Source organism: Manacus candei, unplaced genomic scaffold (genome assembly GCF_025592945.1).
Source record: "Manacus candei isolate 608988 ecotype Guabito, Panama unplaced genomic scaffold, ASM2559294v1 h1tg000021l, whole genome shotgun sequence".
In the NCBI taxonomy this organism is placed as follows: Eukaryota; Metazoa; Chordata; class Aves; order Passeriformes; family Pipridae; genus Manacus; species Manacus candei.
The window spans coordinates 93,814-154,899 of record NW_026138069.1 but is presented as its reverse complement, the minus strand read 5'-3'; the positions used below and the strand labels follow the sequence as shown (position 1 = coordinate 154,899).

The following is a 61,086-nucleotide window of genomic DNA, read 5'->3' as shown; positions in this document are numbered from 1 at the left end:
CATCATGAACTGGTTTTGTTAAGGTAATTTTAAAAATTTTTTATTCTGTGCTTAAATTTATTTAATGTTTCCACTTAAATGATACGAAATCATTATTACATTTATTTTATGGTATTACTTTTTAGTTGGAAAACAGGTTGGATCATAAAAATATCAACTGCATTTAAATATTACTTAGGAGTTCTGACCACTTTTCACTCATGTTGAGGATGTCCAAGGAAAAGAAACTCAGTTTCCTTACTAGAAGGCATACTTTTGCTTCTTGTATTCACATAATACTTTTTTCCTGAAATTTTATTTATATCTATACATGAAAAACCTGGTACAATGCATCTCAATATTGCTGGCTGTCAAAAAAAGGAACTCGGATGTCATGTCTTAAGTGAAATTTGAATTTATCCTAAAAAAAATAAATTTGTAGCATAAAATTGCAACCTCCAATTCTATTGAAAAATCTCTTTATACATCTATTACAAAAGAATTTTTTTTAAAATAATATAAAAGCAGAGACCAAATGCTAGTGTGTTTGCCATTAACAGTTCTCATTAAATAAAGAGCTCATTTTAACTGGTATTTGTTGATGGTTTGTTTTCCTGAGAGCAGCCATGAACTTTGAACAAAATATCATAGAACAGATAAGAACCATTCATGTGTATGATTTATTGGTGGGCGTATATCAGTCGTTCAGCTAGACACATTAACTCTTTCTGACCCTGATCCAAGGAATCAGGCATGAGGGAAAGGCTTTGTTGTCATACACAAGAGTGCTCTAAACTGTTAAAGCCTAATCCTATAGGTCTTGGGCAAAGATTAAGTGATCCTAAGTGGAGGGCAAGGGTCTCCTTCCCATCCTGGGTGTTTCTGATGCTAAATATAAACCATGTCTGTCTGTCTCAGGTTCGGGACGAAGGGGAATGTGATGTGTGAATTCACGACCAGTAATGGCACCCGTGCAGATTTACTTTGTCAAGCTGTCAGTGTCTTTACAGCATGCTGTGCATATTAAACAGTTGGTGGTCTTGTGGCTGTATGTCCCTGGAGTCTCTCTAGAAGTGGTTTGTAGCCATGTGGCCTAAGAAAAAAGAGACAGCTGTGCAGGTAGTGATAGTATTTTTTCTTAGCACAAAAATAATTGAAAACAACAACAAAGGTTTTCCAGTCTAAAAGACCTTGCACAGGTGTACCTGTTGTTGGGTGTTTTTTGGGTAACTAAATATAATACTTTTGCCTAGAAGCCTAATCTCGCTTTGGAGTCTTTAGCATTTATCTTTTGGTGGAGTGAATCATTCCTTGCTTCACACTGGTTTTGCATTCACTGTACCCATGCTGTCTGGCACAGCTAATCTCACAGGTTCCTTCATTTAGCTCCCTAGGGAAGGTCCGAGGCTCAGCCATAACATGTTGCCTACATAGTGCTGTGTTATGGGCAGAATGGGAGCTTCAAACAAAGTTTATTAGAGAAGCCTTCCCGCTGGGTCAGGAGGTGCAGCAAGGACCCCTTGCTTTCTGAACTCCTGTTCAGAGAGGAGTCTAGTTGGGGCTGGATCCAATCTTAGCCCCAGACTTGGTCAACATTTAATGTCTAAACAATCATACAGATGTAACTGAACTTTTGCACAACTTTATCCCGCAGAATTAAGGATGGCAAACCAGATATATTTATATAAAAAAAATATTTATTACGATAAGGATTAGACTAAAATATCATAATCAGAATTATTTGCTACATAGTATAGAAGCTATAACTACTACTATAGTACAGTGCACTATTTTGAAGCAATACTGAAGCAATTATATTAAAACTAGCAAAGAGAATTAATAAGTAGAGATTGGTGTTATTCACCCATACCAACAACTGTGGGCAAATATTTGCTCAGCCTCAAGTGAGGAATCTTTACGCGCGCTCCAAAAACGGACATGGTAGAAGATCCAGCTATTAGAAAGTGGGACTGGGCTTGACTGTCAGTCAGTGATTGATTGACTGTCAGTCAGATGTCTCCAGGCCAGATGCGTCAGCTCAGCAGCTTTAGGTAAGTTCTCAGTAGTATCACTTGTTTGTTCCTTTATCAGGCACTTTATCAGCTCTGCCACATCTTCACCTCACCATCAGAATGTTTAATTTTGCAGTTGATGAATCAGACTCATCAACAGATTTCAGAATCCTTTGTCACAGATAGAGACAGAGTATGACAAAGGTAAAGTGGGGTGTTTTTTGAAACAAACAAGTACATAATCCTATGCTTGAGGAAAATTTATTTTTTTTCTTTTCCTCAATATCACAGAATTACTGAATAGTTTGTGTTGGAAGGGCTCTTAAAGATTATCTAGTTCCAAACCGCTGTCATGGGCAAGGACACTTTCCACTAGACCATGTTGTTCAAAGCCCCATCCAACCTGGCCTTGAACGCTTCCATGTTGTGGGCTGCCATGTTGAAGAAGCTGTAACATTTTGGGCACAGGTTAATTCAGAAAAACTATTTGATTTTAACTGAAATGTTTAATCTTATCTCCTCCCCCTCATCAAGTTTCTGTATAAGTGAGCAATTTGTGTATGTGTGTGTGTGTGTGTATTCTTTTCTGAAATGTCAAAAAGAATTTTCATCCAGTGAACGCATGATGAATGAGAATATGTTGGACAAATAAGTTTGTAGCTACGCTTTCTTGAATACGTGGTAGGTCAAAAAAAAATCAATAGCTAAAATATTTGCTATTGACTTAGGAATACTGTATGAGGCAGTTGGAGTCCTGCTGGGGGTGGATCTCCTACCCTAAAAGTGTCAATTTTTGTATAGATGGGCAGGAGGATGTTGGATGGGGAAAGTGAGAAAAAGTAAAAAACCCCAAACAATTAATGGTTTTCTTTGATGTGGGGCATGTAGCAGGGAGAGGGGAAAATCCAGAAGGAGTACCACATCTTGCCTTTCCTGTTTGGTCTGCAGGCTAATCAGTGTGTGGTCAACATCACTGTAGCTTTCAGCCAGTTGGTGGAGGTAATGCTCCTTGTCATGTTCCCAATAGGAATTTGGGAAGGGGGACCAGATTTTACTCATTCTGTTTATGGAATAGCTTTTTTTAATAAAGGGATTTTTATATGTAATAGTCATACTTAATTCTCCCCTTGGCATTCTGCAACTCAGTTGCAGTGTTTTATTTAATATTGTAAGGCACAGAAGTTAGGAGTGTGCTTCTAAGGTTAACTAAGTGTTTGGTTGCACAAGTGTTTTCTTTCCAGCTCTGAGCTCTGGATCCTTTCCTTGGAGTTATGAGTAGAATGGTCTCTACTGAAAGCTATGTTACTGGAATTGACCTAGTTTTACAGTGGTTCAGATACTAAGTTGTAAATGGAAAAACTCTTCTTCTCTCAGCCAAACCAAAACACAAGTCTTGCATGTAAAGAAAATGAAGGGTATGGCAGAGCTGTTGTCTCCTTTTATTAAATAGTGAAAGAAAACAGATACCACATCCATACTAACATTTGTGAGGATTGATAAGTAAGATCTGCAGACAGCTAGCTGGTAATTAAACTGTTAAAATTGTTCATTGCAAACTATTTCTCTGAGGTACACCACCTGCCCAGATCTGTTTCATTAATTCTTGGAAGAAATTGAGAGCAAGCTTGCAAGTGCACCTAAAATCGTGAAGACTGAAAGATTAGGGTGGGGCATTACTTGTCTCAACAACTGTGCAACTATTTTGATTTAATTTTTGGCTGTTATAAGCCATCAAGTATCTATTAAAAATGACAGTTAATAACTTTTATGCTCTCTCCACACTTTGAATGTCAGTAGATGTAATGACCTCTTGAAAATATGTTGTGCGCTGACTGAAGCTTGTCCTTGTACTAATGCAGTTTTTGGCAAACCTGATTTTAGTAAGGTAAGTATATTTTGTATGTGGCGTTTTTTTTCACCTGCATATAAAAGCTTTAATTCTATGCAACCACTGCTTAAGTTATTTTCTTTATCTTTGATTATACTGTGGACTCTATTCTCTAAGTTCTCTTTAAGAACTGTTGGCTCTCCTAAAGAAAACACTTATTTTCTGTGAGCAAGTCTGGCTGGACTTCACACTTCAGTAAAATTATGGAAACACTGTTCTTTTTTTTAACACTCATGAAATACTACAATAAGGTAATATACAGAATGCTGCATTGTGTTTCTTTGTCCAGTATACTTCATGGGTTTTTCTTTCACAAGAGAGCAATGCTTTTTTCAGAGAAGTGGTTCTTTGCTCCATCTCAAGAAGCATGAAAGATCTTTTAAAAATCTGTAATGTTGAATGTACTGGATAAAGTACTCTTGAGAAGACAACCAGGACATATTTAGTAGCAGTTCTATGACAAACATCCAAAGGGAGCTTTTGGCTCTGATGGAAATGACCTGAAAGAGTTGCTAATCAGCATTAGGAGACTGATACAGAGGGCTAATAGTTCCTATTTAAAATTATCATTTCTAGACAGGCTGTTTGGCATGGAAACATTAGATTACATATCTGGCCATAAAAAGTCTTCTATATTGCTTCTTAATTGTAGCCTTTAGAGAAAATAATTGCCAGCAGAGATCTGTTTTGTTACTTAAAGTTTTGTCACTAAGCTTTTAGTTTGAATAAAGTAAATTTCAAAAGGAATTGGATAACCCACTTGCCAACTTCTATTGAGAGTCGATGGGACTTAGGACTTCTGTCAGTTATGATACTGAATTCTTCAAGGCTGAACATTGAGGGAGAGCTATTGGTGTTGAAGTCCAGTCTGATGTTGACAGTGATTAGGTCAGGCACAGTTGTAGTTATACAGGTAGTAGCATTGTTTCAGAACAAATATGTTGAACATAAGATTTACCTGTGCAGCTATTTGGGTTTTGGTTTTAAAGATGCCATCTTTTTCTCAGAAGAGAGATGGTGGATTTCAGCTTAAAGTTTTCTGAGTGTCCAGTACGCAACTTCATCATATCTTTATTTTAGAGGGGAAGAAGTTTTTGAGTAACCTAGCTTTTGAAAAAGAAATAAAAATACATCACAAAGCCAAGCATAAAGATGGTACCATTGTTGCCCAGGCAAAATACAAAAAAAACAGATATTGGAGAAGAGGTGGTCAAGACAGGGATTACTAAAAATACACATCTCCAGGAAACACTAAGGATGAGGAAAAGAAAAGTAGCTGTCACACAAAACTAACATTGGAAGGTAAAAGTTTCAGTTCTACGGTGGGTAAACAGGTCTGAGCAAGCACTGTACAGCACCCCAAGAGGATGCTCTGACCAAGTAGCTGCCAGCTCAGGGAATCAGAATTTTACTGGAAACCATACATTTGGCCCAAAGCAAGCCAGTGGAATGTCACAGGGCAACTGGTGTGAGTGATCTTATTAGCCCAGTTGCCGGGATGGTGGTATATAAGAAGATGGAAGTGGGTGCCTAAAATACAAATTTAAATACTTCTCTTTCCAGCATCAGGTAGTACTGGTACTCCATGGAAAGGAAATACATGTGAGTATGTGTGCATGCTGTCGTGGTTGGAATTAGGACATTAATCCATAGAAAACTATGCATTAGTAGTCTTGCTGCTTGGAGAGCTTGCTCTTCCTTGTTTGATTTTGAGAGACAGTTCCTATGTATCTTAATGCAAGATTTTGAAAAGAAGGAAGGGGTAGCAGCCTGTAAGCAGAGGAGAAGATACTAGAAAGCTTAGCTGAAAGTAGAGGTTGCAGGATATTGGGCCTCCAAGCAGATTTTGCAGTGATAGCCAATGCAGTGCTGCTTGTTTTAGCATCTGTGTAATTTCCATAGGCTTGTCCTTGAGCTTTTTTGTAGCTATCCCCTCCTATTTATCTCTATTTAGAACTCACTGGACAAAAATATGGATTGTAAAAGTACACTTACCTAGCAGGACAGACATATTATGGTGATTAATTTGTGTGGGAATGTAAGAGTGTCTGTTCATAAGAAATAAAGCCAGTAATCACAGTTCGAAGTAAGCTTTAGGGGATAACGGTTTGTCTGCAACTTGTAATTACATTGACAAGAGGTGGTGGTAAGTTGGCAGATACAGTTGTTGTCAGAAATCTTTTTAAAGAGACTTGTCCTGCAGTTGCTAGGATTGCCATGGCAACGGGCTGCTGAGGAAAATGTTTGTGGGTGGGAAAAATGTTACTTGGCATTCAGAAAGTTGAGATGGTGTAAGAAATATAAGGTTCTATCAAAAAACTTATTTAGAATTTGCCAGTGTTCCATAATTTGAGCTTCTTGAACATTTTAAAGAATCATCTGAGGGCATGCCCTCCCACATACCAGCACAGTATCAAAGTCTGTTTTACAGTTAGATCATTTAGGCAGGTCTATGCTGTTAACATATATAGTAATATGAAATTAGGTGTTCTTCAAAATATTCCAACTTTATAGTAAAGTGCCTCATCCTGAATTATATTGATACCCTGATCTGCCCTGTTTTTTGAGCTACAGATATGCTGTGAATCTGATTCTAAATAAGGAAGAGGGCTTTTTTCTTTTTGGCACACGGTGTTGAGGCGCTTTTTTGAATAAAGTTGTCCTGACTGGCCTGAGTAGGAGGCAACCAGGAGATTCTCTATTCCCTTTCTGTATATTTTGCACATCACAGGCATTTTTGGGGTGGTATGCCTGAGAAGAAAACAAGCTGGGATGTAATCAAAGCCGTGCAGGTGAGGATGGAGTTGATGTGGGATCTAGTGGAGCTCTGTTAGTGTACAGTATTGTCACAGTACTTGGAGGCAGATGGCTTTACATCACTCCTCTTTGTTACAAAAACAACTTTTAGGGTATAGATCCCAACATTTACTCTAAAGTGCTTTGGCTTATTTATTAGCTAGGAGATTTGAGTTACAATGGACTTTGACTTTTGTGGGTTTGTAGTGTAAGTGCGCGTTGTAAGATGTAAGTGTATTATAATATGGTTTTTGGATGGAAAAGACTTTTCAGTTAGTGATGGGGAAAACATACAAAGGGTTGTCTGCAAATTATGTGATTTTTTAAAAATTAATTCCTCTTAATTTTTAAAAGGAAAATATTCTAGCTTCTACCTGACTACCAGACACCAGCTTGGGACAAATAAGATCAGATCAGAGGCTGTCTGAAGAGAAACAAGTTCTCAGAAGGAAGAATATAAATCTCTTGCAGAAGCAGAAGAAATTAGAACTGAAGGTTCAAGAGCTGAAATGTGAACTTCAGGTATACGGCAATGCAAAGTGGATACTTCTCACTGAGAGTGTTTCTGGCAATAATTCTGTCTTATGGTTTCATCATTCTGCAGTTCAGCTCTGAACTGTTCTTTGGAATAGAGAAGGATTAAACTGTTTGAGTGAAGACTTGTCTTGCCCTGGTGCAGGGAGATGCTGTCAATATGTGTTAGCACAGGTTTTTCAGTCCAGGTTGGACCTGAGCTCCCCTTGGTGTATGTGCTGGCTTGCCACCATACTCACGCAACTTCTGGTTTGTATGAAGGTGTTCAGGTTAACCACTTGGTGATTAAAAACGTGCTTTGTGAGTAAGGGTGTGATCTTTGCCTTTCTTTTTTTTTGGTTTTTTTTCCTCACTTAGAGGGAAAACCAGTTTTCTGTGTGTGGGGCTGAAAATCTGTAAGCATCACAGAATCATAGCAGCTGTGGAATTTTAGAACTGCATAAAAATGAGTCTTTCCTTAACTGCTGCTTAATAGAAAGGACGCTTATGTTTCTTTCCAGGGGAGATTCCTGGCATTATAAGGGAAGCACAGTACTTAGTAATAGTTACTGGTAGGCTTAAAAAGGCTGTGAATGGTTTTAAGTGTGATAAACAGCAGAAGTATAAAGAGATTGTGTGAAAAGATGTTACGTATTCATGAATTTGAAAAATGTTGTGCAAACTCTTATCCCTACAGATATAAATGGAAAATCTGCCATTTTGTAAATCCTTTTGACATCCCCAAACCCCAAATTTGCACACAACTGTTTCTTTTCCTTGCAGACTAAAACTAATCATGACTAGCTTTGCTACTTGGTTAACTTTTCCTAGAACATCTATTTTCTACATAAACTAACTTGTCATTGCACAGATTCTGCATCCACTGAAGAGATGATATTTGTTCTATGCAAACTAAATTAATAAGCAACAGAATACATGATTGCAGCTAAAAAAAACCCATTTAAATGCAAGAAAATCTTAGAAGCATTTCTTACATATAGTGTGATGATTTTTAAAAAACACCCTGTTTTCTACAAATTTTAATTTCTGTTTTGTGTTGATTGCAAGTAAACTATTTTAAAAGAAAAGGTTATGGATATTCTTTTAAGTAAGAAAATATTTCCTTCCTGCCAAAAACGCTGTGGTAGGCAACGATTTATTTCAGAAGGGTGTTGTGTTGTGGTGGCTTTGAGGGGTACTTCAAAAAACACCCTGCCATCATAAGACTTTGGATGTATATCTGCCAATACAAACCTATTTATATCTCTATATGTTTTTTTTGTTCATTTGTTGGCATTTCTGGTTGTGTTTTTAATATCATGTGAGTCCAAAAGGCTAAAAACATTTACAGTCTGTGTTTCGTTATCTGAAGTGGAGTTTATAAAAACATCTCTGTGGAATCAGAGCAGGAGTTTTCATATTTAGGTTGCCCCTGGAGGAATATAGCCTGATGTGGTGCTTGGGCTTTTTTTGGGGTCAAGAGTATTCCTTATTTTTTCTTAAGGATACTCCTTGTAGGAAGGTCAGGCTGGTTGTAGGTAAAATGAGAGGTTTGCTGCACTATTTAGAGGTGTGGCTGTGATGGGAGTGAGGAGTTTAATGGGACCCTGGACTTGATTTCCCTGAATTAACAGGTAGGAATTTTTCAACAGGGAAAGAAAATAATTCCATGTTCTCTGAAGATTTGCTAGTAAATGTGGAGTAATTGAAGAAATCCACTACTGAAATGAGAGGAATAAAATTAACTATTAAGCCCTACAATGCTAATAATAAAATTATTCTCGTTGGTTTGTATGTCTTTCTAGGCATTTTGTTAGTGTTTTGAGGAGGGCCAGCTCTGTGTGTGTTTATCTCTAGTTTTCAAAAGCCTAAATTGTGGTCTGTGTGTTAGTCAGCCTTGACTGACTGTTGTGACTTTTGATCTATCTTTCCCTGACATTGTTGAAACACTGCTCCAAAAATAATAAATAATTCATAGAGAAGGAATCATCTAAGAAAACTGAAAGCTTTGAACAATGCACTACATTGGAATGAAAAATCAAGAAGTTTGACTGTTGGGGTGAAGGCACTGAAAAAAGTTAGTTTTTTTTTTTCTAAAATAATATTATTAATCATTGCCTTGCTTATCCCTTGAAGCCATGCATGCTTTTTTGTTTCCCAAAAGTTTTGTTTTCTTAATTTTCTAAGAAAAATGCGGTGTTCTATGAAGAGGGGAGTATTTCCCAAAGGCATGACTGAAACCTCCGTGTTTTAGGAGCTAACACTGCAATTTGCATGATCTTTTTCTCAGTGTTTATCAGATAACTTTGGTTCACTTCTGTCCTTTTACCATCACTGTAGCAAGAAGAGTTTTCGATTCCATCTTCAAGGAAGACGCTAATTATAAATTGTTAGAAGTAACTGGGTAGTCAGAGTTCCTTGGGTATCTCTATTGCTGGGAGAGGTGTATGTCTTTGGGTAGCCCAAATTACCCTTCTACTTTTAAAGAAGAGACAAAAGTGCAGTGGGAAGAAGACTTGAAATAGACTTGAAATAGAAGTGACCATCATCTCCCTAAGAAGGAATGTGTAAATTGGTACATGTGTTTGTGGAAGACAAGTTAAAAAAAAAAATACCAAGGGAGGGAATAGAACAAAAGGAAAATTTGGAGCAGGAGGGAATTTCCATGTATGGTCTTGTCAATACTGAGGTATCATGAATGTATTCTTGATCCTTCCTCACTTAAAAAAAAAAAAAATTAACAGCTGAATGAGACAAATTGCTGCTGTTACTTTTTGAAAGAAACTAAGTTATTAACATGACAGGTGCTATCTCAAAATCAAGAGGTCTGAATAGTGTTAATTTTTAAACTGCCTGAGTTGTGAAAAAAAACTTCTCGTAAAATGTTGTTTCTTCCTTATAACTTAGGCACATAAAAAAGAATAGTCATTTTGGGAAGCAGCTCTCACAAGCCATAAAAGTGGTTCCAGATGTTTCTCTCACTGTTCTGTGTTCCTTGGAAAAGTTGCAGAGGATTTGGACAGAATATGACTTGGCTTAAAAGAGGATTCAATTATGCAGAAATTTGGTAGGTTGAAATTATTTTTTTTCTCAGAAGCTATAATTTGACAGGTATTGACAGAGTATTTTAGTTTTGTAAGTGTAGCTGGACAGCATGAGCACAGCACGGAAACATTTCTCCTTTGCTAGACAACATTGAAGGCTTTGCTACCTTTGCCACAACTGATGTATTTGTGGCAGGCTTTTTTTTTTTTTTTTGTATGTGTGTGTTAAACCTACACTTTTTGACACCCTTGATTTTACAAAGAAATATAAGAAAATCAGAACATGGTAGCTTAAAGGGTTCTGTGCTGTAATAGAAAGTACTTCGGCTCTGCAACTGCGTTGCCTGGATGCAGTGTGTGCTTCCCTCCTATGGAGAGCACAGGGGGAGCGGTGTGGAAATGCGGTGCTATAGGAAGATGGACTTGTACAGGGGAAAGCTGCCATCTAGTGCAACTTCTCTGGAGCCGCAGATCTGAAGGAGCCTGCGTGGGTGTGCAGGCTTGGCTGTGTTGCCAAGGATGGGTATGTGCTGCTTTTGGGAACGGGAAGTGTCCTCGGTCTGTGGCAGGATTTGTGGTAAGGCAGGGAAGGGATGGTAGTTGTGCATCTAGGAAAATGTGTTGTGGCTATTTTCAGGTACAACTTAAACCATTTTAAACGTGTTTGCTTAAGAAGCTTTGTTGTGTTATACTGAATTTAACAACTTGTGAAGTGGAATAGAAAACACTGAGCCATGAGGAGAACCCAAGTAAGTTCTGTTTTTGTTGCTTGTGTATGGAAAACATCTAGAGCATGGCATACATTTGATTCCTGTTGGAGAAAAGAAATTCCTTTGTTTATTAAAACCCAGGTCAAATGTTTAAACTTGACCACACTGAGATAAGCGTTAATAAGCAGATGAAATGTTAATGTTGCATCCTGTATAGCGGAGTAGTGTGCAGAAGAATAGCTAGATTGTGAGTTACCCAGGAGGCAGGGCTGCTTAGGGATTCACTTGCGCAAGCTTTCCTTGTACAAATTCCTCATGTAATGATTCCACGTGAGATAGTAGCACTTGTAGTTTTCTAGAGATTACATGGGACTGTAGGAATAGATACATTTCCGGAAGAATTTGTAATGGGAAGTTAGAACTCGTTTCACTAGGACGGCTTTCTGCCTAAGGTGGTGCCTCTTTCTCAAATGCAGTTTCAATGCTCCCCCTCCTCCCCTCGCATAACAAGAGAAGTTCTCAGCCTTGCTCTTTGGTATGCAGAGATAACATGTTTGTAGACACGTATAAGGCCTCCTTGGGCCAGAGAGAGAGTGGGGGAAAAGAGAGAGAAGATAGAAAAAGCCTTGGAGGAGGAGAGGCTTTGCCTTTTGCCCCTGGGGCCTGATGCACGCAGGATCTTAAAAAAGCGATCCTTGCATCTGAAATAAACCTTTTTTTTTTTAATCCTTTCACTGTCTTGGCATTCTTGGGAAGAATACCTACATATGTTTACCTTACAGGATGATTGAGCTCAGTGGGGTCCATAAGTCCGATTGAACAACATCCCATAAGTAAAGCAAAGCCATCTTAGAAATTGTTTTCACCCCACTGGACAGTTTTGCTTTGACTCAGTTGAGCTGGAGATTGAGGAAAAGAAAACTGTTAATGTGGACCAAAGTTAGGATGGATGCAGATTCTGTGGTGTGACTAATTAGTCTCAAAGGTATTTATTTAATAGAGGAGATGGTTTCTTTGGTGCCATTCTGGTGACACTGTGTGTGTGAGGTATTTGGGCTTGTGGTTTTGTTTTGGTTTTGCGTTGCCAACCCCAGCAAGCAGCATTCTTCCATGACAAACATAATGAAAAAGTGTTTCATTCTTGAAGACTATTTGAGTGATGGACTAATTTCTTGGAATATGTTAGATGATCTGGACATTGTCACCCATTTCAATTGTGAAATGACTAACAATGAAGTCATGTCTGCATGATGAGTTGTAGTGTGTTACACTGCCAAAATACTGCTGAAAGGAGCTTACAGCACTTTGCTGCTTCTGGTAGCTCCACAAGTATTTGTGTAGCCCTCTTGTGTGATCAATGTGGCCTCATGTGTGGCTTAAAAACTGTTTTTGTTCAGAAACCAATCCCCTCCACACCCCTCCAGGCTGCCCCACCCATTCTGACATTATTCCTGGTTGGTAAGATAAGGTGCAAAGGAATGGTGGATAAGGTGCAAAGGAATGGTGGCATGAAATCATAACTTTCCAAGAACATGCTGTTGTAAAAAAAAATCCTGCTATCTGAAGTGGGGAAGTTGTCGTAGCAGTGTCACAAATATTTTAAATCGGGAAAATTAAAAGAAGACAGAAGTTCTACAGGATGTCAGGTATCCCCCAGAGTGCCCAAGTGCTGCAAGGGGTATGCAAGTGGGAATGTGTTTGGAAGTGTAGAGCTCCCTGAAGAATTAATGTAGTTTTCAAGATAATTAGGTAGCAGCTGGAAGCAGGACATCTTAAGGGTCTTGTGGAGTTTGTTTTAAGTATTTTGAAGTCTTTGGCAAGCAAAGGATACAGAACAAGAGTTTTATTGGCATCATGCTAGTCTTGCAGTACCACACAAATTACAGAATTACAGAATCACAGAATCACAAAATACGCTGAGTTGGAAGGGACTCACAAGGATCATTGAGTCCAACCCTCAGCCCTACACAGGACCATCCCCAAGAGTCACACCATGTGCCCGACAGTATCGTCCAGATGCTTCTTGAACTCCGTCACGCTTGGTGCTGTGACCACTTCCCTGGGGAGCCTGTTCCAGTGCCCAACCACCCTCTGGATGAAGAACCTTTTTCTAATATCCAACCTAAACCTCCCCTGACACAACATCAGGCCATTCCCTCAGATCCTGTCACTGCTCACCACAGAAAAGAGATCAGTGCCTGCCTCTCCTCTTCCCCTCACAAAGAAGTTGTAGACTGCAATGGGGTCTCCCCTGGGTGTCGTCTTTGCCAGGCTGAACAGACCAAGTGTCCTCAGCTGCTCTTCATATGGCTCCCCCTCAAGGCCCTTCACCATCTTCATTGCCCTCCTTTGGACGCTCTTTAAGAGCTGAATATCTTTCTTATATTACTGTGAAAAAACCTGCCACAATATTCAAGGTGAGGCCACACCAGTGCAGAGCAGAGTGGGAAAATCCCTTTCCTCAACCGGCTGGCAATGCTGTGCCTGATGCCCCCCAGGACACAGTTGGCCCTTCTGGTTGCCAGGGCACTGCTGACTCATAGTCAACTTGCTGTTCACCAGGACTCTCAGGTCCCTTTCCATAGCACTGCTTTCCAGCATCTAATTTCCCAGTCTGTCTGTACATCTGGGGTTGACCCATCCCACATGCAGAATCCGGCACTTTCCCTTGCTGAACTTCACCTGATTGGAGATTGCCCAGTCCTGTAATTTGTTGAGGTCTCTCTGCAGGGCCTCCCTGCATTTGAGGAAGTCAACAGCTCCCCCCAGTTTTGTGCCATCTGCAAACTTGCTCAGTATTCCTTCCAGTCCTACTTCCAAGTAATTTATGAAAATGTTAAAGAGCACAGGGCCCAAGATGGAGCCCTGTGGAACCCCACTAGTGACAGGGTGCTGGTCCTGTTGCCAGACCCCATTCACTATTACCCTCTATGCTTGACCCATGAGCCAGTTGTTCACCCAGCCCATGATGTGTTTATCCAGCTGTGTGCTGGACATTTTGTCCAGAAGGATCCTGTGAGAAGCTGTATCAAAAGCTTTACCAAAATCCAAAAAGATGACAGCAACTGGCTTCCCTTGATCAACTAAGTGGGTTACCTTGTCATAAAAGGAAATCAGATTTGATAAGCAGGACTTTTCTCTCATGAAGCTGTGCTGGCTGTGACCGATGACTCTGTTGTCTTTCAGGTGTTTTTCAATAGCTCCCAAAATAATCTTCTCCATAGCTTGAATTGAGACTGACAGGCCTGTAGTTTCTGACATCCTCCTTCTTGTCCTTCTTGAAAATTGGGACGTTTGCCAACTTCTTGTCATCTGGGACCTCTCCAGATTCCCAAGACCACTCAAAAATCATCAAGAGAGGTTTTGCAATGACATCAGCCAGCTCTTTGAGGATTCTTGGATGAATCCCATCAGGCTTCATAGACTTGTAGGGATCCAGCTGGAGCAGCAGATCCCACAAAATTTCACGTTCGACTGGGAGTTGATAATTCTCACAGTCATGGTCCTCTCAGTTTCTCCACTGAGATGCCCTTGGTCCATCATCTGTGTTGAAGACAGGCAAAGAATGTGTTAAACACCTCTGCCTTTGTCTGTCCTTGTTTGTGAGGTGACCATCCTCATCCTGTAATGGGCTGATGATATTTCTATACTGCCTATTGCCATTCATGACTAGGCTTCGCGAACAAAGATTTGGGAAGGGCTCTACCCACATTTGCTACAAGTGCACTGGTGGCTAAAGAGGCCAATGCCAGATAGACAAGTCTGGTTGCAAAAGGCACAGTGGAAAGACCCCTTGGATGGTATCGGCAAGACACGATTCTTTCTGCGTTGTCTTTTCTCATTAGAGGAAAGACAAAAGACAACTATTGCCATTAATGTATTTGAAAAAACTCTTTTTATTGTCCCCCACATTTCTGGCAGCTTCAACTCCAGCTGAGCTTTGGCCACACAAATTTTCTCCCTACAGTGGCAAGCAGCATCTCTGAACTCCTCCCATGTCACTTGACCTTGCTTCCACTGGGCATACACCTTCCTTTTTGCCTTATTTCCAAGAGAAGACCCCTGTTCAGCCAAACAGGCCTTCTGTCTTGCCTGCTTGATTTCTGACATTTGGGAATTGCCTGCCCTTAGGAGTTTGTGTTTGAAAAGTGACCAGCACTGATGGACACCGGCACCTGCAAAAACATTTTCCCAGGGGACCTTACTTAGTAATTCCCTGAGCAGCCTGAGGTCTGCTCTCTTCATGTCCAGTGTTGAGGTTTTGCTGGCACTTTTCCTCCTGTCAACAGAGATTTTAAAGTTGATGGCTTTGTGGTTGCTGTGGCCAAGATGGGCACCAATCTCCACTTCTCTCATGAGATCCACTCTGTTGACAAGCAGCAGATCAAGGAAAGCATCTTTCTAAGCTGGCTGCCTTATAACCTGTTCCATAAAGTTGTCATCCAGGTTTTTAGGAATCTTCTGGCCTTGGTTGTATCAGCTGTGTGATGCTCTCAGTTAATTTCTGGCATATTGAAGTCCCCCATAAGGACAAGGGCACTTGACCTGGAAGTTTCCCTTAGTTCCTCAAAGAATAATTCATCAGCGCCACCATCCTGGCTGGGAGATCTATAGCAGACTTCCACGATGACATCCATGTTATTTCTTTGCCCCTTGATTCTTACCCAGAGGCTCTCAACTGTGCCAGTGCCAACTGTGAGCTCCATACATTCTAAGCCTTCTATTACATACAGTGCCACCCCTCTGCCTCTCCTGCCCTGCCTGTCCCTACAATGCGCAGTGTAGTGATGTAACTTTTTATTTTGCTGAGAGTAATTTTGATTTTTAAGAATCTCTTTTCTGTGCTGTACCATGCCGCAGAGTCTTGGCTACTGTATTTTCAAATACAAGAAATGTCCAAGATGCACACAGTAAATGGTGTGCTTGTTAGTCTGCCTGTCATACCCGCTTAAATTATACTGACTACAGGTTGGCTAGCAGACATTTTTGATAGTGCAACCAAGTGTGATGATGTCACTGACTTCATTTTCTGCTCAGTTAAAATGAAGTTCATGTAAATCCGGTGTTCAGGAAGTCCACTGAATCCAGACAGGAAGTCCAGTGAACCCGAACAGATGGATGAGATAGTTGGCTATTAAACTAAAGCAGAGTGTTTAATTCTGCTCAATCTGTCAACCTAGCTGCCAAAATTGGCTTTACTAAGTTATATCTTGCTGTTCAGTTGTCTAAGCAATGTGCTCTTCTTTTAACCTCCCTGAAGCGCTGGTGCCCTCTCTCACTGTCACGAGGCTCATTATTTTTAAGCTCTTGGAAGTGAACATCTTATCTTGGCTTGAGGAAATGTAATGCATCTCAAACAACTATCCCAGGTGTGAGTACACCCACTAAAAGTTTGAGTGCAGAGTAAGTGGCATTATTTCAGTTTTAATTGTCTGTGTTTTCTTAGTTGGTTTATTGTGGTTTAACTGGGTCTCTCCTAGATATTGTCCCAAAAATGAAGATGGGAGACTGGAACATTTTTTTTTATAAGGTATTTATGGAAATGCTTAAAATACATTCAAAACTAATAATAGAATTTTATGTAAATTCTGTGTCCAAAGAGGAATGTAGTGGTGATGATGACTTTACCAGCTCTCCTATAGAAGTATTACTTAAAGGATGGCAGCTTTACAGATGAAAAAACAGGGGTAATTAGAAGTTCCCTTGACTGCAGTGTAAGTAGGTACTCATAGTGATAGGGTGTAATATACATGCTGACTTCTCAGACACTGTAGTTAGTGTTGTATGGATTTGTTGCTTATTTGTGATTTCAGTTTTGGAACTTATTGGAGACTGTAGTGTACATATTCAGCTTTTTTTTTTCTTGGTGGGAAAGAAGAAAAAATAATCATGCTAATGTTTAAAAAAGGGGAACTATTCAGTTGCTCATTAAAAAAAAAAAATGGGGGTTGCTGGGATAATTTGAACAATTTAAGGATGGATGTTGATGCCAGACCTATCTTAGATATTCCATATACTGCAAAGTAGTAACTTGCACTAAAGGGAGACAAAAACTGCTGTTGTGGACTTTCATTAGCATCGCTATAGTTATCAGAAACAAGATGGTGAGCCAGATTGGAAGTGATATTACCAAGTCTGGTGGTTGGTTGTGTGGTGCTGTTTGTGCAGTTCTTTGTGTTGTGGGTTTTGTTGTTGTGGGTTTCTTTTAATGAACTAAATTTTGTAATTTGAGAAGCATTTAGTCTGTTTTAAAGGAATTTAATTGTAATGTTTACTACTGTGAAGAGCTCGCATCTTTGTAAAGCAGACTATTAAAATACTGCTTATGTACTTAATGTTCTGTGAAGTTATCTAATGGGCATTAGCTGAGCCATGAAGTGTCCCATGTACACAGGTTGGAAGGAGATTTGTCCTGTGACTCCTGAGCCATCTGTTGAGCTCCTTGATAGTCATTTAATCATGTGTAGACTGTTAAATTTTCTCTAGTGCTTTAACTGGTATTAGCTGGAGTTTGGTTGCCTGGTTGAATCTTCTGCTACATTAAGTGTCTATTGCTCTAGTTTTTGAAGTAACATTCTGTAGAAGTATTGGAAAGTGTTCTTTATGATGAGGGGTCCTTATTATTTTTTATGCAGCATGTTACAGAATTGGTTTACAAACTAGCTCTTGCCTTATGCAGGAAAAACAGCAGGAAGTCTCCAGTGATGGCCAAAAGTGCAGGAGGACCTATTAAAATCTTTTCTGTTGTTGTTGTTTCATGGTTTTAAGTGCTAAAGCAATACATTCTGTTCACCTTCTGTAGTACAACTTAATCTAGTGATTTTTATTATCCAGGCTATTAATGTGTGGCTGAATTACAGCAACTGTTCAATTGCTAATCTGTTTATAAAGCAGTGTGTGCTACAACTTGGGGTTTTATTTTGGAGCTTGTCCATCTTTCAATTTCCAACCACTGGATCTCATTCTGTCCTTGTCTGTTACTGGTAAAAGATTTCTAGTCTATGGTGGATACTTAAAAATTGCTGATTACGTCCATTTCTAAGATTTCATTAAACTAAATTGAAGACCACATTTGAACCTATGTTTGCGTTTACATATTGATATTACAGATACATTTATATTATTTATTTCTTGTTAGCAGGAGGTGTTCATTTGAGTGTTCTTTGGCTCCATGGTATTAGTGCTATGATTAACTCTTCTGTTGTTTTCTGTTTCCTCACTAATAATTGCCTTCCGCGCCAGACTTTCCAAGGTTTTGAAGCAGCATGTGTGTGTGTGATAGGGAAGGGAACACATATCAGGACACCATGTTATAGCTACTTCAATCATTTTACTTTTTTTTTTATTTTTGGAGATGGATGTAGAAGGAAGTAGCAAATCTTTACAGCAGGTCCATAAAGCTGCAGCTTGATCTTCCATGTTCATATGAGTTTTTATATACCTATGAGCACGTTGAGTTAAATCACTCTGAAAAGAACATTGCAAGCAATCCAAGTATGGATTTTTAACTTCTTTCATCCACTTCAAAAGGTTTGGTTTTGGTAAGTCTGATAGGTACCTTGTCTGTTATGAATATGGGGTTCCTCTCCTATTGGCAGAACCAATCCTGCCAGTCATTCAAGGGAAGCTTTGTTTTGTTTTGTTTCTAGAAAATTATGTTTAGTTTAATAATTTTTCTGCAGATAATCAGTAGGAAGTTCACAGTTCATCTGCTTTTCCTACTAGAAGACAAGGATTTTTTTATTCCAGAGCATTCTTTTCCAGTAAGAAAACTTTTGCAGTCTGATTTTGTGGATGTAATTTTGGATGTATGAAAGTGTGGATAATCCAAATTCTAATTTCTGTAATACAATGAAAAACTACAGGACAACCAGGGCATTTTAAATTTTCAGTGGCAGTTAAGATTCCCACTGTTATCAACAGTCATGCAGAAACTGTTTCTTTAGTTTTCTGATCATGTAGTCATATCTTTACACTGTGAAGGGTGCTGTATTTGTGCAAGGTAGTCATGCCATAGGAGTGGAGGTTAAAAAAATTAGCTTTTTCACTCATTCCTAGTCAGGCATGTATTGTGTTACTCATGCTTCGCAAGGATTAATGCTTTTTTTGTATCACTTTCTACATTCTTTGGGTGAGAGTTGCTGACTTGCTTTTCTTTCTGCATAGGATGAAAGAGATGAATTGTTTATCAAGCAAGATGAGGTGCAGCAGAACTTGTATTCAGCAGTGAAAGAATTAATTTTGGAAGTGGATCAAGTGCCCTCTCTGGGCCCTCAAGAGTGTTACAGGTAAGGAGATTGCTTCGATCAGTATAGATTCTGAAACTCTGAGAATCTGTGGAGGGTGTTTCTTCAATGTTAAACATTTTATAGTTGGAGACTGACAGCAGCAGATGAAGTTTTAGGTAACACTTCCAAGGTAAGCTGTACATCTGACTCTTGTAATACTTAATTTACTTGTGATCTTGGTCTCCTAGATGTTTTGTTTCTAGAGGGAAATTATTATCTAGATCCTGGATTTAGGGAACAGTTTTTCCTTTATGGTACTGTGTTGGGTGATTAACAAGACTTCACTAAGCACAGAATATTTAGTAGAAGATGGCTGTTAATGAGAGAACCTACAATTAAAAAGTCAATGCAGTTATCCTGTAAATCGTGGTCGTGTGTTGTGTGATTTGATGATATGCTTTCCTACCAAGAGTCTCTTTCCCTCTCAGACAACCCAAAACCAGAAAGTAAGGATGTAGGTAGGGAAATAGGCTCTGTAGAAGCAGTAAGGACTTTTGAAGAGGACTTTGCCAATAGAAGTGTTACTGGACTTTGCTATTAGAAATAATTTATTTTCTTCTTTTTAACATCAGAAATATTACTTGCCTTAATTTTGACTGTGCAAATGTGTGTGGAGGGGTGAAAAAGGTTGTTGGTATTTGGGCAGCTTGTCTGTACAAATTCCAGAGATTTATTCATCCACACATATATGAGATTGAATTCTTATGAATAATCACCAAGATTGCAGTCTGCACATAAGTTTGTATAAGACTGGAGCAGCATTAATAAATTGAAGCATTCAAATTTTCATGGAATTACTCAATTTCCAATGGAATTATTTTTCAATGCTATTAATAAAATGTTTCATACTCTTTTTTTTTTATAGTCTGATATACAGATTGGTATCTAATTGTAAAAAGATACTGCATAGGTAGCATTTCATGTTTTTTTATCACTAGAGGCATTGTGAGAGTCCTGCTCCTTCAGATAGAGGAAAGTTGTAGTGTGTTGTTTGTATGGTTTTTTCTATTTTGTGTTGGTTTTGGGATATTTGTGTGAGTGTTTAAAGGCTATACTGTGTGAATCCACTAGGTGGTAGGCATCAAGCATCTTCTACATAATTGTACAGAAGTGAAATTTTAAGAGTGTTTTGAAAATATTTGAAGGGGTACTGAAATGCTGCTGTGTTAATTAAATGTTGAGCTTTAGCTTAACTCTGTCGATGGTCCTCTCTTGTGTTTGGAGCTGGAAGACCAAAATAGCTTTCCCATATAGGGAAAGTGAAATAAGTGTTTACCAAATATTAATGAGAACCTTGTTTGCAATTTTATAGAGCTGAAGTGGTCATGCTGTGCTGTCCTAGAGAAACAAATATTTTTCCATATCTCTCAGAGGAGAATTTTGGGAGCTAATGCGCCTTTCACTGAGCCTGTGTATTGCAAACTCTCTTCATCAGACATCTCTTCTGACTTGTGTTTTATACCTTCTGGTGAGAGTTGTTGTTGACCAGTTCAAACAGCTTCAGCCACAGTTGGGTTCACCTGGCTAGGACTGAAATAACCAGTTGATAAGCTCCATGCTTTCCAAGTGACAATACTGCATTGCTTGAGAGGAAAGCCGAGAGTGGGGGTATACACATAAATTGCCCTAAAGCAAACTAGGGTGTGAGCTGAACGGTTGTTATCTACCTGTAAGCAAGTTTCCTTTATTTCATGGATAGTGTGTAGTAGCTTGTTCTGCTCCCTTTGAATTACCATGCTTAGAGATAGTGGCTGGGACAAGTGCACATAGGCCACTGAGCCATCTTCATATGGTAGTTTGTTGTCCTTCTGGAAACTGCTTCTGTATCCCTATGCTGATGAAGTTGCTAGTGTTTTAGAGAAATGTCTTTAAAGTATGAAAAATAAATGGGATGAAATAGGACCTAACTTATAGGATTCTTTCTTTGAAGACAGCCTGATGGAATATGTGCAGATACTGTCCTGGTGTGATTACTGCTATTATTTTTGTAAACAGAGTGTGATACTGGATATGAAACTGTTACTGAGCAGTTTTCTCTGCTCTATTACCTACTTTTTTTTGCTGTTAAATTGGTTGATTTTTTTCCTCCCTCCTTCAGACTGTTCCATTTGAACCTGGCTTTTACCTTGCTGTGCCATTTTTCTGTCTATGTGTATCCTGGTGTACTGAATCCCATCTACTCAGAAAAATGTGAGAGAATTCTGTTGTGCACTTGAATGATTTCAATAGCCTCCATAAATTTAGCACAAACCTTTTCCTGGTATTTGCTTGTAGACAAGCAGATTTGTATAAAGCTCGTGTCACTTGGCTCAGTAGGAAATTGCTGTTGAAACAGTCTATTATACTGAATGAATGTTGTTCATTGTAGTAGCTATTGTTATGAAAGTGGTTTTGTAATTTTTATAAAATACTGTTCAGTGGAGGATTGGGATTTTTTTGTTTTGTTTTCGTTCCTTTTTCGGTCACTGTATTTAGTTAATTATAATGTGAGGAAATTCTTATTCTTTTGGCCCCAATCTGAACTTTTGCTGTGGTGTGTCTGTAGTGCTAGGTCTGGTTGCCGGATCATCATGTGTAGTCCTACAAAATTGGTTAAAAGTCAATTCCTGACCTTCACAGTACCTGCAGCCCTCAGCAAGGGGAGGCCATTGCTGCCCCTTTCCAGCTTCTGGTGGTAGTGTCAGTCATTTTACCTGGTGTTCTGTTTGGTTGCTCAAGGGTCTAAAAGGCTCCTGACAAGTGACTTTGCATTTAGAAGAATTCCTCGTCTGCTCACCTTATTTCTTAGTACAAATTCACTTTGTTTTCTGAAGTTGAGCAGCTCTATAAGGAGCATTATAAATTGAACCCCATTTTGTTCTTTATCCTGATGAGCATGACTTTAAAGTCCTCAGGGAACAAATAACTAGAATACAAACGACTTCTTATGAGCTGTTAAGCTTTTTGTGGTGTCTTTTTCTTCCATGTTTTCAAGGAACAAAAATCAAACTTGATGATCTCTGAGATCCTTTTCTGCGTTGCATTTTCTGGTAGACATACTGGCACTTGATCTCAAAGGAAAGTGGAATGTAAAATATACTTCACTGGACATAGAAAGAGACCTTCGTAGTAAAAATAATTTTATACCATCAGATAGTGCTAACTTTTTCTATGTTAAATATCTTGATTTTTGTAGGTAACACATGGTCACAGAATTCGCCTTGTTTGCAAAACTGTTTTTTCTGGATTTACTTGAAACACAGGAGCTGACAACTTCTCTGGAGATGATTTATGGTCAAGAATCTGAAGCATATGACCCAGGAGGTATTTCAACAGTTCTTTGAGTGCAAGTGTGTTAAAACAAAGAAACTAAATTGTGTCAGAAATAATATGGACACAACTATGCAAATTCTTGCTGACCGGTTCAGTTATATCTTTAAGGTAACACAAACAGTCAATCTTTCTTGTTGGTGAACATGATGAAGTATGACACTGTCTAACCAAGGTAGTGAGCAGTAGGCATTAGTAGGGCCAACTACTTATGGCAGGGAGATTGTGCATATGAACAGTGGCTCTAAATGACAGTGCTTCAATACAGAGGGAAAGGTAATGCATTGAGGAATAGAGTGTTACTTTACCTTCACTCTTGGTACAGTGAGCTGGAATTTATACAAAAGATGTCCTTTTAGAAGAAAGCATAGATGTCAGTACTTTTATGGAAGGATAACTTTGGGTGTGCTTTTCTATCTGTTCACTGTGTGACTGAAATGCTTTAATTAGTCCTTTCAAGAGACCTTTGGATAGAAATACTTTGGATTTTAAAAGGTTCTAGTTCATAAATGCCGCTGAAGGTGGTGATGAGAGATTGGCTGCAAAGAAACAGCCAATCTGACTGGATGTGATGTAGGTACAGGCTGCAGAGAAATATACAATAGATTTTTCTTCCTCATTGAAATGTTGAGTGTGGAGAATTTGTGCAAATAAATTGTCTACTGTTATGCAATACCATTCTGATGCTCTGTGTCTCCCACTCTGAGTTGTAAGAGATTTGGAGCATTGAAGTTGGGTGTGGGTTATTTCTCATAAAAGGAGATGGGTGGTGCAAGTGGATCACCATCCATTGAGTTCTGCTTATGAAGAAAATGCGAAGTAGGAAGGTAACTGTGACTTTCCTGTCTCTGTGCTTTTGCTCAGTTTAGGACTCCTAGTCTTCCTGGAAAGACTGTCAGCTCCTCTCTCCCCATTCCTGCAGGCCCAGCTTCCCTATCTCCCTGTCACACTTGCATGTAAATGTTCTCAGTTTGTGTCAACATAGCCTTCCTGCCCATGTATATTGTACGTAATGCACAAGGGTTGTGCCCTTTCCTAGTGTATAAGTTTTCTACTCTTGCATTTCATTGTACCCAGAGCATTTACTGTGGCCAGATGCTGTTATGAGTATCAGTGTTCCTTGACCAGATGATAAATGCTGTTCAGCAGCAGTGTAGACTTGGTGCATGTCATGTGGAGTACAATGTTAATGAATATAATTACTTACAGATGTTTATAATCATGTCAGTTATTAGAGGGGGCAAACAAACTGGCGGGTGGGTTTCTGTGATTGCAATTCAGAGTGCTATTCTGCATGCATGAAAGTGGCTCGAGTTTGTCAGTATAGTGATGAACTTTGGTTTACCTATTTCAAATCTGAACTTTTCTGCAAATGCTTCAGAGGTAGAGGAAATGTACAGACTTTTGGCATGGGTTGGTAAAGCACTGGTAGATAGACTGAGAAAGGAATTTTCGTTTATCCTTCTTAATCGCTTTGACTTTTGATATGCAATTTTTCTGTTGCAATTTAAGTTCTACTTCCTTTAAAAAAGAAATACTGAACAATCATGTAAAGGAAATGTTTCTTTGAAGTGTTTGCCTTCTCTTTATTTTAAATAGATACTCCTTTTCCTCTCTTTCTGAATCCAAATTAATCTACTGTAGCATCTGTATATATATACCGTGAGAGTATATATAATAGGAAATGGGTCAATGGCAGACAAGGAAATTTTCAGAGCCTGTATGACTTCTTTCCAGTATACAACTCCAGGCTTTTGGAAGAAACATTGTTTGAACTTGCATTGTTAAAGTTTTTTTTAGCTCCATTAAGGTTAAGACAATAAAATATTTTCAAGTATTTAGTGGAATACACAAGCTTGATAGGTAAATTACCAAGGTGGGGTTTGCAGGTTTCTGTTATGACTGGTATCTTGCATGTTAAATACAGGACCATATTTCTTTTTAAATTCTGCTTGCCAGTGTAATATTTCTTCTTCTCTAGATATCAGCAACAAAACTTTGCTAAAAACAACATTCAGTGTGATTGTAAGTTGATTTTACTGATTTTTCTCTGGCACCTTCTGCACCTTGTATCTTAAAGCAAAGTTATTTCTGACTTTTATGAAAGCACTTATGGTTTCCTGGTGAAATCTTTAACCTTATTTCACACTCGATAAACTGTGAAATAGATCCCAGGATGTGTCTTTATGTCAGGTTGTACCATATAGGAATGGAAATCTCATGTACCACTGTGTGGGCAGCACATGTTGATTTTTGACATGAAACTCAGGAGGATTTGGATTCTTCTTCTTTGGTTTCATTTTTGATAAAAAACAAAATGAGATTAGAAAAATAAAACCCAGTCAAGGCAAGAACCAACTTTATTTTTGCTTAGTGAATCTTAACTCTGTTAGTTCTAGAAATTGGTATATTACTCAAGTGTGAGGTGAGATCTGACTCAAATCCTGATTAGATTTCTAGTAGTGCTAACTCTTTGCATTTCTTACTTGGTTTTGCTCTCTGCTTGCTAATTTCTTATTTTCAATTGCAAGGCTGATTGTTTCTTTCTGCTCCTTGAAGTGTTGTAACCTGATGTTAGAAGCATTTTCTGACTTAGATGAAGTGGTTGGCAGTGCAGATTAAATTCTCAAAAAGGTTGAGTTGACTGTTTCTGAAGAACTGGATATAGAATTAAATGTAACTTCTAATCATGCCAGCTCTGTCACGACTTTTGTATATTTTACACATATTTGATTTCAGTTTAAAACTTTTCTTAATGTATCAGACAAGATATTTGCTACAAGGCAGCATTTTTCTTTGATTTTGTGGAAATGTGGTAGAAAGCCGCTTGGGTTGCTCCCCAGAGACAAAAGAATGTATTTTCCAGGCAACAGGCAGAAAGGACAGCTTCACATTACAAGAACTTAGCTGTATGTACAACTGGCTTAAACAAGAAATATTGGGAAAACTGGTTCTTCCCTCTCTATATGCAGAGAAGCTTTCTTTGAGCCTTACCAAGTTTTGGTGCTTGTGTTGAAAATACAGGTGAAAATTCTGATTAAAATAATGGGATTTCCTCTCTGGGGGAATGTGTATGGATTAACTTACTTTTTCCAGTGTTAAGAGATGAACAGTTTTTCATCACTTTCATTTTACATGGGGCAAGTGTTCTTGCCTTACTGATAATAATTGTCTATGATAGTGTTAGCCTTTTTCTCAGTTATTTATATTTTCTGATAAGCATTTCCTCCATTCTCTTTTGCTGATGCTGAGATATTTTCATTGTCTCTGCAATGAGAGTCCCTGTTGCGCCCGAGAATGGTCATGTCAGCAAAAGTTGCATCTGTCCTTTGATGTAGCATCATACTAACAATAAACCAGTAGTTTAGTCTGATTGTGACTGCTCTTGGTGATAGAACCAGTGACTCTCATTGGTTGCATGTTCTAATGTTCCATATCTATTTAACTGTGGTATATTTAAAAAGAATTCTTTTGTAGCATGTGGAATGTGAAATTGGACTTCTGCATAGAAGTGCCAATCAGTTTTATTCTACTGAAACTCTTGGATGACTTGCTAACTGCCCTTTTAGAACCTCCATAAGAAAAGAGCGAAAAATCTGATAAATTACTTTTTCATTAACAATGGAACTTCTCAGTAAAGGTTTTACATCTTAAATATTGTTGTGTATAAATGAAGAATGACTCTTAATATTTAATCTCCCTCTATGTAATTCAGTCTAGGAGCATGATGAAGCAGAGAAGGGAATAATTATAAGTACTTACAATAAAGTTATGTGTGAAGTTCATCATGAGCAAAGTATGATCACTGTCATACAAAACAGATATTTGGCCAGTGCTGAGGTGTGTTTATGCCTTATCTATTTCTATGACACTGATCTATACAGGTAACCTTTTCTCACATAATTTCTTTTTGATAAATGTCTCTATCTTTTTATGAGAAAATTCTAGGGGTATATTGGTGATGAGAGGTAGGTTGGGTTAAAGCTTCAGATTTCCAGTGGTACATTTTAGCCAACGCTTCATTTCAGTTAAATACAAAGATACTTTCTTAAAAAATAAAGCAGTGGAAGCTGGAATCTCTGGATTCATGACAAATCAGTAGTATGTAATTTAAGGGGATTCAGAATGTTGGTTTTTCAGAAGATTATTAGTGTAATGAAAATGAAACACAGTAAACCCCCTATTCTGTGGGGAAAGACCCTGAAAGGCTGAATTCGAATAGGCTTCAGGCAGTTTGTCTAATGCATTGGACTAAAGCATATCAAAATAGAAAGCTTTAGTACTTCCTGATTTTTTTCTTCTCTTCCTAGTTCAAAAAAGCAGGCAGAGGAATGACTGAATAGAAGACCCAATATTAACAACTTATTATCAGTTAAGAAAATTGTGAAAAGCTTAAAGGCCCAAACACAATGGAAGCTGATTGAAAAGAACAACTTTGAGGAAGTATGAAAATGTTACAGTGTTGGTATTTTTGTCTGTTGTTTTTCAGATTGGTTTAGAAACATTAATTTAGTCTATTCCAAGTAAGTGGTAACTATGTCAAACAGTTTTCTGAATTCAGTTTTGCCTTTAAATGTGGAAGTTTTACAGCCCTGAGGCCAAGCTTGAATGGCATAAATCCAAAAAACCCCAACCAACCGAGCAACCAAAAAAGAAAAAAAAAAGTCAGTATGTAGTAATTTTTCTGTTTCAGTCCCCAGCCATGGCACTATGCTTTTAACTTATTCCCTCAGATGGCGTGTGTTGTTCACAGCATGGTAAGTTTTGTCCATCTCTTTCTACTATGCTGCTTGTGTATAACTTTAACATCCAGCTTTGTTGATAATGTGTGTGCCTCCTCTTTGGTGACAGAAGTCAATGTCTGAGTTTTCAGGGTTCCCCACTAACCCTCAGAGAAGTTTAAAGAATGTAAATATTACTTCAGCTTCACTGGTAATATTCACTTCAGCTTCACTGCTGTTTGTTTGATCATGCAATAATTATTCTGATGATGCTTAAGGGAAAAAAGAACTTGCACATGTGCCTCAAACACTGTAAAGGGGGCAGTAAGCTCCCAAGAGGGATTTAAAATAAGATACAGTGATGATGAAACCTATTGGGAAAAAGATTCTTGAATAATGAGGTGACATAAAAAATGTGCCTGTGTATGAGAGAAAAAAGTGAATGAATTATAGAACTTGGTGTTGCTCATAGATGAATGATGTTGCTATTATGTTTATTGGTGATTAGCTAATCAAAAGGAAAAAACCAGCCTTTTGATTTAAGAAACAAGTAGGCAAAGGGCTAGAACATTCGGTGTGTCACATAAATGAAGGGAACACCTTTCTCAGTGATTAGGTTTTAGGGGATTCACTTGGGTTTCCAGGAAGGAGACTGAGTAAAATATGTGTTTGAGAATATGTTCGATTTCTGAATTGTGATACAGAAGCAGGTTTTAAATCCTGTTATAGTAGATTACTGTTGCTTGGTATGATAGTCAGAATTATACACAAATTTTGCTATTCCTAATCCTGATGATTACAATGAATTTGAAATTACATCAAAAAACTTCCCCTTCCACTTAACATAAAATTAAATTCCAACTGTAATAGACAGGGAACCTTACAAATTTTTGACAGCTGAATTTTCTGAAAGGTCATACTCAGTACAGATGGTGTAATTGTGAAAATTACAAGAGCTGAGGAAGACTGTCCTCTTTAGTCGTTCCTGCAGGTACGGGCTGTGCTGAAATAAGCAGCTTGCATGATAGAACAGGAAAGTTTCACCATGGTTCACAGCCTGGGTCCAGTGTGTGCCTTCTCTGCAAAGGTGTCAGTACTGCTCAGGGCTTGTACTTTCTGCATGATCACAAATGGAGCTGGTAACTGGTAACTGATGTGTTACCAAGGACTCTTGGCAATCTGCAAACTAGTCTTCTCCAGTCTGTCTATAGCTGTTGCTGGCTGCTGTCATGGAAGAGGATAGAAACTTGGGGTATAGCTCTTATTTTGACAGTAGACAATTCTAAAATATGCTGGAAAGCAGGAATGGGGAAGCAATTAGTTCCAGGTAAAGAGCAGAAAGTCAGAGAAGAAAAAATAGGAAAGCTGGCAGAAATAAAGTTCTTGAAAATAGTGCTGAATGTCTTTGTATATTTGTAAAGTTTTTTTCTTACCTGAGAGGTTTTGCAATTTGTATTCTCTGCCACCTTATGAGCTTTAATAGTTTCTCAGTGTGTGGTATGCCAGGGAGGAGAAAGCAGCCTACTTTCCTTCATTAGGTGGTATGTTGGACAGCATCTCCTCCATGTCTTTTTCTGGCACTGTACTGCTGCCTCCCCAGCTCAGGCTGGCAGTACCATGTGTTCTAAATGGGAAAAGTTCAAAGCTCCCAAACTTGAAAAGCCACAAGCTACCCAGCAAGTGCTTATGTTCCCATGCAGCGATTTTGCATGAGCAGTTAATGTATTGGAACTGGTTCACTGAGTATCAGCTGGAGCTCCAGGTATATGGGGGTCTTCCTGGGAAATACTGGCAGTTCTTTCATCTGCACAGGGATGGCTTCAGTAATGCTTTCTGTGCTGCAGCATTTTAAAAACACTTCCTAACAGTGCAAGTTGATAGGTAGCCACTGGCAATTACCTGGGTTGAGAAGATGAAGCTGATTCATATAAAAGTAACTCTTTATTATGCTTTATTCCCAATTTAGGAAGCTGTTGCTTAAAATTAAGTAATTTTTCTACTCAGATGAATAAGTGATGAAATGGATGAGCTAAAGTGTAGCTTGATGTCGTAGATTTTTATAATTTACTAACACTGCAGGATTTAGCTAGAATACTACTACCATTATTCAGATAATCTGTTCTAAAGGGTTTTGTAAGTAGAAGTGAGGGTAAAAAAATAAAAAAAAGTAAAAAAAACCCAACAAACCAAACAGAAAACCCCAAAGAAACAAAGACTGAAACGAATTACTGATTCTGGTTGAAGAGACTATCTGGGATGCAGCAAGATTGGCATTCTGAACCCTCATCCAAATTTGCCAGCTGAATTTCAGATTGCCCCACATGTAACTAATCTTCAGCTCAGACTTGGTCTTGCATTGATCATTTGATGGAAAATTCTAGCTCAAGTCTTAATATTACATTCCGCAGTTGCCAGTTTCATGTTAGGCATCCAAAATTGTGTTCTCCCTCATTAAGCAGCACAGACACTTCAAAAATGGAGACAGTGATTTTTCCGAGTTCTCTGCTGATCTGTGTCCCGAGAGCCCAGCACTGACAAAACACATGCTTCCTTTTGCTCTTTATGTAGTTGTTCAGAGTAGAGGAATTTTCAGCTTAACCTGCAGGCAGTGTCTGGAAAGTGCGGTACTCGTCCATGCTTCTGGGCAATAGTGAACACTGGGGGGATTATACTTAGTTTATGGGTACAGAGTTCACATTTGTCTGCTAGAATACACTTACCCCTCAACATTTCTTAAAGAGGATTTTGTAACATAACTTGGGCATGTTATTTTACGTCATATTTTTAAATGTCTACTTCTTTTGACCTCTAAAACTTTCTTCTGATACTATTTTTTCCTCTTGTTTCTGTGTAAGGGAAACTTGAGCAGCTTGCATGTTTTACCCTACTTTAAAATTAGAAAACAGTCTTTCCTTGCCATTTTATTGTATTAATCCATTTTCATTTGAAACCTGGTGAATCTTCTTGACTGATGTTTGCTTTTCCTAACTAAAGGGAAAAAACCCACCCGTGTTATTACAGCTTTGCATTCAAAACCAGGAGTTTGGCATATAAGAAGATGGAACACCTGAGGTAGATGTGGTTGCCATGGTATGTCAATTGTCAGATGAGGAAGATAAGACTGCTCTTGTTTAGAAGTGGTTGATCAAATTTTAAAGTCAAATATTTCATTTTAAGTGCTGGCTTGAAAAATGTTCTTAATTGACTATTTGCATAATTCTAGATAGAATGCACAAATAAAATGATGACTGAGAAGGTAGAAAGCCCCAAAGTTTTCTTAATATTAAACTCAGACCTCAGAAGGAGCAACTTCTTTACCATTAATTGAATGACACCAAGTTACAGACTTGGGGAATAAGTCATTGAGATTCAGCCTCAAAGGAGGTGTTTGAATTAGAAATCTATCTTTTCTGAAGTCAGGAAGTTGACTTTGTTCATCTGTCTTACTACATAATGACAGCACAGTGCTTGAGCATTAATAAAACCACCAAATTCCATTTTAATCACTTAAATGCAGTTAAAAAACTGTACTGTGCCCTTTACTCTTTGGATTTGGTTTCTTTTTTGTGAAACAAGTTTTCCTATACCTCTGAAACAAATGCACAGATATAAGTAAACCCTGCATGATACAAATTTGTGTTTTCATTCTTTCTACTCTCAATACTGTTATTCTCTCTCTACCTTATGCCAGCAGCTGTTTTTCCCTTGAACTCTATTTTCAGACCCTTTTTTTGAAACTTATCCTGTTCCAGTGTCCCAGTGACTATTTGAGAATAAGATCTGTGCACCTTCATGCTTCACAACTTGGGTCTCCAGCTCTACAGTTGTTCTTTCACTAACTTATCTTTCTCTTGGATGGGCACCCAATTTTATCCCTCATCTCTGTGCATTCTTTACTTGAGTGCTTGTATTTCCTTAGGCTTATTTTCTTGTGTAACTGTCATTCCCATAATCTTTCAGTCTTCTGGCCAGGAATTAAGACCAAATAATAAGTTCCTCTTTCTTGGTTATACTCGTGTATTAATGATTTGCCAGCTTTACAGAGATGACTGTTTAAGATGGAGTTAAATTACTGGAGTTGTGTTCATTATGAGCTTAGTGTATCCTGTTTACTGTGTTTAGGTTAAGAAACTGTCATGATACAGTCCCAGACTAACACAGCTTCAGTGTCCTGGCAGGGTGGTTTGTGTATCACTGTATAACACAGTACTGCAAATAATCTTGCTTTATTAGATGACTCCTCTGCAGTATGTCTTTTAACAACTTCACTTCAACAATGTTCTTCAGTGATGAAAACATTACTGATAACGCACAGGACTGTCTACCAAATCCTTCTGCAAAATTATTTCCAGTGGGACACTACCATGGAAAATAGAATACTAAAACATGCAGCATTTGAGCAGAAAGGTGATCCTGTAAATGTGCATCTTATAGCTCATTACAGTTGTCTGATTTTTTTTAAATTAAAGTGACTCTCATGAAACACACGATACTATAGGAAAGAAGATTCAGTACTTCATGACTGAACATTAGGGCCAGCTAGGGGGTTTTAAATGTATTTCACAAAATTTGTACAGAGCCATTTGCCCAGCGCAGTGTTCAGGATTAAGCATAATAATCCTTAGATACTAAAAATCCCTAACTTTCTTTCATGTATAAAGGAAACTTAATTGTCCAAGGAATTAGGAAAGATTTCTTGGGACATTAAAACTTGTCGGCTCACTTCTGGTTTCCATAAAATTTCTGCTGTGACAATGCTTTACAAATAAAGTCTGAAGGATACAAATCAAAGTTTAAATGGCCAGTTTCAGGGCATAATATTTCTGTATTCTTCTGTAACAGGTACCTTCTGAAGTGCAAACAGCTGCTTTTGTTTCAAGAACAATTAGTTAATTTAGTTGGTATTGTTTTTAGCAGGCATGAATTAATATTACAGCTTTTAATAAGAGCAAATTTCTCTGATTTTTTTTTTCCTCCTGATGAAAAGAAGCAGCATTGGATTTTTACTTCGTTTTTAAGGATTCATCCTGCATGCATGTAGATGCATGTGCCTCACCACTAAAGTCCACCAGGAAGCAATCTGTGTTGCCTGCAGTGCTCAGAAATACAGATGAGGGTTTTACTAAGAAATGTAGTACTAATAAATATCTTTCAGCTGTTTCTTGGGGAATCTTTTAGACCTCTGGCTGTTAATCCTTGTCCCAGTTCTTGGGGAAAATCTATTTTGCTTTAAAGTGCTTTATCTATAATCAGCTTATTCGGAATTAATCTCCATGCCCATCTGCAGGCTCTTGACAGACCGTAATTTCCCTTCCATCTCAATCTTGTGCCCAGAGGAATTGCACACTTGCAACTAGTAAAATTTTTGTTATTTTCAACAAATGCAAAACTGCCACAGGAAGATAACATAAAGCTTTAAAAATGGGATGTTAATGTTAGGTAACTGTTGAGGAAAGGTAATGTTTAGTGGAAAGATCTTGCAGCCACTCATTTAGCTATGTCAGCCTTCAGTGTTCAGAGTGTTTCAGCATTCAGTTTTGCGTATTTGAAAAAAAAAAGTAAGTAAGATCAAACAAAATAAAATGGAGTAAAGAAGATGAAACGTTGTCCTACAGCAGTATTCCTTGTGGAATCAATTTTCAGTTTCCTAAGTGTGAGAAGGTGATATTTATTGTTGATAGACATTTGACAGTATCTTGAAATGCAAATACACAAGTACAAAGCTTTTCAAGCTCTTCAAGTGCTCAGATTTTCCTCACTTTATTTTACAGAGGAAGTATGTAGTCATGATTCACTCCGGTATTTCATTGCACATCCCCTTAACTAGAGATTTTCCTTTGAGTATTTAAAATGTTTTACAAACATTGAACAACCCTTTATGCCTGCAAGATCAACAGTTTTCAGATCCCATCTTTTAACCCAGATTTCAGATTATTTGGGGAGTGACTCTGATAATTAGTGAAAGAATTGGAAATTGCTTCTGTCTTCAAGTTTTTGACTACTTGTGTACGTTCCTTTGCCTCACAGTGATTCTTCTGTCTGGGTGAAAGAGGGATAGATGAGAGGTGTACAGGTATCTTGTGCTTTGCTGTTAATATTGACCCTGGTCAGAAGAGTTGCTGGCTTGGAGACTGTGAACAAGCAAGCCTTCCTATGGAAAGATTCTGTTCCAGTTGAGGTTTAGTAACCTAGATCTCTAGATCAGAATTTGAGATTGTCTTTCTTGTAGTCCCCTTGTCCAAATCCAGCGTGTTCTCTTTCTTGCTCAACAGCTGATGCTTAAGCATATGTGTAGCAGCTGTGGATTTGTGTTTTGTCTATGGAGTCTAGTGCTGTTAAGTTGCTAAGTATTTAGGCACGTAATCTCTTCTGATAAATCCAAAGAGCCTAAGTGTAAGTGATGGGTTAATAGCAGAATAGCTGCTGTTGATTTAGAGCCTGTTACTTTGATTTTCTTTTCCCCCTGTGCTCCTGTACAGTGATGAAACAGTATGACAAAAATTAAAAGATGAAGTCATAGAAGGTGAACGGCACCTGTTTTGTTCCTTCACAGTAGAAAGACCAGTCTGAGTATTTCTGTAATTTATAGTGGTTCAGTGAATTTATATTTCAAAAATTTCAAAACCTTATGCTTTCTGTGAAATCTACTGGCACCAGGTTGATAGACCTAGTGCTGAAAATTTGATTGTATTTTGTTGCTAATGAGCATTATGACTGTTAATGCTGCTGTCTGTTGGGAATGCTATGGCACAACATCTTGTGAAGGCTTTGAGTCCTAAGCACTTAGAAGATGTGTTCATCAAATGCTTGGTTTTAATTTGTAATCGAGTTTGTTTTGCTTACTTATGAAATCCTCCTCCCTCTGTAGGATGATAAAGTTAAATCTCTGCTCTTGAATTTGTTCTACTCTAACAGACTGATGCCTGAGCAGGTGCTGAGGAATGATTGCTTCCTTGTAGTAGATGCAATTCCAGTTTCACTGTAAGCAGGTAAAGAGTATGAGCCACATAAAAAACAAGATTCTGAGAAAAGACATGAGGAAAAAAAAAAGTGATCAACTGAGGAGAACGGAGAAAACTCTGCTTAACAGATGAGAAACTTTTCCATCAGGTGTTTGATTGAGACTTCTGGTTTTGTTTGGTTTTGAAATCATTGACCTGATCTGAAATCTCAAAATATAAAAGGTTAGGTAGGTGCAATCATGTTTTGTGATTATACAGTCTTCACTGTGTTTTCTTTTAAGTATATTCTAATTAAGTGTTTGGGGAGATAAGTGTGATATTACTCATGGTATTCTTAGTTTGTCGGCCTTTTTCTTTTTCTCTATGTAGGCTTTAAATTTAAAGAGATTAGTCTTGTTAGATGCTAGAGATCTTTAAGATGAAGCTTTAGTGAGTTGGTTTTGTATCCAGTTATCCCTCTTCATGCTCTGATTCCAGATAACATATTCCTCTTAAAGATGCTCTAGGGTTTTTTTGCTGGAGTTTTGTTGTTATTGCATAGACAAGTTGTTCCCACAGCAACTGCCTTCAGGATTTAAGGAAAAAAAACAGTGTACTGCTTTGAGAACTGGTGAAAGAAATGGTGAGCACCCTTCCTCTTTTCTGCCTTTCTGCTTTTGAAAAATGGAATTGGCTTTGTAGAGAGCAGTCATCCTTCTAGTTGCTCCTTTGCAGTGCTGCTGCCAGCCAAAATACTATACACACACATTAACAAAAACTGCTGCTTATTTGCTCAACATCACTGTGTGTATATATCATCTGTTCTTAAATGTTGTTTGCAGTAGCTATAAAGGTGTGATTTTCATGAAAAGGTTTGTTTGCCGACAACACTTTGTTGTTGTTGTTACTATTGAAAGAGTTTTGTCAGCTCTTTATCTTTACAGGAAATTGTTGTTTATCTTTATGAAGGTTTTCAATGCTCCTCAGAAAGAAACTGGTCAGAATGCACAGTGTTGCTGTAGCAGTATATTTAGCCTCTGGGTGTTGCTCTTGGACAGCACTGTTGGCAGACTACTGTTTTGCAGAGGAATTACTGAAGCTGCTTGTTGTCGGATGAAGAATGTAAAAATGCAGTATGTAATAGGCAAGCAGCAGCACCAGGGGAACTGGGGAGTCCTCAGGTACAATAATACGGTCCACAGTGGATAGAAGACACCACCTTGGCAGACTGACCTCTGATATTAGACTTGGTTTTCTATCCTTAAACAAATTAGATTTCTTATATGGAATAGAATGTAAGATGTTTCATCCTCTTTTCATTAAATATAATTATTTTTTGAGTTTTGTAATATGTGTATAACCAATGATAATAAAACCTTTGTTAAAAGTATTTTTATATAGAATTTTAAATTAATATTTTCATTACAGAAATCACACAGGAATAATACCTTGTCAGTGAATACGAACAGTTTAAAAGTTTTGTGGAATGCTTTCCAAATACTGATTGCAGTCTTTCACCATTAATAAAATGTTAACTTTAATTTTAATTAATGTTAAACACTGAAGACAGGTTAGAAGACTAACCTGAAGGTTTGTATCATGCTGTGTAACATATGTTAGAATAAATTTTTGCTCAGTTTTCCCGCTTCAGAGCCTGTGCAACCTAGAGTGTACTTAAATCCCCAAATTGTTAACCTTCTTGGTTTTCTGAAGCCAGAAGTCTCTGTGTATGCTTGATTAAAAAAAAAAAATTGCAGAACCTTCAAAATCTCTTCACCAGCTGTAAGTAATATGAAACCTTTTGTTACGTATGAGCCTTTTCCATTTAAATTAAATGCTGATTACAGTTTTAGTGTCACTAGTTCTGTTTGTTTCTACTTTGGCATTTTCTATGGTAATTTTGTAGCTCTGGCTTTCTTTTCATTTCTTACTTGCCGGAGGCCTTAAGAAAATAGGTTGGTTGAGGGTCATGTTGCCAAAGCTGAATACTAATCTATGGTAATGGACTGCCTGCTATGTAGTTCAAGACACAGCTCTTTCAACTGCATCTCTTATGGCTAGAAGGTGATACTTGGAGGATAGAGAGGGGAGGTTGAAATGATCCTATAGGAGCCATCTGCCTTTTTTCTCACTTGCTGCTTCTTCTAAGAAGCCCAAAGGAAACCTGCCTCAGTCTTCCTTGGTATCAACATTCTGCAGCTTTGAGCAGTGTCCTTGCAGAGACCAGGATGGTGGGGGCCTGTCAGGGGGGAAGCAAGGCATTCAGTTGCTGTCATGGGCCCCAGACACTCATATCTTCTTACTTACTCATGCCTTTAATGGTAAACCAGCAGGTCCAGCTCCAGGTGCTGACAACTTTCTTTCATGAGGACTGTTATCTTCATTACTTGTTCAGATTTGTGTTCTCTGTGCACTCACCTTGGTGTTCACCAGTTGTGACTTCATATCAGCCTTGGCTTTTGCTCACAATGTCATACCCAAGTCGGCTACTACCATTGCCTTCTAGGCTGTAGATCTGGTAACAAAGTCTTCAGACACCTGTCACCACTTCCTCTGCCTCTACCTAAACTAGCCTGCAGACCTGGTATAAGGCTGGTTTTCTTTGGGAAGAGGAGATCTTTAAGCAGGTTGGGAGAACATCAACATTTCTTATCTCCATGGTTTGGGTGGAGCTGGGGGAACTACTCCTCTGGTTCTGAATGCTGCATCTCCAGTCAGTTCTGGAGACTCCTGCTGTTCTGTTCACTGCCTCTTAATCTTCATGCTTACACTAACATCCATGATATTACTACATCTTTCCAAGTTGTTTGCTGCTCACTCCTTTAGTATTTAACACCAGTGCCTGTGTAGTTTTGAGAAGGGTTGGGGTGGGTGTGGTCTTTTGTACTTCAAAGAAGCTCTTTGCTTGTACAGAGTCCTACTTGTCAGCACTCACTAGTATTTTAACAATTTTTTCCTGCAAGTTTGTATAGCCTGCAGATTGAATTATATTCCTTCATAGGTAATTGCCTCAAGAAGTTCCCCTAAATGAACAAAGATTGATTTAATTTGCAGTCACTTCATTTCCTCAGTTTGTAAGGAAACTGATTTCAAATCAAGAATCGAGTAGCTTGCACGTTGATGACTTTCTTGACCACAGTGGATGTTTGAGAGTCAAATCTTCATTCACATAATTTAAAACCCTCATGACAACTCTCCTCAGATTTCTGGGTGCGTACTGACAGGCACTAAGATAATGCACCATGCCACAGCTCCTGCGGTAGTTGTCTTGGAAAGTGCTTTTCCCAGCTGGCACACTACAGCTAGATAGACCAAAAACAATTGTCAAATTGTCCTAAAGCTGCTGTTATGACATGTGGTAGAGCTCATGGGTTCAGGTGCTGGATTTGGGTTTTGGCAGCTTTAGATTCAGGGACTGCAGTACATAAAGATCACACTGTGTGGAAGCCTACGCTAAAACCATTTGAATTGGATTTTTCTAAAATATGTTTTAGAATCCTTTCTGACTGGCATCTCTGTGTTAAAACTGTAAGGTATGTTATTAATATATGGGGAGAAACAAGATGTGACCTGCTGTGTGAAGATGTGATGATTTGCATTTTTTACCTGCTGTGTTACTAGTAGCCATTTAGCTGCCTCAGGCCCGTGGGTGAGACTCCCTTCCACTTGCTGCATAGCAGAGATGGGAAACCTTACCAAAACTCCCTGACACACCTTTCTTCACTGGGAACTTCCAGCTATTCAACTTCCCTGCAACCTTAACAATTGGTAGCATACTCAAGCAGACTGGATCTGTTCTGTCTCATCTTGACCAGCCCAGTGTGGACTAGAAATTTCTGATATTCTGAATATGGTATGGCAAGTTTAATAGCAGCCCTCTGACTGCTTTAGGATCTCCTTTTCCAACTCTATGACCTGGTGTTTTGGCAAAGCCAAGAGATGTACCACCTGTCATCAATACACTGGGTACTGGCAGATTTGACAGCTCTGGAGAAAGAGTCCTTGTTTGAAGTGAAAGAAAATGGTGCACATTTTGGGCTTTAAGATGCAAGATTATATTCCTTTAGATGACTCAACAGCAGATTTTGCCCATGCCAGGTCTGTCTTTGGTTTTGTCGTCTTCCAGATGTGGCCTAGGACACCTATGCTGTAAAAGTGCATGTTGCAGCTTCATGATTAGTACACAGTGACATGTACTTAGTTCCAGGGCTGAGGGAACTCCAGCACTTACCAAGCACCCTGTGCATTGCTGCAGCTTGTCTTTCTAACTAAATTCTTGAGCACTTTTCTTCTTTCACTCTGGTAATAAAGTTTTTCTGTTGTTCTCAAAGACAGCCTCTTGTGGTGTTACCAGAACCCGAAAATCTGTGAAATGCAAGTTCTTAATAGTGTTGCCTAGCATACGCTGTGGTGGATTAAGTTATTGTCTGCTCCCCCAGTCTTGTCCTGCCAAGGCAACAGTAGAGTAGACACAGGAACAATTCTAGGAGTTGAAAAAGAGTTATGTACCCGGTAGACAGTCTTGAAATTTTGTAGAAGGATTTTTAAGTGGTAATTAGCACACTTCAAATTTTTATGCAGTTTTTGTGTAACTGTGGTAAATTGCAAGCTGTGCAAGCCCTACCGGCTGAAATACTGAACAAACACACAAGAAGCCTTGTGCAGCAAAAAAGTCACATGCAATGTGAATGTGTATGGCCAGCACAACTCAGAGGATTTCTTTGTGTACAAGTATTTCAGTTTACAGGATCAATTTAGTCTCCCTCAGGAGAGAAACTAGGAGAATTCCTTTGGAGCTAATAGATTAAAGATGCTTTGGTCCAACTACTGTGATGAAAGCTGGGTGAATACTCCAAAGGAAAAGCCCACTGACCTCCATATCAGGAGGTGAAGACTGCTGGAATTGGAAGTTATTTGAAAAACTTTTTTTTTTTTCCTCATAGAACTTTGGTTAAAGTTGAAAACTGCTATTGGGAAATGCAGCTCTATTCCATAAGCAACTTCTCTTCCTTCTAACTTAAGATAACTGTCAAAATGGTGATTTCACAAAAGCAGTGCCGCCCTCTCTTTGATGGCTGGTTGTGACTTGCAAGAGCAGTTAAGGCCACAGTTTCCAATGCATCTCATGAAAGAAAAAAATATCTCAAAGTTGTTGTGGTTGGACAACTGTATGTTTACCTTAATGGCTTTTTCCTAATACTCTTTTGAAATATTTTGTTAACTAGAGCTTTACTTTGTTGTATTACATGATCTGCAAAGCTGTTTTGCTTTTGGGACCGCTTTTGCTATCGAGGCCTTATGGTTCAGTTGCTGTGACTGTCAAGCCTTTCTATCTCAGTACTTAATTCCTTATGTTGTCTCTACAAACATAATGTCACTATTGTAGAGGGTGGGAACAGTTTGGTGCTGGTGTTCTGTTGGAGATACTGTAATTTCTTTCATAGTGCCATTGCAAGTAACATGAGTGCTAATGGGCATAAACTGTGAGACCCATCGTTTGGGTATGTTGTAGTGATTTGTCACAAAGTGGCCTGTTCCTCTCCAACTTAATAGGCTTCCAGCCTTGTCTGCATGTGTGCTGCAGATTGTCCCAGTGTTTTACTAGGGAAGAGCTATCTTTAAATATAGAATCAAAAACCTCACTCTTCTTTATAGCCTATTTCTACTGCTGCAGATAAAAAGGGTGTGGGGAACTCAGGGAGTCCATTGGATACCAGCAACTTTGGTTTTGAACACCTCTTTTTCCTTCCTGGGTATTTCTGTTTCAGTGAAAGTCTCTCTAACAAAAAAAAGAAGACAAGTTTTGATAAGAAGCTTAAGTAATATACACCGAAACTTGCTCTAAGCAGTACATCTGAAGAGTACTTGCTAGTGTCTGTACTGTCTATACTATTTTAAAGCATGGGTGGCAGTATTAGTTCCTCTTGGTCCTAACTCTACCAGAAGCTACCATTTTAGTCCTCTGCAAGAACGCAGTGTCAGGAAACAACCCATTAATGCTGTTAGACAAGCCAAAATGCTGAACTTTTACTGAGTACTCAGTGTATTGAAAACTTTCTAGTCAGAGCATGCTGACAGACCAGCATGTAGTGTTAATATCTTACTACTATGCCTCAGGGCATTTGTAAAATTAAACTTTTGACATTTTTATTTGCTTTTTGGCTCAAAATCATGATTAATTTTTTATCTTTTAAAAGTTCCATTTATGACTGTTTTTTAATTGATGGTAACTACAAATTATATTGCAAAGCAATAAATAAAAGAAATGCAAGTAGTATAATTTGAAATGTGGTAATCTTAGTAGCCTGAGTCATGAATTCCATCATTCGCTGCAGTTAGTATCGTTTTATGATTCATAAGCCTATTCATTTCTTTTTTTAGGGTGCAATCAGATAAATAGCTCAACAGTAAGGTGTCAGAATCTTCTTGTCTCACCCCGGTTGTAGGAGAGAATGGAGGTTTGATTGTTCCTACATATACGTAGTAAATTTGTCCCTCTGACCTCTTAAATCTGCAAAACAACCTCCTGTGTTTCATGGAGCAGTAGCTGATTAAGGCATTCAGATTATCAAATGACCACTATCTCAATCTAAAATTTACACTTGTTCAAATTGTTTTGAAATGCATTTGTTCATTTACTGAAGGTGACCTACCACCACGGATCAGTGCACAGACACTTACAGAGCAATCCTGGGCTGACTTAAGCTGAAAGCAATCAACATTTGCTTAATGTTAAGTCAGGGCTACTACAGAAGTACTGTCAGGCCCTTGAATGGTTGATGCCTCTAATTTAATTAAAGAAAATTTACTCTTTCCATTACTCTCTGTGGGTTCACTTTCAATTTAAAATCCTCAAGTGGTGTGATTTGTTTTGGAATGCCCCCTCTTTCTATGTGCCACACCAGCCATAATACCTACAACCTACTTAACTTTATTTTGAAGTTTGAAAAGCCCTACAGAAAAGATCAGTCTTTATATAGATAGGTAGGTAGAGATACATTATTAAATCAGAACTTGCATTAATTCAGGAGAATGAATGTGCTCTAGTAATGTTTATGGCTTTTTTAGGAATCAGTATGGTGAGGAGAAAATGAGCATATAAATATATGACCAGCATCTTTGAACCCATGGTCATTTGTTATAAAATCAGTATCCTCAGTTCACAGAATCACAGAATGGGTGAGGTTGGAAGGGACCACAGTGGGTCATCTGGTTCAACCTCCCTGCTCAAGCAGGGTCATCCCAGAGCACATTGCACAAGATTACATCCAGGTGGTTCTTGAACATCTCCAGGGAAGGAGACTCCACAATCTCTCTGGGCAATCTGTTCCAGTGCTTGGTCACCCAAACAGTAAAGAAGCTCTTCCTCATGTTCAGGTGGAACTTCCTGTGTATCAGTTTCTGCCTTTTGCCTCTTGTCCTATTGCTAAACACCACTGAGAAGAGCCTGACTTCATCCTCTTGACACCATCCTGCCAGATGCTTATAGACATTGATATACAAATAGGCTTAGGTAAATGTCCTGCTAAGGTATTGTCATACAAGCCTAAAGTGCTGGGGTATTGGCTCAAGGCACTGTCTTGGCAAAGTAATGATATAATCACAGTGTCACTTTTCACTGACCCAAACCTTGTTTTTATAAAATGCTTTCAGGCTCCCCTGCCACATGTCCATCCACTGTTAAGGAGAGATGAAACTATCCTGTACTTGCATGCATACCTGTATGCATTCTGGTGTTTGTATTTAGATTCCTCTGGGACTTCTGCTTCCCAGTTTTCATCTAATTCACCTACATCTCTTTTCTGTGGGGCTCTGTGAAAAGTGGTTCAACTGTGCCATTAGAAAAGCTGGGTTAATTCTGGAATGATCAATGAATTGTCAGCCACTGTTTAATATCCCTAGTTTTTTTTCATTGTTTTTATAAGTCTTAGTGTGAGAACTCACTTCCATACGTGTAAGTTGCTGTACAAGATTGGGTCACTCCTAAAGAATATGGAAAATCACGTATTTTGACCATGCACTGATTATGATAGTAGCCTCAGAAACAGGGTAAGTTAGCTTTATCAAATTAAGTGCCAAGCAGCTTCGGCATAAATTTGTTGGAGAAGACAGGGTTTTTTTGAGAATTGAAACACCTCTGATGACTTCTTTGCTATGATCTCTTTTTTCAGTAAAATAATGGGGAAACTCTTTTCTTGGCCAAGGTAAGTTTTCCAGATTTGGACATCCTACATAAAAGGAAGAATAAAAACTCATCAGAGACAGTTCAGAGAGGAACAGATACCTGCAAACCTGGATCTGTTGGCGAGAAAAAAGACTTGGGTAAAGAGTGGATTGTTTTTAATTCTTCAAAGAGGTAAAACCCTAGAACAGAGGTGAAATATAGAGTTGTTATTCCTACTTCTGCCCTTTGAGCATTAAAGGATTGAGTTTTACAGCAAAGGAAGTTAGATAGGTTTCAAACTGAGAGTAGGTTTAGATGAGATATTTGGAAGAAATTCTTTACTTTGAGGGCGGTGAAGCACTGGAACAGGTAGCCCAGAGAAGTTGTGGATGTCCCATCCCTGGGAGTGTTCAAGGCCAGGTTGGATGGGGCTCTGAGCAATCGGGTCTAGTGAAAGGCAGGGGGTGTTGGAATTAGATGATCTTTAAGATACTTTCTGACCCAAACCATTCTATGATTCTATGATATTAGGGGAAAAAAAACCCATTCTAATTCAGCTTAATTAAACTCTGCAATGTATAGTTTAGGAAGGCTTGAAACCTCCAGTGGTGAGATAACTGTCTGGCAGGAACGACACAGGTATGTGTAACTACTATTGGGTGGAAGATGGGCTGGATAACTATTTTTCTGTTCTACTTGGCTCTGTCTTTTGTATTCTTTTTTAATGTATTACTTTGCCTTAAGCCATCACTATTAGTTAGGTTCATTTCAGCAAGAAAAAATGTGTGAACTCAAGAGTACCTTGAAGTGGGTAAATTAAAAGGAAGAAACCTGTGTCATAAATGCTCTTTTGCAGAGGGTAGGGAAAGGAGACCTAGGTTAACTGCATGCAATTGAGATGTGTCAACCTCAGGAAGCTTAAAAAGTGGCTGGCATTTTTCCTTTATTGGAATCTGCACGCAAGTTGCTCTGTACCAAAGGCAATCTGACATTTGCAGAGACCTGCAGAACCCAAATTAATAGGTTCTACTTTCAAGGATGACATCAACAAAAGGCTTTATAAATTGTAAAGTCTTGTTCAGTACATCTCTAAATAATGTAAAAAAAATTTTAATCTATTTTATGCAAAGACCTGTTGCCCTTAGCTGGCTGTGAAATGCATTGCTCCAAGCAGCAACTGCCTTTTGTAGCCAGAATGTTAGGAGTATATGATTAGTAAGGTACTGAGCTTTGTTTGGATACAAGGCTGGAAACACCCACAGATGTCTCATCCTATTGGAAAGCATTCTATTTAGAGTATACTCTCTATTTATCTTGCATGGAGGAAGATTTCTGTAGCAGGTTTCCGTGGCTGGGTTTTGGTAGCAGGAGGGTGGGTACAGAGGTGGCTTCTGTTAGAAGCTGCCAGAAGCTTCCCCTGTCCGGTGGAGCCAATGCCAGCCAGCCCCAAGATGGACTTCCTGCTGCTGGCCAAGGCCAAGCCAATCAGGAGTAATAGTAACACTTCCGTGATAACATACTTAAGAACAGAAGGTTGTTGCGCAAAGAATTCCAGCCAGGGAAGAGCAGAGTGAGAACATGGGAACAACAATGCACCAAGGTCAGTGCAGAAGGAGGGGCAGGAGGTGCTCCAGGTGCCAGAGCTGAGGCCCTGCAGCCCCTGGTGCAGACCATGGTGGGGCAGCTGTGCCCCTGCAGCCCATGGGGGACCATCGGGGTGCAGAGACCCACCTGCAGCCCATGGAGGAGCCCATGCTGGAGCAGGTGGATGCATGAAGGAGGCTGTGACCCCGTGGGAGGCCCAGGATGGAGCGGGGTCCTGCTGGAGACCTGCGGCCTGTGGAGAGGGAAGCCCACACTGGAGCAGGTTTATCCCAGGTAGGACTTGTGGCCCCTGTGGGGGACTCACGCTGGTACAGCTCAAGGACTGCACCCCATGGAGGAGTGACCCATGGGACAGCAGTTTGGGAAGAACTGCTGCCTGAGGGATGGACTCACGCCGGAGAGGTCCGCCAAGGACTGTCTCCCATGGGAGGGATCCCACAGGAGCAGGGGAGAAAAAAGAACTGACTGCAACCCCCATTCCAGTCCCCCTTCACCACTGGGGGGGGAGGAGGGAGAACATGGAAGGAAGGAGGGGTGGGGGAAAGGTGTGTTTAAGACTATTTTATTTCTTGTTCTTTGGCTCTTATCCCGTTAGTAATAAATTTAAGTACTATCCCCTCTTTGAGTCTGTTTTGCCTGTGAAGGTAATCAGTCACTGACCTCTCCCAGTTGTTTTCTCAGCTCATTAATCCTTAGCTGTTTTTTTCCCTCTCCTCTGTCCAATTGCAGAGGGAGAGTGAAGAGAGTGGCTTTAGTGGGTACCTGGCATCTGGCCAGGGTCAACCCACTACAACTTGCCAGATACCACGTACCCACTGGTAAATTGTCATCGGGCTGGGCAGGGAGGGGCTGGTCAGGGAGCTGCATTTATATATCAGTATTCATATGGGACACAACTGCCTCCCGAGTATCTGCTTCAAAATAGGACTGACTTTGTCCTTTGAGAGGTGTTACCAAAATCTTATAGGCTGTTTTTATACCTCTTCTTTTTTTACAAACAGTACCTGACTATGAAAACAAGGTCTCTTTCTATACAGGTCATAATCTGCTGTTGATTTCCCTCTGCTGTGCTTGTTTGGTGTATCTGCTGCAAAGGTAGTTACCATGATCTAGTCATAGCTGCCTTCAGCCAGAGAAACAAGCAACAGAAGAGGGGGAACTTCTGAGAAATACACCTCCTGCTTTTGTTCAGCTGTCCCCGGTAGGAGTAATATTAATAATAATACACAAATATGACGCAAGCAGACTTGTTTTTCAAAGGGAGTGATGTGCCGAGCATTCCAGAAGAGAATGTTTTAGACCATTAGCTGATACTGAATTTTTGCTATTAGCCTCTTTCTCAGGAAACCTGAAGATCGAATGTTGAGGGGGAATCACAGTGTGTGAATAGACAGATACATGAGGTACAGATGCTATGAAAAGAAAAGAAATAAAAAAAGATAAAAGTTTAGTCTGTGTATCTGTTTGTGTGCTTATTGTCCCTGACTTCGATGCCACTTGCTTGTTTGAATATTAGGCTGATATTAGGAAAAAGTTTTTGCAGAGAGAGTAATCAGGCATTGGAATGAGCTGCCTGGGGAGGTGGTGGATTCACCATCCCTGGAGGTTTTTAAGGTGAGTCACTTAGTGCCATGGTCTAGTAACCATGGCAGTGTTGGATCAAGAGTTAGACTTGAAGATCTCGGAGGTCTTTTCCAACCCAGTTGGTTCTATGACTTAAAACCAGTATACCTCAGAATCACAGAGTGGTTGAGGTTGAAGGGGCAGCAGGAGACCATCCAGTCCTACCTCCTGTAGGATCACCTACAGCAGGCTGCTCAGGACCATGCTCAACTGGGTGTTGAACATCTCCAAGGATGTGGACTATAAACATCTCCAGGTAGTTTGTTCCAATATTTGACCAGCTTGACAATAAAAAAGCTTTTCCTTATGTTTAAATGGAATTTCTTGTATTTCAGTTTGTCCCCTTTGCATGCTTTCATTGGGCACCACTGTGAATAGTCTGGTTCAGTTTTCTTTACATCCTCTCATCATCAGATATTTGTACTCTCTGATCACCCCCAAACCTTCTGGTTTTCAGGCTGAGTTCTCCACCTCTCCTCGTGTGGCAAATACCCCAGTCCATGTAGCATCTTCATGAATCTTTGTTGTGCTTTCTCCAATATGTCCATGTCCCTTTTGTACTTTCGAGCCCAGAACTGGACTTTGTCCTCAGGGGGACTCAGCAGTGCTGAGGAATTGGGAGGATCACCTCTCTCAACCTGCTGGTGATTGGCACAAGCAGGTGCTTCTCCTCCTGCCCCAGTAAAGGGAAGATTCCTCATGAGATGTTTTGGATGAGGTGTTTGAATGTACTGCTGTGCACCTGCAGAGTTGAGTGGATTTGCAAGTACTCTGTACATGTACATCATCTTGGTAACTGATGGGGAAAGTTTGAATCTGAAAATACCTGGTGTAGTTAAACGGAAAGAAAAATCTTTTGCCACTTGAACGGCAAAGTATTGCTGAGGTGATCAGCTGTGTTGCAGGCACATTCAGCAGCTAAGTGGGTGTCACGGTGATTGGGGGGGTGTTTTTGTGATCCAGGGAAATCCTAGCAAGCACAAGGTCCCATCAGGTGCTGGCAGCTTGCACAAGTGCAGCTGACAAGCCATGGGTGGGAACAGGGGTAGTGATGGCCAACCCCTACTCCAAAAAGGATAGCCCTGAGAAAGACCAGGACACCAGTAGCCTTCCTTTCTATCATAAGTTGGCTCTTAGTGGTTTCATCTCTCTGTCTGAAATGTTAACAGGCTCATGCATGCTAATATAATTACTGAGGTCTGACACATAAAAGCAAATAAAACACCCCATAATAGCGCAGTGGTTGTGCTCCTGCTCTCCACAGCTGGCTGATGGATAGCAGGAACAGGGTCTGGCTCATACAGATTGAGAATCTTGCCTAAAGTGAGGCATCACTAGCGTTTCTGTGATAAGCACCCTTTTTGGTGCCTAATGTGTAATTTCATATTCTGAAGAACACCACATCCTTGAAGGGCAGATGGGAAGTAGGGGGAGGGTGAAATGACCCAGGAGACTTTGTACTAGGCAGGAGTCCTTTCTGCCCTTTTACTGCCAGCTAAGTCCCACTAAGAACTGAATCAGTGTTCAGGTATGGTTTTGCTGAGGACTAAGCATTCCTGTTCTCCAGCAGATAAGGAAAGGGACAGGCCTTGAGTACTCCTATCCAATGTGAATTTTACCTAGGAGCTACTCCAAAGGGGGAAGTGTGCTCCCCTGTTGTGATCACTGAAAGACAAAGCAGAGTCTCAGGCCTTGTGGCTGGTGTTTGAGATGGTGAACCAAAGCCTTGATGTTCTTATTCTCTTCCACGTGCCATCAGTGGTGCAGATGTTTTCATGGTAATCTTTTGCTGAAACTAATCAGTATTGGTTAGAAGGCCAAATTTAAAAATGCTTTAGATGTTGGTAATCAGACTTCTATGCTGAAATTGCTTTGAAAGCGGGAAAGAAATGAGAGCTGACTCCTGTTAAAGCAGCTGTCCTTGAAAGAAGCCATCTGAATATTTGTATAGATCTCTTGGCTAAGAGTATGCTTCAAGTAACTGATACTTATTACTCTTCCTTCTATGAAGAAATATAGGTATTTTGAGTCCAATATTTTACTTTTTTTTTTAATATTTTTTTGTACTACGTGGATCAATCAAACTCACTGACAGACCAATCATCTCATGACACTTTAATTGTTACTCTTTCATTATGAAAATAAAGAACTCTGTGCAAAGTCTCCTTCTACGAGGAGGGGCACATACATGTAATTATAGGATGCTTTTGGGGGTAAAAAAAAAAAAGAAATTAAATGACTAATACATTTTGCTGGTGGAACTGACAGCTGTAACAAACCTGATTCTGTCATCAGCTGTAAGCTTTTATCCCTGCCTAGTACTAATGAATAAATCATCTTATTACATAAAATTACATTCTAATTGCTCCCATGTCAGTCTATTTCAGGTTAGGCCTAGGCAGTAAGGTTCCCTTGGTGCCTGGGTTTTCCCTTTCTGCTTCACTGCTGAGCAGTCACATTTTCAAGTACCTGGGAATGGTCTTGGGGCAAAAATGGCAGAAGACAGGAGCCAAAGAGAGAGAAGGACAAGAGAGGATATAAAGGGGACAAGGAATGTATGTAGGAGACACAAGAGAAATCTGAAGGAGCTGTTGAATGGAAGAGCTAAATTAAAAGCTAGAAACTTAGAAAAAACTGGTGGGATGTGAGTGGGAAGAGAGGGAAGATGAGTCAAAACTACGGCAAACGTTTTTGTGTTAGGCCTTGTGCAGAGCAGCTTGTGGGAGTTCTTGGTGTTGCCCAAACAGCCACGGCCGTTTTGTGTGACAGGAGGTTTTCCTCAAGCTCTGACAAGTTGATATCATCTAAGTTTGCCTTTTCCTCATTTAAAATGTTACCTGGAAAACTAATTAGTAATTAAATACTGTAGAGTGAAGAGTGAAAGGATGTATCCCCCACCCCTTCCCATAATCAAGTCAAATGATTGATTCTCAGGTAAGAGAAAAAGGCAATTACGGTAGCAGAGAAAGTGTTTCCAAATTAACTGTAACTAAATGAATTGGAATTCCTCCTTCAACTACCAACAGGCACTATCAGCTCTCATATATTGATTTTGCTTAGGCTGATTAGAAAAAGGAGCAAGAGCAAGTAAGGCTCCCTTGAACAAAAACAAGTGTACCTGTGTAGAAATGATGCAACTTTAATTAATTAGGTTTAATAACTAATGTAATTGAAATTTCCTGTGGTGGATAATGTGTTTGGAAATGATGGTGCAGCTCCTAAATTACTGATGTAATCACTTACAAAAGGGAAAACTTTTTGTTGCCCTTCTAATAGTGTTAAAATGACATCTAGAATTTTTGCTTTTGTTTGTTTTCATATTCTGAAATTATCTTGCATACCCTATTTTTTATAAAATAATAGAGTACTACTAGGATCATTCATTATAAGCAAAAGAATTTGATTAACTGAGGTAGGGGGATTCTTTGTTTTAAGACTGTTTACAATTCTTTTTCATAGATTGTCTATAAAATATATTTACCTTAAAATCCTAGGAAATGGAAGAAAAGCTGTCAATGCTAAACGTTTAGAACCCTATTTCGTACCTGGTATTTCTGGATTGTTTTGGAGTAAAGTTGTAACATTTTCAACATCCCTAAATTTTGTTAACAAAAATGCTAAACAAGAAGTCTTACAGTAAGCAAAACAAACCTTTTGGCCTGCCTTTCCAGTACATAAAAGAGAAAGAAATAATTTCTTGCTTTTTTTGTTTGCTGAGTCTCTGACTTAGAATATCTATATTACTGTAACTTATTCCAAGAAAAAGAGTCTCTTTGTAGAGGCTGCACAAGGAGTGCGTGGAATCCTTATTTTTATTCCAGGTTTGAGTGTGGAAACACACAGGCAATCGTTTGGTTTTGTTGGGAGGAATGAATAGGCAGTTCAGTGTTTGTTTCAGCACTGTGAGGCAAGAATAACCCAAACAGTTGAATAGAAGTAATTCCATTTCTTGATTACTTTTTGTGTATGAATGCAGGCAAACTGTGTTTAGCATAGACCTAAACAGAGAAGTTTGTTACAGTTCCAAAACTTTATGTTGTATCGAGTTTTCCCCTCCAGTTTAATTGTCACCATGGACATTACTTTGAAGGAGCACTTTGATTTCTGGGGATTGCTATTAACGTTTGCTTTTGATCAAGTGTCTTTTAGATAAAGTGCTTTTTATTTTTTGTTTTATTTCCCTTTACCAGTTTTCTCCCTCCTGGTACTCGAGGTACCTCCTGCTACCCATTGCCATGGTGTGTTTAACTCTTCCAGGTGACAGGACTGCTCAGTACCTGTTCTAAAGCTGTGAGATTTCCAGCCAGAGGTTGAAACTATTCACTTACGAGAGTATTTAACATCACTGTCCATGCATCTTCTGGAAGTTGTTCTTGCAGCTGGATTTAAGGACTCATTTACACTGACTTCCTACACAGTCCTCTGGGAGTTTAAGCAGTAGGAGGACTTCATGAATGGGCATTAATTACCATGGGAAATGGAGTAGATGCACTGAAACGACACTGGTGCCAAGTCCTGTTAACAAATGAGGAAAGAGGGATAGGCTATGATATCACAGGGTACTGATTCTGACCTGTTATTTGTGTCTTTGGCCAAAACACTGAGAACAACATGTAATTAATCAGCAAAGAATATTTTAAACCTTTAAAAGGAGGAGAAAAAAAAATTGAATTGATAATGTCTGGAAACAGAGATTAAAAACAGAGAAATGGGATGTGTGACTCTTGGGAAGGTCCTGTGCAAGGCCAGGAGTCAGACTTGATGATCCTTGTGGGTCCCTTCTAACTCGGCTATTTCTGTGATTCTGTGAAATGAGCTGTGGCAGACCAATATGCACAGAACAGTGAGAATGGGTTAAATCAGTAAGAAAGACTGGATGGTCAGTGTAAAACTGTTCAGGTTCCTGTGTAGGCAGTATCTAAGGAACTGAGCAAAATGGAAGAAAAGTGTTTATGGTAGACTGTAAGAAAAAACAGTCTATAAGTTTTAGAGGCTGTTTTGAGGGAATTTAGATGGTTAAAAATGAGTTGGTAGGTTTGGATGGACAGTGGTGCTGAAGAAATGTCTCTGAGCAGGGTGACTTCTCCAGGCCCTGAAAGAGGGTTGTGCACTGGTTGTGCATGGGTAGAATCAGCAGAGAGAGGGAGGATGCTGAAGGTCTGCAGATCCTTAACATCACATGAAGCATCACAAAAATAGCAGCAGAGGCATGTGCTGTGGGCAAAGATCTATTTAAGGAAGCAATGGTACGAAGGCTGAAAAGTTAGTCTTTGGAATATCAAGCTTATTTCTATATAGTATCTAGTGAGAAGTATGTCTGAACACTAGATGTGCAACCACAATGTTGGGATGCCTAAACTATTGTGGCCACTTTTACCATGTGAAATGAAGCTGAACTGAATGCAGAATAGAGGGAAGAAGAGAAATCTCAGACTAGAAGGCATGTGTGTGAAGACAGACCTGTGAACACCATCTTTGTGGTGCTTGTCAGTAAAAGTCTTGCCATGACTTCAGGTGGATTTATTCTTAGGTGCTGAAGAAGCAACTAATTTGAGGTAGAATCAAACACATTTTTCCAAGGAAAAATAAAAAAATTATTTTCCCACGAGCCTTCTTTCTTTCTAGATTTCATGGTTTTGTTAGTTTCTTGAAGAGGGTAAAGCTTAAATGGCAGGAGGAGCTGATTCACATGTTATCCATAAATAAGAAAGTCTGCTCTGCTGAGCTGGCAGTGCAAGTAATGCCAAATACTTAGGTTAGGTCTGCCCTCTGCATTTTCTGTTGTTTTTCAAATAGTGTCTCAGGCATTTGAGATTTACCAGCAGCACTTGTTAGTAATCTTCAGGCTTTGCATATTTTTTGTTGTTGTCCTGTATGCTTGATTGAAGGTCAGGTCTGAGTGAGAGCTCTTACTGATTTCAGAAGTGCTTAGTAGAGACTGTAAGTTTTTTTCCCTCTATACCAATGCTTTTCCCATTATAAGTCGATGGAAGCACATGTCCAGCCTGTAGTGTGAGCAGACCTAATCTTGGGCAGTCTTAGCGGGACTGAGTCAACACAGAGCCAGTAGCAACATTGAGACCTTTGTGACTATTGAACAGGAGGTGGCTTGAGGTGTATGAAAACTGCTGCCATGATAATGTAAATGAGGGAGAAAACCAGACGTAAGTAGTTAATGAAATGGAAAAAAAGGTAGTAAAGGGAACAGTGATTAATTGTTAGAACCTTGTTTAAGCACTTCTAAGAAACAAACTACTGGGTCCAGTGTCAGTGGGGCATGCATTAAATGGACTGAGTGGGAAGTTAATATCAGAGGAGATGGGTGTTGCTGAGAAGAGCTGTGTGCTCTTTGTCTTATGATTCATTGGAAGGACCACAGGATTGCTTCTTCTGGACATACTTTTTCTCAGAAAAGGAACTGTAAAGCTCTATGGTTGTCAGATCAGGTACACCAACAGTTGCTGCCATTAAGCAAAGAGTAATGTGTAGTCAGATCACCAGAGAGTTCTGCTAATACAATCAACCAAAAAAGCAGCTTAATTAATGGTCTATGCATTTTAGTTACTTATACTGAGAGCTCTAGTAAATACAAAATTCGTAAATTTATTTCTGTTAAGAGTTCCTAGCTCATTAAATGTGCAACACCCCAGGAGATGCTTTTTGTACAGCTCACCTGTGTAACAGGCTGGAACACAGAGGAACAGACCAGCAGCTGTTGGGGTTTGAGTGAAGTGTATCCTCTACAGCCTCCTGGGAGAAAACAGACTACAGTTGTAAATCTGAATTTGGGGTGGGAAACTAATAAATACATATTAAATACATATTAAAAGGTTTTGCTGTTTGTTTTACTTTCTTTGGATGCTGTGATAGTCACGTTTTGTTTTCCAAAGCTGTAGTCATACAATCTGTGTGACAAAATTGAGCATATAATGATTTTGCAGTACTTCACTGTTTTGTGGTCTCATGTTATCTGTTTGCTCTCTGATCTCTGCTGCTGTTTTATGGATTTTCATATTCTTTCATGTTGTTCTGTGAAGCCAAGTACACACAAGGGCAGGAGCCTACAGTAGCAACAGTGGTTTTGTGTGTAATTTCATAACCCCAGACAGCACCATGCTCTTTCTGCTTTAGGGGCTGTTCATGTGCAATAGGTCCTGTGTGTCACTGGGGCCAGTGTTAACCAGCTGTCAACCTGCACAGACAGAGAGAAGTGGTATGAAGAAGATGAGTCTTCAAGAGCATCTTGAGTCCCCTGACCATCCTGCAGATAGTCAGGGCCTGTCTCAAACAAGCAGCAGTAATATTCTTTGAATGTGTGCCCACATGGCACACACTGGCTTCATGCTGGTGCTAGTGGCAACAGCATAGTTCCTGACTATGCACACATGCAGAAGGCACATTGCTGTTCCCGCAGTGTTTGCATATTGTATTAAAGTAGCTGGTGTCCTGTGGTGGTATCTATACTGCTAGTTTATAGTGCTGATTTTTATTTGTTACCTTGACATAATCAGAGCAGCAGGGGTGAATACCTGGGGGAGGCTGTGGGCTGTAAACTTCTCACTTTTTGGAGCTGAGAAGGCACAGAAAGATGGCCAGCCACGGCGTGAATAACTGTAGTGCTTATAAGTATGAGCAGCTTTATCAGTTGAGTGGAAATAGTACTTCCCTGGGTGGGCCTTAGGTCTTATCTTGATTCACAGGTGTAACACTTAGAGATCAGCCTTCCAGAGCATTTGCCCAGGCTTCTCCTCAAGGCTGAGCTTCAAAAGGCTCTCTCTTAGAGACTTTGGCTCTTCTTCAGGGTTTTACTTCCTGCTGTCAGGAGCTACAGATAGTTTTTTTTGTCCTGTTGCTTTTCTGCTGGTGGGTGCATCTCATGAACATGGTCTCTGATGCTCTTTTAAAGCTTCTGCTGCTTAAGGACGCTGGAAAGTGTAAGTGAAGGACAAATGGCATGGATGCTTAATGCAGTGGGGCAAGATGGGAGTAAGGGAGACAGCAGAGAGAGGAGAGGGTAACAGATAGGAAGACAGATGGCAGGTAAATCTCATTCATTGCCTTCATTTCAGGTTTTCCTCGTTCTCTCTTACTGAGTCTTAGATGGGCAGTGTCGTTTTGTGTCAGGACTGTAGCTGAACCAGTATTCATAACACTTCCCTGGGTTTAGTTTGTTTCATGAACTTAAAAGAAAATAAAATCATGGCTGAGGCAAAATAATTGATCCCAAATCTGTATTTGGACCTGGAATCTCATCCCTTGATTGAGATGCCTGTTGTGAGGCCAGCCATGTCACCCAGAGAAGTCCCGCAACTGATGTGTTGCTGTTTCTGAAATAGCATGTAGATGTGTATTCTTCTTCACAAAGCCAAACTGAAATCCGGGCCCTCCTTTCCTCCTCAGTGCCTAGAATGGGCATGCCTGTCCTAACTGCTTCATCACCATGGTTTGTATATGTACCCTGACAGCCATTTTAGTGCTTTCTTCTTTCTTTCTTTATTAACACAAGCTCAGTTAGTTGTGTTTCGTCTCATCCAGGTGTTTTTCAGACTCGGCACTCTTATACATCTTGCTGCATCCCCTGTCTTTTCTGTTTTGCATTTGTACTTTTTTTTGTACTTCCTAGAAACCTACTCATATGTTGACATAGCATCCAAGCAAGCGTGCCCTGCAGTTCCCCGGTAAGAGGCACTGTAATTAATTCCAAAGACCTGAAAGAAACCTTTGCCTTCCTCTGAACAGTGAGAGCTGCTCAATTATACTGTAAAACTGCATGTGGGCCTAGGCAGACAGACCACCCCCCACCCCCCCAGCACTTTCTGAAGGACTGCTATATTGTCAACTGACAGAGTCACTCACTTCCAGATAATTGGCTTTTTAAAGGGCATCTATAGGACCCAAATAACTCCTGGCATACTGTTTGTACCATTGACCTGCCAGGTTAGCAAAGGTTAGACTTAATTGCCTCATTTATGGCTAATGCATTCCAGTTTTGCCGTTGCTTTTTCTCTGAGGATAATTGCTCAGACCTGTATTTTTGTTTCTGAAATCTTGATGAATAAAAACAAAGGTCCTGCTTTGTGAATAGAGATGTTGCTTTTATCGGGAGAGACAGAGGTCACGTAAAATCCTTATGTTAAGGAAGTGACCACACGTGGGTGAGAGGTTGTTCGGGTGAGCCTGGCTCAGCCCTTTGACAGCTCAGGTTTCCACTGCACTCCATCGTCAAATCTCTTTGTGTGGTGCAGCTTATTGCAACAGAAAGCAATTTCCAGGCAAGTTGTGTCCAGCCCCACTCTTCTCAGAGCACGTGCTCTGTGGACACAGGGGTGGTGTAAGGACACTCTGCAAATGCAGCTCCCCTGGTCACAGTCTGTGCCTGGACATCCCTGGGTGGATGAAGGCTGGTGCTGAAACAGGAGGAGACACAGGGCACCTTCTGGGCTGGTCTGGGGTGTAAACACAGCACTACTTTTGTGTCTTCTGCAGAATTAATCCTGACGTTTCTACAAATACATTTTTTCTGTATCTTGTGTGTCTCTGGAAATTTGACTACTGAAGATGGAGCAAACCTGTGACAGCATATGCTTCAGTTTCATGGCAGTAGTCACTCTGCCTTTTCCAGCACCAGGTGATGTCTCTGTTTTGTTAGGAGTAAAATGAGAACTGCAGACTTCAGTGTTTCTGTTGCAGTTTTATAAAGCCAACATTATATGCACCGTTGTGGGTTTTGTTTATTTTATGGTTAGAGTAGTTCTGGCAGTAGGTTTTGAATTAACAGCTCTTGGGCAACAATGTCATGGCTATCAAGAGTATGCCTACACTCTAGATTTCATTAACCATTTCCCCAAGTTTTCCAAGGCCCAAACAATGACAGCTAGGAGAAGAGTCCTCTGTCCCTGGCATCCCGGGGCACCCTGAAGTTGCCAGCATGGGAATGGGGTGTAAGTTGGATGTCCATCCATCATGGTCTTCATATGCTCAGAGCTCTGCCTCCAAGTTCCCACTAGTGACAGAGACACCAAGTTGTCAGATTTGTCCTCCTTGATAGCTTAGTTTGTGAGGCTTCCCTGGATTAATTCCCATTTGATTAAGTCACATCCTTTAGATAAAGAGCTAGTCTTGACTGACAGCCTTCCTTTGATAAAAATGCCTTCAATGTTCTTGTGCACACAGTGAGTGGGGGTCATAACTTTGCTGTAAATGCTTTAAAAGGTGAGAAAGGGCAAGATGACTGTCAGCATCAGTGTCTGATGTGCCCGGGGCTTGCTCCCTGTGGTATTTCCCCTGTGGGAATAGTCACACCAGTGGCACCTACAGCAGCAATATGAGCTGAGCAGGAGCATCTAAGAGCCAGATCTAATCCAATGGGTTTTTCCATCTGATCTGTTGTCTTCAGATGGGAGTGCAGGAATGCCAACTTGCAAACTTGACTTGTGATAGATCTTGAATGATTCTTTACATGCTGGTGCTCAACCTTGCTGCACCTGTACAGAAGGAGGAGAGCACTGGGTCTGAAGATTAGCATTCAGCCTTTCGCAGTGAGGAAGCTTGTTCAACGAATAACACCATCATGATAGATTTTTGGGAATGTGTGTGTGTTGCACTAGATCAACAGCAAAAGTAGTAAAGGAGACAACTTACTGTTGAAGGTGATGGATCTACCATCATTTAAAGCAGGGCTAAATGTCTTTATAGATGTGTATTGTACTTCTGGTGGAAGTGATAAGTTTAGTGCTGGAACTTCTGGTGTGAATGTTAACAGAGAAGTGTACTCCTCCTGTTCTTGGAAATGAACCTCTGAGGAAGGAACTCAGAAGTTCAGTTGTGGTCACTGGTAGCATATATAGAAAGAGAGGAAGAAGAGATGAATACATAAGGAGTGGTCACAGGTGCTAATGAATACTGGATTTCATTTGCAGAAATTTTTAAGAATATTACTTACTCCTGTGGCCCAACTGTACTGCTCTGTTTCTTTCAAGTTGTCTGCCTTCCTGAGGAGAGAGTAACAAACCTCATAAACAATGGGTTACTTTTGCTGTGGAAGTGAAGGTGGTTGTGCCAGTCTTTAACCACACAGTTGCCAGTCTTAGCGTGAAGATTCTATTGTTCGTAACATTGGAATAGGAATTGTACTTCTGGGAAAGAAATGTGAAGCTGACTGCAAATGGTTGTTTAAAAAAAGGAGCCCCAAGATTTTTAAAGACACTTAAGAGATGGTTTAAAGCAGTAAAACAGATTACACATTTATGCTTGTTTTATGGAAACTAGCAAAGAACTTTTTAGTGTAGTTTGTCCTTCTCGTGGTTTTGATCTAATGTGAGATAACAACCAAACTTTTAAAATGACTTTGCAGAGTGCACACAGTTTAGGTGCTGCCTCGAATGAGGGGAAATTCTAACTCTGATCTTGGCATGGCTGGTTAAAAGTGATGTGTGTCCTGGGAGATAGGAGTTAACATGAATCCCTGCCTCCTCCCTGGACCTGCCTTAATGAGCAATCTTTGCTCCCATCATAATGCTCAGGCTGGGGCATGTCCACGCCTGTGACCACTTGTGTTTCCGCCTGTGACCACTTGTGTTTCTGCCTGCTTGTTTCAGACAACTGAAATAAACGCTGAAGGTCAAAGATCTGCTCTCTCAAGGATACCACCCCCATCAAGTCTGAACACACGTCAGTGAAAGGCCATAAAAGGAAAACGCCAATCCATAAAAACAGGTTGCTAGCGGGACCTTGGTAATTAAACACCTGCATGCAGTGATTGTAGGACTAATTACTGCACTCAGAGCAGCCTTTCAAATGCAGTTGTATTCAATCAGTGCCTCCGTCTTTGTAGACGTTTAGAAGAAAACAGCTCAAAACCCCACCATAACCCACCTCTGGCTTTGTGCTGGTGAAACCTTCAGCAAGTTTTATCTTACTCTTCGTCTCCTTCTCTCTGAGGTCTCATCTCAGAAATGTTGTTTGGATGACAAAGCCTACATATTGAGCATTAAATGAAAACCGCAAAGATCCTGAAATTGTATACAATGTTTATCTTGTTCTTGCTGAGCCCAAAGCTCTGTGGCTATTACTTATACTACTGATGATTTAAAAATGAAGAAGAAAAAAGTGCAAGTGCTGTTATTTCTAGCCAGGTAGTAAAGGAAACGTATTTAGAAGCAAATGTCATACTTCGGTGCTATTATTCTTGAAATTATGTATCAGGATTCAGTGCTGATACAAGTCAGTGTTTCACCCAGTGATCAGGCTGTATGGCATTGGAAGAGGGCGTGTGTTTCTTTGAACACTGATCAGTATGGTGTTGTACTCGAGAGGACTGGAAAGATTTTATTCTGTATAATCGGATTTAGATATCGGCCACATATGTGCTCCCCAGAACATTACTGATATTGATTATTCAGTTCTCCTTGACCTTAAAGTAGTTAGAATCCTTCCCAGTTTTGACTGAGAAACAGTAGCACTATTTGAATTTGCTGTAGCAAGACCACTGTGAAACAAAATCATCATAAGAACAAAGCAGAAAAACCTGGGGGCATTACTTGAGAGGAAGAAATAAAAAGTAGGGCAGAGCAAAGAATAAAGCCTTTGGGAAACTGCTGCAATCACACTTGATCTGAGTTTTCTTGAGAGAAAGTATCTACAGCTAGAAAATGGAGAGGACTTTTTTTGTTTGTTTGTTTGAATATTACCAAATGTAAACTCTAGTTTGCCCATGGACAACCAAAGATATTATTTTTCCTTGAGCATTGTCATACTTCTGAAAATTGCCCAGTCTTCAGAAGTGCAGAATTTTGTGGCCAGACTTTAGCTCCAATCCTACAAAGGGGCTCAAAGTCAACAGAATAATAAGCTGATTTCTAGCTGCAACGTTTTAATGATTTAATCACAGACCAATAATTATTTCTTTTTATTTTGTTCCACAGTGTTGCCTGAAATGCCTCCAAATATTGCTCAATACTGAAAAACAGGGTGAAATTAATCTCCCTGTGTGGTATTTTCATATGAATAAGAAAATTCTGTAATAAACATGTCTAATTCTCTAAGATATAGAGCTGTCTCTTCCATCTCAATCTTGTTCTTCAGATTTTTGAGATTTTTCTGTGCTATGATGCAGAAGATATAATCATGCCGAGATGAGGGGGTTTCCTATTTAGTATATAGCAGTACCACTTGCCAAATTTCACCTAGTGAAGCACTGATGCCTTCAAAAGACTCAGTGGAGCTCAGTGCTCCTTGTGACAGAAGACAGTGGAAGGGGATTTATTCAAGGTATTGATCATACATACAATTTGCACAATCATTTAAATGTATGAAAATTAAATTCTTGCATGTTCTCTATTGAAGTGCCAATAAGTTTGCCATTTTTGAAAAGACATTTCCTTTCCTTTCTAATGCTGCAGATTCATGAGTTCATTTCTACGTTTCTGCTGTCTGCAGAGATTTCCAGATTTCTCCCAGTTTGCATGGCAGGTTTTTGAAACCAGCAAGGACATTCTCTCTCTCACAAATGGCAGGTTTCAGAAGTCAATGCTCAATCTGGTATGTACCAAAATACCCAAAAAGCAGGTGTTGACACCAGGCAGCTGGTGCAGAAACTGGTAGTGTGGTGCTGCCTCCCTCTACCTCTTGTTGTATTGGGTGACCATGTCAAGGTGTTGGCAGCAGGGGACTGCAGGGCTGACCTCTGTGAGAAGAGGCCAAGGTTTGCCCCAAGCAGAATTTTACTGGCTCCAGTGGACCCAGAGCAGGACACAGCTGAACCCACCAGCCAAACTGGTGGTGCCTCTGGGAAAACATACTCAAGAAACATAGAATCATAGAATCATCCAGGTTGGAAAGGACCTCTGAGATCATCAGGTCCAACCCTTGATCCGCTACCACTGTGGTTACTAGGCCATGGCACTAAGTGCCACATCCAGTCTTTTTTTAAAAACCTCCAGGGACGGAGAATCCACCACTTCTCTGGGCAGCCCATTCCAATGCCTGATTACTCTCTCTGTAAAAAATTTCTTCCTAATATCAAACCTAAACCTCCCCTGGCAGAGCTTAGGACCATGCCCTCTTGTCTTACTGATGGCTACCTGGGAGAAGAGACCAACCCCCACCTGGCCACAACCTCCTTTCAGGTGGTTGTAGAGAGTGATGAGGTTTCCCCTGAACCTCCTCTTCTCCAGGCTAAACAACCCCAGCTCCCTCAGCCTCTCCTCATAGGACTTGCGCTCGAGTCCCTTAAGAAAGGGTAGAAAGTAATGGATGGGCAGAGGAGGAGGGAAAAATAGGGTAAGAAACAACTGGGTTCAACAAAAATGTTGGAGGAGGAGGTGCTCCAAGTGCCAGAGCAGATACCACAGATACCACAGACCTGATGCCAGAGCAGACTTTCCTGACAAGGACTGTAGCTCATGGAAAGCCTATGCCAGAAAGGAGGAATGATGTCAGGAAGAGGGAGTGGCAGAGAGGAACTGCTGTGTACTGACCATAATCCTCCATCCTCATCTAGCCCCATACCTCCTGGTGCTGGTAGAAGAGGCAGGGGAGAAGGAAGGTGGTTGGCTGTGGGAAAGCAAGGAGGAAAGGTGTTGTTTCAATATTTGTCTTTTTTGTTTCTTGCTACCCTAATCAATAGGCAATAAATTAGTTTTCACCAAGTTGTGTCTGTAACAGCAAGCAATCTCCCTGTTCTTGTCTCAGACCACAACCTTTCTCATTTCTGTTCTTCCTATTTATGCTCCTGTTAAATAAAATCAGTTGTGGGGACATGAATGAGCGGGGACGTGTGAACATCTCACTGAGAGAATGAGCAGCTGGGGGGGTATTTGGCTGTTAGTCAAAGCTAACCCACCCCACTCATTCATGAAGACTGATCTCCCCTTCAGTTCTGGAAAGCCTGGAGTTTCAATGCAGCTCATGGTCCAAAGGATATTACTTAGAAAGAGCCATAAGCTTACAACTGTTCTACTCTGTGACAATATTATAGCTGGTTTCAGTGTAAGTTCCTGTCATAGTGATGGAAAGACTGATTTTGCAGCTATATTTCTAGGAAAGATATCTTTTTTTTGTGTCTTTTGAGGTATAAGGATCCAGAGATTCCTTAATGGCAGTGTACATCCGGTTGATTCTTCTCATAGAAGTAAGATTTCTTCATTTATAGCAGTTTTTGAAACCCATGTATGCGTATACCCAAACACACTATGCACATTGGATACATATTTAACAGAAGGGGGTACATATTTAATATCCATTGTGTCACACAAGAGCATAGCAATACAATGTAAAAACTGTAAATCTAGACAGTCCTTGGAAAGTGAGGAAGTGTCTCAACAGGAATTTATGAGTTTTGAAGCAGAAATTGTTTTGTCTGTCATTGGTGCTTCATAGCAGCCCAAACTATATAGTCATAATCTTCCTGACTGGGAATAAAGATCTGTGGGTGTGTTTGGTAAATGTTACAGTTGCTTTTAGAGAAGAATCTTTGTATTGCCATCCTCAGAAA

At 39.7% G+C, this 61,086-nt stretch overlaps 1 protein-coding gene across 1 annotated transcript; it reads left to right on the top strand.

Annotated features, from left to right (window-relative positions):
- The first annotated feature begins 2,007 nt into the window (after positions 1-2,007).
- On the top strand, positions 2,008-34,347 carry STK31 (serine/threonine kinase 31). Its single transcript, XM_051785965.1, is given in 19 exon segments — positions 2,008-2,030; positions 2,402-2,458; positions 3,777-3,876; positions 3,997-4,043; positions 4,931-5,057; positions 5,059-5,085; positions 5,594-5,651; positions 7,061-7,197; positions 7,685-7,740; positions 10,096-10,255; positions 19,109-19,199; positions 19,202-19,230; positions 22,473-22,525; positions 22,527-22,650; positions 25,099-25,215; positions 26,260-26,381; positions 26,850-26,982; positions 30,255-30,350; positions 34,129-34,347. Coding segments are annotated over 19 exon segments (1,776 nt in total).
- Positions 34,348-61,086: the final 26,739 nt, after the last annotated feature.